General features: G+C 41.6%; 2 protein-coding genes, 2 long non-coding RNA genes and 2 other non-coding genes across 8 annotated transcripts in view; 1 reads left to right on the plus strand and 5 right to left on the minus strand.

The window, feature by feature from the left end:
• The window catches only part of LOC143110066 (uncharacterized), an 8,442-nt gene extending 2,657 nt beyond the window's left edge, over positions 1–5,785 (plus strand). The window contains exons 4-5 of one of the 3 annotated variants that reach the window (XR_012984040.1): positions 1,375–1,479; positions 4,051–5,785. This is a non-coding gene — a long non-coding RNA (uncharacterized LOC143110066). Of the gene's footprint in view, positions 1–285; positions 422–1,374; positions 1,605–4,050 lie in introns of those variants that run through there. The other 2 variants (XR_012984039.1, XR_012984041.1) reach the window with 2 other exon arrangements.
• Positions 5,786–8,453: 2,668 nt separating this feature from the next.
• On the minus strand, positions 8,454–17,909 carry LOC143109390 (uncharacterized). The gene is made up of 5 exons (XR_012983844.1): positions 17,543–17,909; positions 16,315–16,395; positions 15,963–15,995; positions 13,556–13,829; positions 8,454–10,036 (listed from the first exon to the last, which is right to left on the minus strand). It is a non-coding gene; the product is annotated as an uncharacterized LOC143109390 (long non-coding RNA).
• Positions 17,910–19,192: 1,283 nt separating this feature from the next.
• tcp1 (t-complex 1) lies at positions 19,193–32,137 on the minus strand. Its single transcript, XM_076272182.1, has 12 exons — positions 32,009–32,137; positions 31,202–31,287; positions 30,649–30,777; positions 29,727–29,824; positions 29,344–29,454; positions 28,531–28,712; positions 27,409–27,535; positions 26,363–26,538; positions 25,280–25,403; positions 23,820–24,012; positions 20,480–20,643; positions 19,193–19,720 (listed from the first exon to the last, which is right to left on the minus strand). Exons 1-12 carry the CDS (start codon positions 32,079–32,081, stop codon positions 19,507–19,509), a joined length of 1,677 nt encoding a protein of 558 aa, XP_076128297.1. The 5' UTR covers positions 32,082–32,137; the 3' UTR covers positions 19,193–19,506.
• On the minus strand, positions 28,904–29,042 carry LOC143110924 (small nucleolar RNA SNORA29). Its single transcript, XR_012984477.1, has one exon. It is a non-coding gene; the product is annotated as a small nucleolar RNA SNORA29 (small nucleolar RNA).
• LOC143110925 (small nucleolar RNA SNORA29) lies at positions 29,960–30,098 on the minus strand. Its single transcript, XR_012984478.1, has one exon. It is a non-coding gene; the product is annotated as a small nucleolar RNA SNORA29 (small nucleolar RNA).
• A 6,636-nt stretch (positions 32,138–38,773) lies between the features above and the next one.
• On the minus strand, positions 38,774–55,627 carry LOC143109437 (very long chain fatty acid elongase 4-like). The gene is made up of 7 exons (XM_076272171.1): positions 55,387–55,627; positions 53,295–53,389; positions 51,983–52,170; positions 49,281–49,361; positions 41,631–41,802; positions 41,241–41,368; positions 38,774–40,865 (listed from the first exon to the last, which is right to left on the minus strand). Exons 2-7 carry the CDS (start codon positions 53,359–53,361, stop codon positions 40,578–40,580), a joined length of 924 nt encoding a protein of 307 aa, XP_076128286.1. The 5' UTR covers positions 53,362–53,389; positions 55,387–55,627; the 3' UTR covers positions 38,774–40,577.
• Between the last annotated feature and the right edge of the window lie 16,462 nt (positions 55,628–72,089).

The raw sequence follows: 72,089 nt of genomic DNA on the forward strand, positions 1-72,089 counted from the left end.
TTATAGATGGTGTTGGTATTACTGTCCCATTGCAACTTATTATCTATTATTGTGCCTAAGTACTTGTACTCGACTACAATCACAACATCCTCACCATTTTTAACCATACACTGGGGGGGCTGGCTCCCAGTTCTGTACTGTAGTCTATTATTATTTGCTTTGTTTTCTGTATATTTAGAAGAAGACAGCTGGACCTACACCATTTCGCGAATTGATCCACCCAGGCCCTGTAGTTGGTCTCCTCGCTATTCTGTATTAACCCCACTATTGCTGTGTCATCTGCAGATTTTATGAGGTATGAAAATGCTCGAAAAACGCCGAAGAGCCCCGTATAAGAGCCCCAGTGTGATAGGCTGGTTGCTGTCATGTGACACACGCCACCACAAGAAAGTGGAAACGCATCGTAGAGCTGGCCGTGTGGGGTAAGGTAAGTTAAACTACGTAAATTTAGTAAATAATAATAATAATGTTGTTGTTTTTTGTTGTTTCGAACAAAATATAGAGATAGTTATCCTGACTAAAACTCCTTTATGCTGTAAAACAACTAGAATCACGCGAAATTAGTGCAATTTCTTAGTCAATGTCTTATCGAAATGAATGCGATGGTGATACAATCCTGCTTTTCAATTAGTTGACATGGTGTTTGACATTAAATTATAATGAGGTCAGTTTCATGTAATAAGCTATTTGTTTCTTTGGGTCTGGGTAATTGAAATGAGCAATTTCTTAGTACAATTCAATGTCTTATAATGGTAAAAGACGTGGACAAATACGTGATAATTAGCCAAATAAATCATTGTTCACGACACGTTATGGTTAAATTATCAGAATGAGTGTGATGGTGATACAATCCTGCTTTTCAATTAGTTGAGATGGTCTTTGACATTAAATTATAAGCAGGTCAGTTTCACGTAATAAGCTATTTGTTTCTTTGGGTCTGGGTAATTCATGTGACAAAAAATTCTGTTATAGGCTACTACCGTTTTTCAGAAAAACAAAGCAGTACAACATTTCTATCTCCAAAATAATGCATTGTACGCATGTGTGTACTACGTAGTGCATGCAGCTTTTAATGTCCAAAGTAGCCTATACTGATTTTCCTGCATAAGAACTACAAATACTCCTCCAAAACTACAGTCTTGACACTTGAAGTTGTGGAGTTATATTTTAGTAGCCTATTCTATAATTGCATAAATACCCACATCGGTATTACCCTTGTCTCACCTGTATACAACATATGTCTATGAATTGCAGTAGTGATCAAATGAAAAAGGAAAGAAAGGTGTCCTGATGTGTTGTTTAGGGATGGTCCTGCAATGTTTTCTCGACATATCTTTATGTCTTTTTTTCTCCCCTCTACTTATGTTTTCACAGATCCTTGCTCCTGATATCCTGATGTATGGATTGCACTTCATTATATGACTCCAACAGAACACTCACAGAAAGGAGAGTGGTGTCAAACTACAAGACAGCCAGCATGTAAGCAAGGCCTTGATTGTCCTTGTTTGGCTACTCATTTGTCTACTTCCTGAAGAGGCTGAAGCATGCTGGCCTTGACACCTCAGTCCTTGCTTCCATTAACAGCTGTGTTATGGAGTGCATCCTCACATAATTTAATTCCATTAACAGCTGATACATCTTGGGCTATACTGTTAAGGAACAGCTGAATTGACCACCTAAACCATATATTTTCTGAAAGCAAATAGCCTCTAGATGTCAATTAATATACATTAAGACATGTCCCACCTTCCTACTGACTTTGGTGCATCATAAGGCGTACATAGGCCCATATTGTAGATCGAGAAACGCATTGTACAGCTGATACATCTTGGGCTATACTATTAAGGGACAGCTGAATTGACCACCTAAACCATATATTTTCTGAAAGCCTATAGCCTCTAGATGTCAATTAATATACATTAAGACATGCCCCACCTTCCTACTGACTTTGGTGCATCATAAGGTGTACATAGGCCCATATTGTAGATCGAGAAACGCATTGTACAGCTGATCCATCTTAGGCTATACTATTAAGGGACAGCTGAATTGACCACCTAAACCATATATTTTCTGAAAGCAAATAGCCTCTAGATGTCAATTAATATACATTAAGACATGTCCCACCTTCCTACTGACTTTGGTGCATTATAAGGCGTACATAGGCCCATATTGTAGATCGAGAAACGCATTGTACAGCGGATACATCTTGGGCTATACTATTAAGGGACAGCTGAATTGACCACCTAAATCATATATTTTCTGAAAGCCTATAGCCTCTAGATGTCAATTAATATACATTAAGACATGCCCCAACTTCCTACTGACTTTGGTGCATCATAAGGCATACATAGGCCCATATTGTAGATCGAGAAACGCATTGTACAGCTGATACATCTTGGGCTATACTGTTAAGGAACAGCTGAATTGACCACCTAAACCATATATTTTCTGAAAGCAAATAGCCTCTAGATGTCAATTAATATACATTAAGACATGTCCCACCTTCCTACTGACTTTGGTGCATCATAAGGCGTACATAGGCCCATATTGTAGATCGAGAAACGCATTGTACAGCTGATACATCTTGGGCTAAACTATTAAGGGACAGCTGAATTGACCACCTAAACCATATATTTTCTGAAAGCCTATAGCCTCTAGATGTCAATTAATATACATTAAGACATGCCCCACCTTCCTACTGACTTTGGTGCATCATAAGGCGTACATAGGCCCATATTGTAGATCAAGAAACGCATTGTACAGCTGATCCATCTTAGGCTATACTATTAAGGGACAGCTGAATTGACCACCTAAACCATATATTTTCTGAAAGCAAATAGCCTCTAGATGTCAATTAATATACATTAAGACATGTCCCACCTTCCTACTGACTTTGGTGCATCATAAGGCGTACATAGGCCCATATTGTAGATCGAGAAACGCATTGTACAGCGGATACATCTTGGGCTATACTATTAAGGGACAGCTGAATTGACCACCTAAACCATATATTTTCTGAAAGCCTATAGCCTCTAGATGTCAATTAATATACATTAAGACATGCCCCAACTTCCTACTGACTTTGGTGCATCATAAGGCATACATAGGCCCATATTGTAGATCGAGAAACGCATTGTACAGCTGATACATCTTGGGCTATACTGTTAAGGAACAGCTGAATTGACCACCTAAACCATATATTTTCTGAAAGCAAATAGCCTCTAGATGTCAATTAATATACATTAAGACATGTCCCACCTTCCTACTGACTTTGGTGCATCATAAGGCGTACATAGGCCCATATTGTAGATCGAGAAACGCATTGTACAGCTGATACATCTTGGGCTATACTATTAAGGGACAGCTGAATTGACCACCTAAACCATATATTTTCTGAAAGCCTATAGCCTCTAGATGTCAATTAATATACATTAAGACATGCCCCACCTTCCTACTGACTTTGGTGCATCATAAGGCGTACATAGGCCCATATTGTAGATCGAGAAACGCATTGTACAGCTGATCCATCTTAGGCTATACTATTAAGGGACAGCTGAATTGACCACCTAAACCATATATTTTCTGAAAGCAAATAGCCTCTAGATGTCAATTAATATACATTAAGACATGTCCCACCTTCCTACTGACTTTGGTGCATCATAAGGCGTACATAGGCCCATATTGTAGATCGAGAAACGCATTGTACAGCGGATACATCTTGGGCTATACTATTAAGGGACAGCTGAATTGACCACCTAAACCATATATTATCTGAAAGCCTATAGCCTCTAGATGTCAATTAATATACATTAAGACATGTCCCACCTTTCTACTGACTTTGACAATACAAAATAGTGTCATGTATACATTTATGTCCTCCAAAGTTTGCAGGAAGGTGGGCCATGTACTAGTCTGTTAACTCACATGTACAAGTGACAGGCTTTAAGAAAATATATGGTTTGCATGGCTGAAACTGCTTTGCCTTTGTGTTGGAGCTCAAAATGTTCTAAACATATCTTAAATTTCTCTCTTCTACTTATGTTTTCACAGATCCTCGCTCCTGATATCCTGATGTATGCATTCCATTTCATTATATGACTCCAACAGGACACCTACACAAAGGAGCTGTTAAAGCAGTGTCTTTCTTCAAACAACAAGACAGCGAGCATGTAAACAAGGCCTTGTTTGTCCACTTCCTGAAGGGGCTGAAGCATGCTGGCCTTGACACCTCAGTCCTTGCTTCCATTTACAGCTGTGTTGTGGAGCGCATTCTCACATCCTATGGTCTGCAGCGGGTGGTGTCATCGCTTTATTTATCATTGTTTGTGTAAATCTTACACATCTTACACAAAAGTCTAAAATAATCTAAACTTCATTCACTCTCCATGTATAGATCAAGATAGACTTGCAGAACAGGCTGCAGGGCAACAGTCTGATAGCCTGCATGAAAGCATAAATGGTCCGCACTTGTTAAAAAGTGCAATTATCAAAGGGCCCTTGAATTGTGTTTTTTTAAACCAAGGAGTATGGCTGTAGCGATGCTGTCAGCTCTGCCATAAGCAGTGACTGTGATTATGTTTGCACATTTTGAAAATGTTGTTTTTCTTTCTTTTGCATTATTTTCCACTTCATTGTTGTATAGTTTGTATAATGTTTGTTAAAGTTGCACACATTAATTCACTGTTCGTATTTGTAAAAATGTGTATAGTGTGGTATAGTTTGTATGGTGGAGTCTTTATTGTATCGCACAAACAAGAACACCCCACCCCACCATATCACTTTGACTAACCAATTTTCTGCGGGAAACCCTGGATGCTTTCTAAAGGTATTTTGTGAAACATAGGGGTTGCTATGGTAGTGGTTGCTAAGCTATTGCTAGGGTAACTGAGAAGGTTGCTATGGTGTTGCTACGGGATATATGGTGGTTGCTATGCAGGTTTATAGGGCAATCATGTTGGTTGCTAGGTTGGTGATAGAGTAACTGAGAAGGTTGCTAGGGTGTTGCTAGAGTAGATATGGTGGTGCCTATACTAAATTAAGTGATTGCTAGGCTGGTTGCTAGGGTAATTGAGATGGTTGCGAGGTTAGTCATGTTGGTTGACTATCAAAGTGGTTGCTAGGTTGGCATTGTACAGGTGGTTGCTAGGATGTTGCTAGAGTAGATATGGTGGTTGCTATTCCAAATAAAGTGGTTGCTATGCTGGTTGCAAGGTTAATCATGTTGGTTGCAATGGTGGTTGCTCGGTTGACATTGTGGTGGTAGTTGTGAGGTTGTTGGTAGGGTAATTAATATGGTTGCTAGGTTGTTGCTATGGTTCTTATGTTGGTTGCTAGGTTGTTGCTAGGGTAACTTAGAAGAATTTTGTTCAGCTAATACATTTTGGCCTACACTATTAAGGGACAGCTGAATTGACCATCTAAACCATATATTTCCTTAAAGCCTATAGTCTGTAGATGTCAATTAATATGAATTAAGACATGTCCAACATTCCTATTTACTTTGGTGCATCATATAGGCTTAAGCAGTACTACTATTTTTGCTCTTAGACTATAAAAATCCATAATCACTTTAAAAACGCTAACTGATTACAATAGTTTTTGAAAGTCAATTTCCTTAAATCATGATTGAAATTGTAACCATATTCTTTATTGAATAATGTTAATTGACTATAATACTATTGTATTGTCATCCTTCTTTGGGACTTTGGGAGTACTTCAATATCCCCTTCATGTATCAATGTACATTAAAGCATCTTTGATAGTAAAGGACTCTCCATGTAAATAATTACTTGAATTGTCTTTCACTTGTACTGGTTCTATATGTTTGGACCACTGATTGACTGCACTCTGGTTTTCATCAGCAAGGTCAAGGCTTAAATTAACCTCAGATAAGTCTGTTTTCATCCCATGCATTATATGTGCTAATGTTGTGAAGTAATTGGTGTGACCCTACAAAGGCCTGTCTAACCTATGACCTATTAACCTAGGGTTAGTAAATATGGGATCGGAGTGAAATTACCTCACACATTCAGAAACCTCAAAGTGAAATGACCTCACACATCCAGGAAGCTACAGCAATACAAACTCAGCTACTGGTCTCAAATACGGCAAACCAGTTGCCAATTTCTATGCCCTTTATATCAATTTGTGCTACATGTTATTAGTTGAAAATTACTGGTGTAAGTTTATCTGACCTGTCTGACCTTTGCAATTTATGGACATGTACACATTGGTTTCGCATTTCTAACTAGAATATGACTGATTAAATTTGACATGTAACATCCTTGGATGACACAAAATATAGTGAAATGGACTCAACCCTCACATATTCAGACTCTGTAGCACCCCCTACAAATCCTTTTTTTTTTCAATCTTTGGCTCCGCCTCCTGACAACACACAAGCAGCTATATTTGAGTGTGTAGTTAAATCGCATCTCACATATTCACAGACTCTATAGCACCCCCTAGAAATCCAATATTTCCTATATTTGGCTCCGCCTCCTGGCAACACACAAGTCATTAGATGTCCTAAATTTGACAAACTAGTTTGTTATCATCCCGTATATCAAAATATGTGCCATATGTTGGTACTATCTTGAATTAACTGGTGTAATCCTATCTAGGCCTGTCTGACCTATGCAAATTATGGCCATCTAAACCTAGGGTTAGCATTTCTAACTTGCATACCTCATAAACAGACTAAATTTGGCATGTGACATCTATCTATGACATAAAATATACGAGATATGTAAAATCACACCTCACACATTCATAGACTCTATAGCGCCCCCTAGAAATCTACATTTTCCAATCTTTGGCTCCGCCTCCTGACAACATACAAGCAGCTGGAGGTCTCAAATTTGACAAACAAGTTTGTTATCATTACCTGTATCAAAATATGTGCCACATGTTGGTACTATCTTGAATTAACTGGTGTAATCCTATCAAGGCCTGTCTGACCTATGAAAATTATGGCCTTTTAAACCTAGGGTTAGCATTTCTAACTTGCATACCTCATAAACAGACTACATTTGGCATGTGACATCTATCTATGACATAAAATATACGAGATATGTAAAATCACACCTCACACATTCATAGACTCTATAGCGCCCCCTAGAAATCTACATTTTCCAATCTTTGGCTCCGCCTCCTGACAACATACAAGCAGCTAGAGGTCTCAAATTTGACAAACACGTTTGTTATCATTCCCTGTATCAAAATATGTGCCACATGTTGACATTTCATGAAATAATGGGTGTGACACTTACCTAGGCCTGTCTGGCCATATGGGTGTCTCAATTGTAGTTTCTGAGTATGCCCGGTGCATCAAACTTGCCATGGCAGGTAAGATCAGTGAAATTGGGGTTATTTCAGCGCAGCACACCTCTGTGTATCATATTCAATCAAAATATGGATGTTTTAATGGTTTGTTTATGATTTAAGAACTTTTGTTGGTCAATATCTGTCAAATATGCTCTCTAAACAGTTATTTCTGAAGATTTCTTGTGCATCAAAAGTCCCACAACACCTAAGATAAGTGAAATTGGGTTTATTTCAGCACAGCACACCTCTGTGTATCATATTCAATAAAAATATGGATGTTTTAATGGTTTGTGTATGATTTAAGAACTTTTGTTGGTCAACATCTGTCAAAAAATGCTCTCTGAACGGCCATTTCTGAAGATTTCTTGTGCATCAAAATTCCCACAGCACCTAAGATAAGTTAAATTGGGTTTATTTCAGCACAGCACACCTCTGTGTATCATATTCAATCAAAATATGGATGTTTTAATGGTTTGTGTATGATTTAAGAACTTTTGTTGGTCAAAACAATGCTCTCTGAACAGCCATTTCTTAAGATTTATTGTGCATCAAAAGTCCCACAGCACCTAAGATAAGTGAAATTGGGTTTATTTCAGCACAGCACACCTCTGTGTATCATATTCAATCAAAATATGGATGTTTTAATGGTTTGTGTATGATTTAATAACTTTTGTTGGTCAACATCTGTCAAAAAATGCTCTCTGAACGGCCATTTCTAAAGATTTCTTGTGCATCAAAATTCCCACCGCACCTAAGATAAGTGAAATTGGGTTTATTTCAGCACAACACACTTCTGTGCATCATATTCAATCAAAATATGGATGTTTTAATGGTTTGTGTATGATTTAATAACTTTTGTTGGTCAACATCTGTCAAAAAATGCTCTCTGAACGGCCATTTCTAAAGATTTCTTGTGCATCAAAATTCCCACCGCACCTAAGATAAGTGAAATTGGGTTTATTTCAGCACAACACACTTCTGTGCATCATATTCAATCAAAATATGGATGTTTTAATGATTTGTGTATGATTTAAGAACTTTGTTGGTCAACATCTGTCAAAACAATGCTCTCTGAACGGCCATTTCTTAAGATTTCTTGTGCATCAAAAGTCTCACAGCACCTAAGATAAGTGAAATTGGGTTTATTTCAGCACAACACACATCTGTGTATCAAGATCAATCAAAATCTGTAAGTTTGTGATTGCTTTAAACAGGGGGTTGTCCAATACACATAAAACAAACAGCAAAGGTATGCTAATACAAAGCAGCACTACAGGCACTAAATAATAATTTACATTTGATCAGATTCACCTTTATTGTCATTGTGCAGAGTAAAAGTACAGAGTTCCCACTCTAAGTCAAATGTAAAATTCTATGACTTTTCCCTGACAAAACACCTGAATTTCCATGACTTACAATATACCGACCAATGATTTCAGAGCACCCGCATCAAGAGTCTTTTACTTTTTTAGAGCGAGAGATGAATAAATAGGCATTGGCAGTTGGGCTACTCAAGCAAGCTGTAAAGCTAATAACCAGATATACACCAATACTGTGTGGAAATATGCATTTTGGCTAGTACATCATAAACCACTACGACAAAATTCCCTGATATTCCATGACCTTGCCCCCAAAATGATAAAAATTCCCTGACTTTCCATGTCTGGAATAGACTTTCTAAAATTCCATGATATTCCAGAAATTCTATGACCCGTGGGAACCCTGTACAAAGCAAAAGTGCAATGTGATATACAAAGTATAGACAGATGGTGCATAGGCAGGACAAGAAATACTGTATAGTGTCGTGTAGACAGTAATATGCAGTTGGTTTACAGAAAGTGGTTTAGAGTAATATAAATTAGATATAAATATGGGCAGTGTATTAACAGAACATATGAGAAAAACAGAATAAATATGGATATTCAGTATGAACCATATAGACAGATATGTGCAGTGTGGTAACAGTACCATTGTAGTGCAGAAACAGTAACATTATAAGAGTAGTAAGAAGTGTATGTTCAGGATGGATAGCATGAAGAGAAGTAGAATATGGTTATGTATAATTGTAATTACAGTATGTGCATTTGTAAATAAATAACACTATGGGTGGAATAGGGTATTTGGGGGCTTAGTTGATTGGTTGTCACCGGGATACAGAGCTACAGTCCAGTCGGGTGACAGCCACAGAAAAGAAGCTTCCTCTGAACCTGCTGGTTCGGGTGCAGAGAGACCTGTAAATAATAATAATAATAATAATAATAATAAAGACAATAATATCTTTCAAGACCATAGAGAATGCTGTTGCAGTACTCCAGTCTTGAGGCGATGAGGGCATGGACGAGAATGATGCATTGTTGAGCCGTCTGGTTACAGTAACACAAGACCCATCCTGTCAGACTAGGCCAGAAGTCCCGTCACCGGAATGATGTAGAGGACTTTGAGACAGTCATGTGGCGCCTATGACCAATGGTCACAATACAGAGGACACCTGTCCAGTCAATGAGCAGTGCTTGACAAACATCATGTGTAGAAGACCCATTTTGCAAAACGATGTAGACACCCATCTATTCTCAGGAGCAGTCCTTCTATAACGGGCAGCAACAACTGCAGAAAAATCCCCGGGCTTTGCCTTGCTCCTTCCTGGCCTGTGCCTTGCTCCTTCCTGGCATGTCTTTCTGCTTTGGTGATGAGCCTGATAACAGCTGACAACCTGGAAATTAGAAATAGAGATAAAACAAGTGTACAAAGAAAGAAACTACAATCTCAGTGTTTCTCTTGACATGTTCAAACATACTGATGACTATAAAGTCCACTTATAAAATGCAGGTCTATGCCTTTAATATAGTGCGCAAAAGTATTTAAAGAGGGTGGACCAAGTCCTAGTATGGTTTAGGTGGTTAAATCAGCTGTCCCTTAATAGTGTACGCCAAATTGTATTAACTGAACAATTTGTTTCTCAATCTACAATATGGGCCTATGTATGCTTTATGATATGCCAGAGTAAGTAGGAAGGTGGGAAATGTCTTAATTAATATTAATTGACATCTAGAGGCCATGGGTTTTCACAAAATATGTGGTTTAGGTGGTCAATTCAGCTGTCCCTTAATACACTAGCACATGGCCCACCTTCCTGCAAACGTTGGAGGACATAAATGAATACATGGCACTATTTTGTATATTGGCAAATGAATGGGGCATATGATAGGTTTTGAGCTCCAACATAAAGGCAAAGCAGTTTCAGCCATGCAAACCATATATTTTCTTAAAGCTTGTCACTTATACATGTGAGTTAACATAATACATTAGCACATGGTCCACCTTCCTGCAAACGCCTTATGATGCACCAAAGTCAGTAGGAAGGTGGGACATGTCTTAATGTATATTAATTGACATCTAGAGGCTATAGGCTTTCAGAAAATATATGATTAAGGTGGTCAATTCAGCTGTCCCTTAATAGTATAGCCCGAGATGTATCCGCTGTATAATGCGTTTCTCGATCTACAATATGGGCCTATGTACACCTTATGATATGTCAAAGTCAGTAGGAAGGTGGGACATGTCTTAATATATATTAATTGACATCTAGAGGCTATAGGCTTTCAGAAAATATATGCTTTAGGTGGTCAACTAAGCTGTCCCTTAATAGTACAGCCCAAGATGTATCAGCTGTACAATGCATTTCTCGATCTACAATATGGGCCTATGTACGCCTTATGATGCACCAAAGTCAGTAGGAAGGTGGGACATGTCTTAATGTATATTAATTGACACCTAGAGGCTATTTGCTTTCAGAAAATATATGGTTTAGGTGGTCAATTCAGCTGTCCCTTAATGGTATAGCCCAAAATGTATCCGCTGAACAATGCGTTTCTCGATCTACATTATGGGCCTATGTACACCTTATGATGCACCAAAGTCAGTAGTAAGGTGGGACATGTCTTAATGTATATTAATAGACATCTAGAGGCTATAGGCTTTCAGAAAATATATGGTTTAGGTGGTCAATTCAGCTGTCGCTTAATAGTATAGCCCAAGATGTATCAGTTGTACAATCGGTTTCTTGATCTACAATATAGGCCTATGTACGCCTTATGATGCACCAAAGTCAGTAGGAAGGTGGGACATGTCTTAATGTATATTAATTGACATCTAGAGGCTATTTGCTTTCAGAAAATATATGGTTTAGGTGGTCAATTCAGCTGTTCCTTAACAGTATAGCCCAAGATGTATCAGCTGTACAATGCGTTTCTCGATCTACAATATGGGCCTATGTATGCCTTATGATGCACCAAAGTCAGTAGGAAGTTGGGGCATGTCTTAATGTATATTAATTGACATCTAGAGGCTATAGGCTTTCAGAAAATATATGGTTTAGGTGGTCAATTCAGCTGTCCCTTAACAGTATAGCCCAAGATGTATCAGCTGTACAATGCGTTTCTCGATCTACAATATGGGCCTATGTATGCCTTATGATGCACCAAAGTCAGTAGGAAGTTGGGGCATGTCTTAATGTATATTAATTGACATCTAGAGGCTATAGGCTTTCAGAAAATATATGGTTTAGGTGGTCAATTCAGCTGTCCCTTAATAGTATAGCCCAAGATGTATCCGCTGTACAATGCGTTTCTCGATCTACAATATGGGCCTATGTACGCCTTATGATGCACCAAAGTCAGTAGGAAGGTGGGACATGTCTTAATGTATATTAATTGACATCTAGAGGCTATTTGCTTTCAGAAAATATATGGTTTAGGTGGTCAATTCAGCTGTCCCTTAACAGTATAGCCCAAGATGTATCAGCTGTACAATGCGTTTCTCGATCTACAATATGGGCCTATGTATGCCTTATGATGCACCAAAGTCAGTAGGAAGTTGGGGCATGTCTTAATGTATATTAATTGACATCTAGAGGCTATACGCTTTCAGAAAATATATGGTTTAGGTGGTCAATTCAGCTGTCCCTTAACAGTATAGCCCAAGATGTATCAGCTGTACAATGCGTTTCTCGATCTACAATATGGGCCTATGTACGCCTTATGATGCACCAAAGTCAGTAGGAAGTTGGGGCATGTCTTAATGTATATTAATTGACATCTAGAGGCTATAGGCTTTCAGAAAATATATGGTTTAGGTGGTCAATTCAGCTGTCCCTTAATAGTATAGCCCAAGATGTATCCGCTGTACAATGCGTTTCTCGATCTACAATATGGGCCTATGTACACCTTATGATATGTCAAAGTCAGTAGGAAGGTGGGACATGTCTTAATGTATATTAATTGACATCTAGAGGCTATAGGCTTTCAGAAAATATATGGTTTAGGTGGTCAATTCAGCTGTCCCTTAATAGTATAGCCCAAGATGTATCCGCTGTACAATGCGTTTCTCGATCTACAATATGGGCCTATGTACACCTTATGATATGTCAAAGTCAGTAGGAAGGTGGGACATGTCTTAATGTATATTAATTGACATCTAGAGGCTATAGGCTTTCAGAAAATATATGGTTTAGGTGGTCAATTCAGCTGTCCCTTAATAGTATAGCCCAAGATGTATCAGTTGTACAGTCAGTTTCTCGATCTACAATATGGGCCTATGTACACCTTATGATGCACCAAAGTCAGTAGGAAGGTGGGACATGTCTTAATGTATATTAATAGACATCTAGAGGCTATAGGCTTTCAGAAAATATATGGTTTAGGTGGTCAATTCAGCTGTCCCTTAATAGTATAGCCCAAGATGTATCAGTTGTACAGTCGGTTTCTCGATCTACAATATAGGCCTATGTACGCCTTATGATGCACCAAAGTCAGTAAGAAGGTGGAGCATGTCTTAATGTATATTAATTGACATCTAGAGGCTATAGGCTTTCAGAAAATATATGGTTTAGGTGGTCAATTCAGCTGTCCTTTAATGGTATAGCCCAAGATGTATCCGCTGTACAATGCGTTTCTCGATCTACAATATGGGCCTATGTACGCCTTATGATGCACCAAAGTCAGTAGGAAGGTGGGACATGTCTTAATGTATATTAATTGACTTCTAGAGGCTATTTGCTTTCAGAAAATATATGGTTTAGGTGGTCAATTCAGCTGTCCCTTAATAGTATAGCCCAAGATGTATCAGTTGTACAGTCGGTTTCTCGATCTACAATATGGGCCTATATTCAGCACAGCGACAACCATATCTAGCAAAATCACAGTAAAAGTAATGTAAAAGTGACGTAAAATACCTGCCAATTGTCCTCTGTATCCACCGCTGCAGTAGACCATGATGTGAGGATGCACTCCATAACACAGCTGTTAATGGAAGCAAGGACTGAGGTGTCAAGGCCATCATGCTTCAGCCTCTTCAGGAAGTAGACAAATGAGTAGCCAAACAAGGACAAACAAGGCCTTGCTTACATGCTGGCTGTCTTGTAGTTTGACACCACTCTCCTTTCTGTGAGTGTTCTGTTAGAGTCATATAATGAAGTGCAACCCATACATCAGGATAGGAGCAAGGATCTGTGAAAACATAAGTAGAGGGGAGAAAAAAAAGACATAAAAATATGTCGAGAAAACATTGCAGGACCATCCCTAAACAACACATCAGGACACCTTTCTTTCCTTTTTCATTTGATCACTACTGCAATTCATAGACATATGTTGTATACAGGTGAGACAAGGGTAAAACTGATGTGGGTATTTATTCTATTATAGAATAGGCTACTAAAATATAACTCCACAACTTCAAGTGTCAAGACTGTAGTTTTGGAGGAGTATTTGTAGTTCTTATGCAGGAAAATCAGTATAGGCTACTTTGGACATTAAAAGCTGCATGCACTACGTAGTACACACATGCGTACGATGCATTATTTTGGAGATAGAAATGTTGTTGTACTGCTTTGTTTTTCAGAAAAACGGTAGAAGCCTATAACAGAATTTTTTGTCACATGAATTACCCAGACCCAAAGAAACAAATAGCTTATTATGTGAAACTGACCTGCTTATAATTTAATGTCAAACACCATCTCAACTAATTGAAAAGCAGGATTGCATCACCATCGCACTCATTCCGATAATTTAACCATAACGTGGAGAGCATGCTACTTTTTTGTTGTGTTACCTGGTATTTCTCTTTGTCAGTGACAAAAAAAAACAAGATAGTTAACATGGCCAGCAATGTTGAGGGGAAAAAACTAGACAGTATTGCTACGACCTGTGAAAGAAGGGTGTTGAAGAAAGGTCATGCAATTAATAGAGATATGTCACATCCCATACACCAGGCATATGAGGTGTTGCCATCAGGGAAGTTCAGGCTACCTTCTTTCCAAACAAATTGAGCCAGTAGGTAATTCATTCCAACTAGCATTACATTGTTGAACAAGACGTTACCTGCAGGACCATGCACTTTTTTTCCAGCTGGACTATCACAGTATGCACAACTGCACTTTATCATTCTATACATGTGTAGTGGAGTCTATGCCTTCTGTCCTGGGGCCGTATTCACAAAGCCTTTTATCTTACCACTAGGAGTACTCCTAAATCGCACTAAAAGATTTTAGCTAGGAGTTTTCTCTTAAAAGTTATTCACAAAGCCTTTCAGACCTACTCTTAGTAAGGAAAAATGGCAACTCCTAAACTAAGAGTGAGTCTTCGTTGCTATGGATGACGTCATTACTCATGCACGAGCTTGACTGAAGTGACCACCTTGATTGGCTGATGATTGTAACGCGGGAATGATTCCAAACACCTCCCTTACGATGATGAGTGACAGGTGACAGGTCTGAGAATGCGTGCGCTACACAAGTAGCTCGAAGGACGGAAGATGATGAATAATTGAATAAAAAGGCCTAGCCTAAATGAATAAAGAGTAAGGCAAAACAAATAGCCTACAGTAGTAGCCTAATGAAACATACGGACTGATGCAGTATCTTTTGCAACATTATTGAATGTCACATATGCCTACGTTTGCAAAGAAGAGACCATTTTAATTTGATTCACAATGAAACGTTACATTTAATTTACATGTTAACAATGAGTAGTTTTGGTTGTTGTTGGTGGCGTTATTGCATCCCTTTTATGAATGCAAAATTGTTCCCTCGCGATTGGAAGCTCCTGTTGCCGCATAGGCGACGCATTTCAAAACATCGCAACGTGAAATGCCACAAAAAGCTGTTTGTGAATAGGTCTTAGTGAGTTAGGAGTCCTCTCGACTACTTTTAAGCTGTCCCAGACTTAGGTGCTACTTTTAGGTCTAAAATGCTTTGTGAATTACTTTTAGTGAAAAAAATTAGGAGTCCTAAAGTTAGGAGTGACACGCCCATTATTTTTAGGAGTTGCTCCTAAATTCGCCACTTAGGAGCTACTTTTAGCCTTAAAATTCTTTGTGAATACGGCCCCAGATGTTGTGTATGTGTGGGGGTGTGGTAGGGTGGGGGCGGTTGGGGTGAGGGAAATTCTGGTCTATATTCCGTCTTGTATTCAGTCTTGTCTAACTGTCTACTGTATGGCGCAGAACAATTTTCCGAAAGGACAAATAATAAATCTATCTATCTATCTATCTATCTATTATTTTAGAAGATTTTGGTTTGACTTTGGTTTGAACACCTTTCTACGAAAATCAAGCTTGGGATAAAGTAATTATACACTACTCACCCTGGGGCTCATATAGGGTTTTTCCTCTAGACCCTGCAAGTGGCAATAAAGACAATTTAGACCACCATGGCGTAAAGTATATAAGCATGCTTAAAATGCAACAAGTACAAAAAAATCATATACAGACACAAACACAATCATACACAATCAGATTTTTATGCCTGTTGGACAATTCAACCATCCACACTCATCCCTCTCCTCTCAAGGGACATATGTATCTCTTTGCATTCAACGTAGTTTTCAACAACAACAATAACAAACAGCAACAAAGCTTTTCTACATATGGGTGTAGAATTTTTGATAACATATGGCTCCTTTTATCCTTTTATCCTAAAGAATGTCTAATACATACCGACTGGCTCATCAAAACAGGAAAGGCTATCCAGACCAAGTCCATGTAGATCCTTCACAGTTGAAAATGAAGAGGCCTTATCTGAAAAAAATCAATAGAAACCTTACTCTAAATACCCATCCAAGAACAATTACTATGTGTTCTCCTTTTCTTCAGTAGCAAATACACTGCCCATGAATCAGAAATATATTGGTGTCCCAATATAATGTTTACTCATAACAGCTGGCAATAGTGATTGCATGCAGATAAGTAACCGTGCAGCAAGATTGTGTCAGCTTAATGTTACAGTTTGTGGCATGGGACAGTTAGGAAACAGTAGGTGAGTGGCGTGGGTCAGCATAGGAGACGGTAGACGAATGGTGCTGGACAGTAGGCAAGAGGCAAAATATAGTAGGCGAGTGGCGCAGGACAGTAAAGGAGACAGTAGGAGAGTGGCATGGAACAATAGGAAACAGACACGTCACCAACAACAGTGCGAGTGGCCTACTGTAATTACTGCTATTATCATTATTACTGTATGTATTACTATCAATTTGTTTTGTTATAGGCTAGACACACATTCCATATTCACTGTATAGGCTATTTCTGTCTCTGTACACATGTCATCTGGAAAACTTGCCTATTTATCTAACTACACTTCTGGTTGGATGTCAACTGCATTTCATTGGCTCTGTACCTGTAGCCTACTCTTTTAAATTACAATAAAGTTGAATCTAATCTAAATCTAGCCTAATCTAATATCTATATTATTATCTAATATAATACTACACACATTGCAATTCTCTATTGAATTAAACCCCTCTCTTAATCAGGTTAAAGAAATACAATATTATATTATAATATAAGTGAATATCTAACATCTGGAGAACTGCTGTATCAGAATACAATTGTTTTATACCTGATATGTGGCCTATAACAATGCGCGTTTTCCCAACGAAATCTATTCACGTTCATCATGATTATCGATTATACATGCCTGGCTGATAGGCCCAGCTGTTAGCTGTAGCCCACACTAACAATATTACGCTAATTTACACAGACAACAGCTGTTTTACAGATTAATGTAACATTACATCATGCACGTTAGCTAAATTATAAGTTGTGCAAGCCTACTCTGAATTCACAGTATTGCCCATGCATAGGCTACTATTTCATGTTAAATCAACTTTAAAATGTTTTGCTCAATTGCTAGCAAAATAATCATGCTAGCGGGAGTAGCAAGGCTCACCTCATTTCCCATTTGGATTCTTCTTTTTTCTCCGTCCCTGCTCGGTTATTGTTTCTGGATTCTGGGGTTCAGGCTTCTCAAACTGCTAGCCAGAAGGTGGCTCCTTCTAATCCACAACTCAAAACAGGCTTAAGAGTGTGAAACTGCACGTCAAAAGCATCAAATAACATTCTCCCCATTTTGTGAGGTCAGGCTTTTTTGACAGATGACGTGGTTCTGTTGGCTCGTTGAAAGCGAAATACAACGTGATAGTAACACGATAATTACGTTTTGCTCAACACGTTTTTTAACAAGGAAACGTGTTACACAACACGTCCCAATAGATTAATTAACGTGACAGTGACACGTTCAGACGTGAGACTGGGTTGGTGTGTGATGTCTTCTGGCGCATAATGGCCGTCGTGCAGCCCCCAGGTGGGTCCTACATTGGTGGTGGTTAGCACCCAGGTGCAGGTGGGTGCTACATTGGTGGTGGTTAGCACCCAGGTGGGTGCTACATTGGTGGTAGTTAGCGAGGGTCCACCTTGAGGAGACATTGGCATTATGTGCCTGTTTGATGTACAAGCCACAAGTGACTAGTCTATGATCTATGTTACCCTATCAATGGAGAAATGGTTCATTAGTGTTGGGAGTGTTGTAGATCGTAAGTATACTGCCCTCCTTTGGTTGTGATGAGAACTGCAGATGCAAGCTCTAGCACTAATGTTAATAATGGTCTGAAAGGTAGACTAGTCAATCTCACTGTTCCTAGAAACTGTCAATCAAATATAGCTGCCATTCATATATTATGGTTCTTCGCGAGCTAAAGCTGCAGCTCAGGTTGAGAGGTGCGTTCTGTAGTGTTGTTATGTTTGCCAGATTATCTACATGAAAGTGGCAGGTGAAATATTGCTATGAGCAGCCTTGGGTTGCTATGCACAACTACTTCATGTTCAGTATCAGTTTGCTCATGGTGCTCCGCACCGACTGGACCAGTAACACTATAGCAGTGTTTTTCAACCTTTTTTGTGCCACGGCACACTAACATCCTGTGTGAAGAAAAAATATACATACCATAGCCTAAAATTTCAAATAATACAGATATGGCCTTATTATGGCTTCTATGCAAGACCTGCTCAATAAAACAAGCGCCCTCTGTTTCATTTGTAGGTGACTATATCTAATTTAATTGTTGTTATGAACTGGATATGTGGTGATTCTGTGAATACTGGATATGGGGCCCCCGTTGTACAATGCCTGCATACCACAAATAGTGCAATCATACAATCAATGAGAGCATGTGGTTATAAATTCTTTGATGCAACAGTTGCTTTTCTGGACCAGTGAGTGACATTTGGGTAATTTTCTGCGGCACACCTGATCTCTCACGGCACACTAGTGTGCCCCGGCACAGTGGTTGAAAAACACTGCTATAGCACACTGAAAACTCCCCTTGTGGTTTTGAAACTGATTATTTCAGGCACTGTAATTGAAGCTAGTTGGTTTCTTGAGTTCTGAAACTGAAAACACCAATCATGCTTAATCATTACAACCAAAACCCATGACCGTGTTTGTTTAGGCATGTTAATGTGGGTTAGCTATGTATGCAGTTAATCTGTAACGTGTCACCAATATTTTGTGTAACAATAAAAAGATCAGAAACTTTCAGTATTTCAGTAACAAATGAATGGCCACTCAACCATTTGGGTTTATTTTTCTGTAAGTGTCCCAAAAACAATAGCAACCAGATGATTGGATGATGTTTCAGTCCCCATGGCAACCTGTCGTCATCTCCTACATAATACACAGGCAAAAAGAAACAAAAACACAAAGTGCACATTCTACTCTAGCGACGGAACAAGCAGAGTGCTTCCATGTATATAAATACACACAAGGCCTTCGCTCGGCTCTCAAGGAGAACCGCTGCTGGACCCAGAGAGAGTCGGAGTGGAAATAGGACAGAGAACCCGACCTCCCCTTCCCCTCTATCCCTCCAGGGATCCAGAATTCACGGCGTCCTGGTAAGAGGGGCCGCCCTCCTTCTGGTCGGGGAAGAGCTTGATGAGGTCGTCGATCCTCAGGATGGTGATGGCGGCTTCGGTAGCGAACTTGAGACTCTTGGTCTTCACCATGGTAGGCTCGTAGACGCCAGCCTGCTTGTTGTCGCGGGGCTTACCATTCACCAGATCCAGACCAATCCTGCAGTAAAAGAAAAAGACAGGCAAAATAAGTACATGCAAATGCAAACATCTGATTATTGATCGTTTCAAGAGTTCCATTATCAGCATCATAGTTGTTCCCACAAGGCTTCCGTTTTAACATTCCATGTGTTATCTTAATGAAGCGGAAGTAGATTGGGAACAAAATAGAACGTCCAAGCATTGTTTTTTTTGTTGAAAGGGTCTAAAAAAGGAGGAACGGACATGTAAAAAAAGTCACCTACTAAACAACACTTAACTTTCTTGCCACTAATTACAATAGTGATTATAAGTGGCTACGCCTGTTCACTTTGCAGATGTATTTACCCAATGTGTTTATCAAGGTTCTGGTTCTCAAGTTCAAGATTCAAGATTTTTATTTGTCATTAAACAGTTGCCTGTAAAACGAAATGTTGCCAGCAAGGCCACAAAGGTGCAAAGAAGTCAAAGACTAAAAGTGACAATTACAAGACAAAAAAAAGAAAATGATTAAGTATTATCAAAGTACAAAACACTGTGTGTGTGTGTGTGTGTGTGTGTGTGTGTGTGTGTGTGTGTGTGTGTGTGTGTGTGTGTGGGGGGGGCATCATAAATAATAATAATAATAATAATAATAATAATAATAATAATAATAATAGAGAGATCGCGTCTGTAGAGGCAGCATGACTGTATGAGAACCAGTTGCTATAAATGCCATTGAAAGTGCTCAAAGGTAAACTTCGTCAACCGATCCATTTGAATTGGACTGTTAGTCTCTCACCATTTGAGGTTCTTGCGCTCAGGGTTGACCTGGGCCTCATTGTGGAAGGCACGCAGCTTGGCCACAAGGTCAGTGGAATCCTGTGCTGCATTCACCGCCAGCGTCTTCGGGATGACCAGCAGGGAACGAGCGAACTCCGCTATAGCCAGCTGCTCCCGTGAGCCCTGACAAACAAAAAAACAAACAAACAAACAAACAAACACGTGTTAGGAGAGAACATCTCCATACCTCTCCATATACCATCCACATCTGACAGACATTAACGTAACAGCTTGCGTGCCTGGGCTTATGCTCTTCATACTGACTGGATGCACTCCTTAGTGATGTCAGACTCCCTGGGGTCAAAGGTCAAACTTATGGCCCATTACACGCTAGGACTGGATGAGCAAGACAAGATGATCGCTAGGACTGGATGATCCAAGACAAGTTTATCTCTACTTATTAAAGTTCCCCAGATAAAACCGTGCTGCTCAATATCAACGGCAAAGTCTCAACACCACTGATTATGCAGGATACACATAACATTCACATATTTATATTTATTTTGTACAGCAAAATACTAGTACTTTGGTCAGTGGCCGCTATGTTTAAATGTGCTCCAAATTCTTTATATGAAAACGCATATGGACAGCTGAAGTGTCTGATTGCCAACTGATAAGATCTTTGAGTGAGTGTGTCCGGTCCTTAGGCTTTTCAGAAACACCAGAGATGAGGTGCTTCTGTGTTTAAAGCTTCAGACTGAGATTACTGTATCCCACGCGTATAACCACACACACTATGGTAAGTGAGGCGGCAATGTAAATGGGAAAGACTCAAAATGTCTGAGGGAAAACATGGGTGTTCGCACTGACGTGAGGATTACTAATCGAGACCAGAGGTGTTAAACGCTTGTGCATTCCTGACGTGATGAGCTAGTAGGGTCTTGCCATGTCTAGTCCACTCTCTAAATGGCCACTGATTCTCTTCCATTTAACAGCATTCCTGCAATAACACACATTAACAGCTTGCATGGCTGAGCTCATGATCTTCATACTTAATAGACAAATGAAATATTCCAGATGCATCCATCTATCTGTGTATGTGTGTGGGTCCATCTATCTGTGTGTGTGTGTGTGTCTCACCATGCTGTGTGTCTCTGTGTGTATGTATGCATGTGTGTCTCACCATGCTGTGTGTGTATGCATGTGTGTCTCACCATGCTGTGTGTGTATGCATGTGTGGGTATGCATGTGTGTGTGTTAGTGTTGTCACGATACCAAAATTATGACTTCGATACGATACCTGCCATAAATATCGCGATGCTCGATACTAAAACGATACTACGGCAAAATCCTAAGATATCTGGAGAACAAATGACTCATACCTCCTCCAAGTGTATGGAGTCATTTGTGTTGAATTCAGTGCACTTTTGTAGTGTGCAGGTCAATTCTGGGTTCTAAACTTCTAAACTTCCTACATAATTATTATTTTTTTATAGTCAGTAAAATAGTAGGCCTACTTTGTGTGATTAAGTCCTTTATTGTTTGTTATAGTTCATTTACATTGTGTTGTGTTTTAGCAATAAAGTAGCTTTAAATAGCCAAACTAGGCTAGATCAAGGTCAGTGTTAAAATCACTGAATGCTATGCAGAGAGGCCTAATCTTTAGGCCATCTGATGTACAGTATAGGCTACCCTAGGCCTTCCCGTGTTCATGGGATTTCTTTGACAGTTGCAAAGGGGAAAATGTGAGGATAGTCTTCTTTGCGCCCAGTGTACAAGTACGAAGTTGCAACCACTCAGGTCTTCGTCAGATAGGCCTACACCATTACCTGTTGCAATAGATCTGTGTGCATTCCTACATTACGTCTATTTCTTTGATAACATGATTTGCTACCACGTACTGTAACAATAAGCCGCTATTATTATTAGGACTCAACACGCTTTGGTGGAATGCTGTGGACTTTAATTAGCGGTCTACATGCCATGACAAATATTACCAATAGTACTGACCGAACATGAAATAGATCGTTTACAAGTTATGGTAATGTTATTCTGGCGTGAACATTTCGCTTTCATCACGTTAGCACCCTATGATTACAGCTCGTTATGTCTCGTCAAAATGATTACAGCTCGTTGTCTCGTCAAAATTCATTGATGAAGGAAGGTTCGCTTTATCCCAGAGAACCATACTCGTTTCACTTAGGCTAGACTAAAACATAAGAGAAGAACTTAACACTAACCATGTAGTCGTGTTTTCTATAGCATATTCGTTAACCTGTCGCTCTTTGAACTCTTTAAAAATGTTGGGATATGTCTGCGAGGTGTTTAGCCAAGTTCCATGCGTAGCCTACTGCTTTTAAATGACTTTGAAACATATTTTACAAACGGGCCTCTGTGTACCTGATGGCTTGCCTTCACTATTCACGATGTATCCGAAATAGTTGCAGATTTCATTGCACCTTTTGTTTAATCCACAAGGCCTAGAACTGTCGGCAAAGAACTATGTTGACGTTGGCTGCGCACTCACTCAGAGCTGCCTGCTTGACACGCCCACTTGCCTAGATGCGTGCAAGGAGCAGTGAGAGCAGCAGTTCACACAGACACAGAACGTTATTATTTTAATAAAGTATCGATTCTAAAAACGTCTGAAATCGTATCGTTTTTTGCGTGAAGGCATCGTGATACCTTTTTAGTATCGATACACCGTGCAACACTAGTGTGTGTATGCGTGTATGCATGTGTGTGTGTGTATGCATGTGTGTATGCATGTGCGTGTGTGTATGCATGTGCGTATGCATGTGCGTGTGTGTGTGCATGTGCGTGTGTGTGTGCATGTGCGTGTGTGTGTGCATGTGCGTGTGTGTGTGCGTGTGTGTGTGTGTGCATGTGTGTGTATGCATGTGCGTGTGTGTATGCATGTGCGTGTGTGTATGCATGTGTGTATGCGTGTGTGTATGCATGTGTGTGTGCATGTGTGTGTGCATGTGTGTGTGTGTATGCATGTGTGTGTGTGTATGCATGTGTGTGTGTGTATGCATGTGTGTGTGTGTGTATGCATGTGTGTGTGTGTGTATGCATGTGTGTGTGTATGCATGTGTGTGTGTGTATGCATGTGTGTGTGTGTATGCATGTGTGTGTGTGTATGCATGTGTGTATGCATGTGTGTGTGCGTGTGTGTGCATGTGTGTGTGCGTGTGTGTGCATGCGTGTGTGTATGCGTGTGTGTATGCGTGTGTGTGTGCATGTGTGTATGCATGTGCGTGTGTGTATGCATGTGCGTGTGTGTATGCATGTGCGTGTGTGTATGCATGTGCGTGTGTGTATGCGTGTGTGTATGCATGTGTGTGTCGCTCTCTCACCATGCTGGTGGCGTAGTTCTCCAGATAGATGGACAGAGCTGCCTCCACAGCGCCCCCTCCTGGCACCACAGACTTGGACTCCAGCACCCTCTTGACCACACACAGGGCGTCGTGCAGTGAGCGCTCCATCTCATCACACATGAAGTCGTTGGCCCCGCGCAGGATTATGGACGCCGACGTACGCGCCTTTGTACTGATGCAGAGATAAAGACAGATTAGGCACTTGTGTTGCACTGACGGATTTTCATATTATAAACAGACCTGCCAAAACACCCTGCATATTAGAAAAAACTGGATAAACAAGGGCACCTGCCCCTTGGACTTAACCAAGCGCCTAACCTATGCTTATTCATGTATAGCTCTTCTGTCATCATTTGGTTCTGTGAATATCACTAAAGCATGCCTACACTGGACATCACTAAAGCATGCCTACACTGGTTTTATGTCCTGGCAGCAACTTGGGGCTAAGTGCCTTGCTCAAGGGCACAACGGTGGAAGCCGGGAATTGAACCCACAACTTCTCAGGCTACTGCATGCTAGCCCAGCTCCTTAACCACTACCACCACTCCTTCAGATGATCATTCAATTAATAGATCATGTTTAAATATTACATGTTTATATTTACTTTGGTCAGTGAAAGTTGTGTTTAAATGGGCCTTACTTTAGTAAACTTTAGATATGAGAAATCGCACAGATTGTCTGTGTAAGTGTTTGAATGCCAACTGATAGATCTTTTGAGTGTGTCCAGTCCTTAGGCAGTTCAGAAACACCAGAGTGCTTCTGTGTTTAAAGCTTCAGACTGAGATTACTGTATCCCACGCGTATAACCACACACACTATGGTAAGTGAGGCGGCAATGTAAATGGGAAAGACTCAAAATGTCTGAGGGATTTTCATGCCTAAACTGGTTTTATGGATATCACTAAAGCTTGCCTACACTGGTTTTGTGCATTATGCGGTGAGTGAAAGGGGGGGGGGGGCGCTATGAGTTGCGCCTCCTCTCTACATCTCTAGGGGGCGCCATCAGTTGTGCCTCTTTACAGCTCTAGGGGGCGTTATGAGTTGCACCTCTACAGCTCTAGGGGCGCTATGAATTGCGCCTCCTCTTTACAGCTCTAGGGGGCGCTATGAGATGTGCCTCTTCTCTCCTGCTCTAGGGGGCGCTATGAGATGTGCCTCTTCTCTCCTGCTCTAGGGGGCGCTATGAGATGTGCCTCTTCTCTCCTGCTCTAGGGGGCGCTATGAGATGTGCCTCTTCTCTCCTGCTCTAGGGGGCGCTATGAGATGTGCCTCTTCTCTCCTGCTCTAGGGGGCGCTATGAGTTGCGCCTCTTCTCTCCTGCTCTAGGCGCTCGCCTCCATCCCTACCACACGCCTTCCCTGCATTTGGCTTCCGGAATCTCACGGAAGACTCCCAATGACAATGGCTACATTGAAGAGTGAAAGTGCGGCCATGCTCACTTCTTGACAAGGATGAGTTCGTCATCACACACTCTCTCCTGCACCACTTCCTCTGCCGCGCCCAGCATGGACGCCTCGAACGTCTCCTCACCCTCCAGGTTGGACAGCGACGCACAGATGGTGGCTGGGCAGGGACAAACAGCACCGTCAGACTGTTAAGACGCAACCATTCCTACTGACCACTTAGGATATTCATTTGTTTACAAATCAAATGGCAGTTAAAGGAATTATCCGGAGTAAAATGCACTTTAGATCGATTTACGGATGATTGGGAGTACATACGTTGAGTTGACATCCAAATCATGTCGTTCGGATGTGTTTTGAGAAAGTTCGATGTTACCGTTTTTAGTCAAAGCTCGTTAGCGTGGAAGTGAGAAGGGCATATTATTTTGCCAAGTGTGCTCTGGAAATTCACAATTTCGTCGCCGTTTAAAAAAATAAAAAATAAAAAAAAAAAAGTCCAGTATTTCTTTTGAAATTGAAATGAAGTTGTATGGACTGGACTATTTTTTTTTTTTTTTTTTAAACGGCGACGAAATTGTGAATTTCCAGAGCACACTTGGCAATCGACTCCTACGGACTTTCCCCTAAAGATGGCAGCAAAGATGCCAACATTTCCGGAAAGGTACTGGCTTGATGAAATTCATTCTGGACTCTCTATCCGACCACATAAAGACGAAATAATATGCCCTTCTCACTTCCACGCTAACGAGTTTTGACTAAAAACAGTAACATCGAACTTTCTCAAAACACATCCGAATGACATGATTTGGATGTCAACTCAACGTATGTACTCCCAATCATCCGTAAATTGATCTAAAGTGCATTTTACTCCGGATAATTCCTTTAAGTCACCATGATTTCACTCCTTGGATTTTCTTATATGGCAAATTACTTGGGAATATCATCTGACATACATAATAACTTTTAAGAAATGCAATACACAACAATGCATTTATTTCTTACCATTTCATGCCTTTAATTATCTACCACTCTATAGGACTTCATTCCAACACCTCAAGAGGCAAGAGAAGAATCAGGGCTGAAACTAGGCTGAATTAATCCCCATCCCTGCCCACCTACCTCCGGTTGCCTTGGCGATGCGTTTGAGGTCCCTCTTGAGCACTCGGCGCACGGCCATGGCTCCGACGTCCTCGAAGTACTTGAGGCACATGTCATCGATGCCCCCAGTGGTCAGCAACACATTGGCCCCTGATGCCAGGATCTTCTGGATGCGCTCCTTGGTGATGTCAGATTCCCTGAGGTCAAAGGTAAAATGCACATTCCATTACATACTAAGTCAGGATGATCTGGATGACAAGTTGACCACTACTGATGAAACTGCTGTTGAATATCAATGGAAAAGTCCTCCAGCAGGGGGCAGTGTCCCTGGAGCAAGTCAGGGGGATAACCCTCAGCTAACCACCACACTATATTTACATGTATTCATTTAGCAGACACTTTAATCCAAAGTGACTTACATATGTCAACTACATTACAAGGAATTACATTTTCCCCGGAGCAACTTGGGGCTACGCGCCTTGCTCAAGGGCACAACTTTTCAGGCTACTGCATGCTAGCCCAGCTCCTTAACCACTACCACCACCCCTTTAGATGATCATTAATTTAATAGATCATGTTTAAATGTGACATGTTTATATTCACTTTGTCACGCACTTTGGTCAGTGAAAGTTGTGTTTAAAATGGGCCTTACTTTACTAAACTTTAGATATGAGAAATCGCACAGATTGTCTGTGTAAGTGTTTGAATGCAACTGATAGAAGATCTTTGAGTGTGTCCAGTCCTTAGGCAGTTCAGAAACACCAGAGTGCTTCTGTGTTTAAAGCTTCAGACTGAGATTACTGTATCCCACGCGTATAACCACACACACTATGGTAAGTGAGGCGGCAATGTAAATGGGAAAGACTCAAAATGTCTGAGGGAAATCATGGGTGTTCGCACTGACGTGAGGATTACTAATAAAGCCCGGGTCCAGTCCTGACGTGATCAGCATGAGAGACTGAGTGTGAGTGTGAGTGTGAGTGTGTGTGTGTGCATGAGAGACTGAGTATGCATGTGTGTATGTGTGATGGAGGGGCAGTGTGATTGTGTGCATGCTCGTGTTTTACCTCTGTCTGATCTGGTCGAGCTTCTCTGGGTCACTGATGACCACCTGGACACCCAGTTTCATTTTGGTCTTCTGCAGGCTGAAGTCCAGACAGGCCACCTTCGCGTTGGTCACACGCTTCGTCATACCTAAAACACACACAGTTGCATGTTAAAAGCTTTTTACTGTGCAGTTAATACAGACATTCAAACATTTACACTGTCAAACGCAAGTATATAAACCAAATTCTCATCTATGACCACTAAGTTACAAGATCATATTGATCTTCAGATCTTTATATTGACTGATGCTCAGGACAACCATATATTTCTACATTAGAGTTAGATATGCAATCACATGGAAGGCATTATAGTTAGTTATTACACAGCTCTTCAGAGTGCTGCAGAAAGTTCCATTCACATGAATGGGCCTTCCCAACGTTCGGGCCTATGTTAAATCTATATAAATCACCGGCAAAGTATATAATCACCGCTGTCAATGGCAACGGGTTGATTAACGTCTTTCATATCCCTCCACAAAAATTCCGTTCGCTTATTGCAATGGAATTTCATTGAAAGGGAAAGTAAGCTAGTAAGATGTTGCCACGCAACACCTGAAACTGTCAAGTTCTATCTGTGTGGCGAACTATTTATTTTGTCAGCGGAAGACACGAAACAGTAGCAAAATCATTTTTAAAGATTCGTTGTGTTAGGTTTCTTTTCTCGTTTTGGTAGCCGTGTAATAAGCGGGATAATGTATTGTCCGCCGGTAATTATCAGAAAATAAGTCCGCTGCGTGTCTGGGTTTTGCTCTCCCTGTCGGGACTTATTTTCTGATAATTACCGGCGGACAATACATTATCCCTTACATATGCGGTCACATGGAAGGTCTTTCCAAGTGTCCAGTCCTCAGGCAGTTCAGAAACAGCAGAGATGATGTGCTTCTGGGCTCAAAGCTTCAGACTGAGATTACTGTATCCCACGCGTATAACCACACGCACTACGATAAGCGAGGCGGCAATGTAAATGGGATATAGGGCTCCAGACACGTTTAGCCTCGGTGTCAGACCTCCAGGGTGTGACTGTACCATCATTTAATGGAAACCAGTAATGCGCACACACACACACACACATACTGGCCTTACCTTGGGAGCCGACGGTGCAGTTGAGCGCGTAGCCGTTGACCAGGTAGCTTTCCTTCTGACTGCGTCCGTGGGCCTTGAGCACGTTTACGGAGTTGATGGGGTAGCGGGCCACGCCCCTCCCGTCCACAAACTTAACCGCAAGCGCCGCGTCCACCACCATGTTGGCGAAGAAGTCGGCGTCCCTGAGAGGCGAACGGGTCAAGGAGCGGCACGTCTAGACGGCGTCTGAAGCTCAACTGATAGCACAAACGGCTAACAACACAGCACATAACACGGATCATGTGCTCTTGTTTCAATGATGTACAAAGTGCAGTTATGTAACGCAACAAGCCTGCATCACTGCCAGGCCCAAGGGTGAAGGAGCAGTACGTTTAGATGTCTGTACTGTCAATACATATAGAGGTAGCAGAGGACAGCTGCACACCCCTTCAGATCTTGACAGAGTTGCTCTTTCCTGTTAGCATAGCCACACATCCGAATATGGAGCAGATGTACAGTACTAAAACAGGAAGTGAATAACCATTGTGCTATATGGGGGAGCCAATCACCAGTAAGCACACTGACCACTGTCCACGTCCAAGCTAGCAAACTGGCAATTACTTCAAACTCCTGAGAAAGCATTTTCTTGAGTTACAGAACCTCATTAATATTTCCTGACTAATCGTTACTGATGACACTAGTCATTAACTCCAAATGGAACATATACAGAACAGAGTAGGAATGGCAATACATTACTACATTTGGAAAACAGCATACGTAAGATATGGGTATTGTGTTTAAGCCCTGAGCAGTTAAACTTGAGGGAAAGGATACACTCCGATGATTTTGGAGGACATGGAGGTCTTGGCGGCATTGACCAAACATTCCCTGCCCAGGTCATCTGTACCGATGGTCAGGTTCTCATTGATGTAGCGCACAGCCTCCCTGTTAGCGGACAAGACACAGAACACACAGTCAGTAGAAATAATTATTAGCAAGGCTAATAAGTGAAATGCACGTTTACGTGATTGGGAGTGTTCCTGCATAACAGTCTAAAACTAGTGGTTTGAGTATGTGTGTGCGCATCTGAATGCAGGCGTTCTATTATGCAGGTCACTAAATTTCCCAAGGTGTGTGTGTGTGTGTGTGAGTGAGAGATATGCCACCTAGTGTGTGTGTGCATGCATGTGTGTGTAGGGGAGGAAGGGATTGCATACTTGCAGGCTAGCCGGTATCCACTGATGATGGAGGTGGGATGGATCTTCTGTTTCACCAACTCATCTGCATTCTTCAGGAGCTCGGCAGCAATGATCACCTAAACAGACACATACCAATTACATCATGCTCTCAAAATAACTCCTTACCGTTTACTTTAATCAACACACACACATTCCGTAGGGCACTGAAAACATCTGCTTGCCACTAACATTGCAATGCCTCAATCATTTATCTGTGAATGTTCTGTCAATACATATAGAGGTAGCAGAGGACAGCTGCACACCCCTTCAGATCTTGACAGAGTTGCTCTTTCCTGTTAGCATAGCCACACATCCGAATATGGAGCAGATGTACAGTACTAAAACAGGAATTCATCATTGAATGATCAGATCATAACTGTAGTCCAATGCAGCATTAGCTGCACAGCTAAAAACAGAGCACCACATCAAAGTACAGATGAGGAGAGGTCAACACACAAACAAAGCTACTTTCCTGGACTTCATTTGCCCATGAGGTGTGTGGCAGAATATGCGATTAGCATCATTGTCTGTTAAATGGTCAACCCGGAAGTGAACCCAAACTTTGCAAAGAGCTGTTGCTTTAGCTGAAAGCATCTGCCACTTTCCTTTTTCTTTAAATTGCTGTCTTCAGTTGATTGGAATGATCACATAGCCCACCCTACCCTCTTCTGTTTTAATAACATCTTCTGAGAACACTAAATAGACCTCTGAAGTTTGCCTACAAAAGGACCCGGAAGCTGCCATGTTCGCCCATATAAGGAGATCCGGATCTCCTTATATGGGCAAAGATGGCAGCTCTGGGTCCTTTTAATAGGCGAACTTCAGAGGTCTATGACCAAACACCACTGCATGGGCCCACCCGTGTGTGTGTGTGTGTGTGTGTGTGTGTGTACCAACTCACCACAGATGTAGTGCCATCTCCGACCTCTTTGTCCTGCAGCTCTGCCAGCTCACAGAGCACCTTGGCAGCCGGGTGCTCCACCTCCAGCAGCTTCAGGATGGTGGCGCCGTCGTTGGTGATGGTCACATCCTGTCCACACACACACAAATTCACATCATCTCTCGCTCCTTTACAAGGAAGTCACAGAGCACTTTATGGATAATCAGCCATTTCACAATTTTTATTTTTTATTTTCAAGCGTTCCTAAATATTGTACTCAACCCAAAGGGATTTCAGAAACAGCAAAGTGCCATGTCTCTTAGTTAAATGTTTGGGCTGAATTTACTTTATCCCACGCGTATAACCACACAAACTACGATCAGTGAGGTGGCAATGTAAATGGGACAGAAAAATGTTCAATGTATTTGGCAAAGCCTCAAACAAATATTAAGCAATAAGTAGCATGAATCAGATTATATCCCCATAATCAGATGCCCAAGAGGATACAATATATTTCAGTAAGTGATGTAAAAACAATAACCAGCATAACATCCCTGACAGACAGAGCACTTACCCCAATGTCATCCACCAGCATCTTGTCCAAGCCCACTGGTCCCAGAGAACTCTTGACGATGTTGGCTATGGAGGATGCGGCCATGACTGTGCAAGACAGACGCGCAATTTAATTTAATAGCAGGGAATTCAATTATCCCCATACAGATCAAAACTGCGTCAGTCAAAGTTGATGCAGCCAACATACAATTTAGTGTCTTGTCAGTTTTGTGCACTGGTTGGACGACTAAGAGCATCCACCCAAAATTGACCACTGACATTTGTTATATTCCCCGCTAGCGAAGCCATTCATTGCTATGAAGAGGAATGAATGGTACTAGAGCGGGACTCGATATGATCAAAACAGCTGTTCTGTTACAAAGACAACATTACGCACCACCAACACCTTGAACAGTAATATAACATTAATATCAAAACATCACAAGGATAACTTATTGACAACCTCAAAGAAGCTGCAAACTTAGCATGCTAATATTAGCATCAGCAACCACACAACAGACCCGTTATGTCAAATGATTTCGCATAACACTAGCCTGCAAGCAAGCACATGTTTTGAGCAAGTTCCAGTTTTTGACGATCATTACTACCACCATTTACTATGTTTATGGATATCGACAACCGCAATCTAGCGCATAGAACAGCCAAAATAAAGTTGATAACTGCAAGTCATCTGCACACGTGCGGCATTAGCCAGATAGCTAGGTGGCTACTTTACCTACGTAGCTAACGTCATATCTTCATCACCCTACCGTGTCGGCTCGCAACATCATGTCGTGTGATTTTACATAGAAAAGAGATATTTCCTCACCATTTTGACTCCTAACGGAGTCTCCAGACGTCCTCTGGCCGAGCACAGTTAATGGACCTTCTAGCATCGACATCTTGAGCCACCACCTACCAGCCAAGAAGAAAGGGAACGATGGACACAGTGCATTGTGGGTAAACCGGTTAAACGCACGGATTTGTGGGTCGACTCCAGCGTTCGGTGGAATGTTCCAGATGGGCGTCTAGAGAGGGCACATCCAAAAGCCTGTCCTTTTGGATAGCGACTGTTTAAAAATGCTTGAAATATGTTCATGAATGTCATAAGATATGTTGATATGTTGTCACTTTCTGTGGAGTATCCCCCAGCCAGATTTCCTATTAGCCTATGCGTAGGCTATAAACTACATCCCCCATAAGGACATGCGACTACAGTAGAGTAGGCTATGTGTGCGGGTTACCTCCACTGGTTAACTGCGTACTCTGGTACTACATAATGCAGGCACGTGCAGAGAAGGGGGGCTACAGGGGCTCTAGCACCTGCCCTTTTGCCCCTTTGATGTCCAAGTGCCCTTTTGACAAGACCCGTTTTTTACTTTTTAAAATGTGTAATACTTCCGCTAGTTCCAACGTGAATATTCGCTAAAATGTCTCATTAATAGTTTGTGAACTTAGAAATTTACAAAAATAACTATTTTCTGTGTTAATTGAAATGCCTTGCGGCCACCAATCCGTAACGTCATACATTCAGTGAACTCTCAGAAGGTGCACGCAGGCACCGTGCTGCAGGAGACGTTTGGGAGCACGGTAAGGTCATTTGGCAGTTAGCCTATCTGAACATGCAATAGTATTCAGACATTCAGACATTACTATGTTATAGTAGCTTAGGTTAGTAGACCTAGTTCATAAAACAGAGTAGGCAAACCTTTTCTAAATCGTCATAAGCCGACGACATAGGCTACTGTAGTTGTTTAACTAACCCAACTCCACACGTCGTTCTCTGTTTACAGTAGGCTACAATTCTCTCAGTGGCCACACGCACAGCACATGAATCTGCAAGACACCAGCTTGCTAATGGTGGCTGTTCACTTTGATAAACATTAAAATTATAGCCTGTCAAGCCAGACTAGGCAATAACATATTTGCTGCCGCTAGGGTGCGTCTAGATTTCTAGGCTATTAAAATTAGCTTTGAATGTAACCAATAAGATGTAGCCTTATAGCCTATGATCTCTGTGTAGACAATAGCCTAATGGAAACTGGAAAGACTTGTCTGTGCCCTGGCTATAGGCCTACAGTACATGCACTCCTATTGAATTTTCAGAACCAAGGAGAGAAATGAGAAAAATGTGTTACAGCTCTGTCTGCTATTTACACCCATTCTTCTTGATACATAATGAATAAATATGAAAATGTATAAAATGTTTATGAGTACATTAGAGTACTTTGCAAATTGCTAAACCATATAATAGCCTGTCCCACCATCATCATTGAAATAGCATAATGCTAGAATTTAAAAGCTCAGGTTCAGATGATTAAAGCTTTATAGGCTAGGGAATGTTTTATTTTTATATAATTTGCATGTAGCCTATGTATTCTCTATTGGGTAATCAAAATTAAGTTTTAAATAAAGTTAACATGTTTTCTGAAAATTTTGTTCCATGTGCCCTTTTTTTTAATTTGAGCCCCTGCCCCTTCAAAGGTCTCTGCACGCCCCTGCATCAATGTATTATTAGGTTTGGACCTGCGGTTAGGTTAAGTCCCTGGTTTGCTCACAACCAGGCTTGTTTTGACAGGTTTACTTTGGGCAGATGCTGTATCGTATGTAGGTCTCCTAAGCCTGAAGTAACCTCCTAAGACCCAGTAATTCATTTTTGTCCTCTGGGGGGCATGAGTCTAGCCTTTAAGTCAAACACCATTTATGCCACCTGTTTGACTCCTACTAAACAGATGGACTCTAGAAATGACATGAGCTTTCTGATTATGTCACAATTATACGTGTGGGGTTAACAGAACTCACTGTCTGTCTTTCTTTTCTAAATGGCAACATTGCATTTTTGTTATTTTATAGCGACAAGAGGTAGGCCTAATTGATTCTTTTTTGCAGATATTATGTTTTCATTGCTAATAATCAACTTGTTTCCTGAATATGAGTCTTAAATTCAATTAAGAGAGTTTTCAGAAATGGCCAGTCATTTGAACATTTTCAAAACTTTTATTCGATGTCCTTATAGTGGACAGCAGATCTTACTAACTCTTGATTTTAAATTTCCGTGCTTCAGAAGATAGAGGGCTGAGTGAGGCAGGGAGGGTTTTCTCATAATTTCTCATAAATATTAAAGGGTAGTCAATCTTAAAGGTGCAATGCAAGGTGCAGTCAGGGGCTCTAGGGTTTATTGGGAAATGAGAACCTTTTAGGTGAATTTATGATGTACAGTACGCAATTGGTTAAAAGCTTGATTTAGCAAACTAATGACCCCATTTGCAATTGATAATGCATTTTCTAAAAGTGTCTTCTCAAACAGAATTACCCATCCAAGCATCTCTCCACCGGGTTTTATGTAAGCTACTTGTCGAGCGTCATTGTGGGTAGCATAGTTCGGAAAGAGTGTGTGACAGCATGAGAATACAAACAGACGCAGCAGCAGTAGTTATTAGAGTTTAGTATAGCCTGCTTTTATTATCCATGCCCACTGTTCTATGTGTTATACGCCTAAGGACAATAAACACGAACGAACCATTAGCCTGCTAGCCTGCTTGCTCATTGGAAAGAGAACTGTTATAAAAGGGTGTTTAGCGAGTGGAGCGAGTGAGACAGCTCCCATGCATTGCGAGAGGGACGATCAGGAAAGGTAACAACTGTACTTCTGCCATTCTAGCGTGCCCCACACACACACTCATCACTAGGGTCCATAACACATTCATCACTAGGGTCCATAACACACTCATCACTAGGGTCCATAACACACTCATCACTAGAGTCCATAACACACTCATCACTAGGGTGCCACACACACACACATCACTAGGGTCCATAACACACTCATCACTAGGGTCCATTACACACTCATCACTAGGGTAACCCACACACTCATCACTAGGGTCCATAACACACTCATCACTAGGGTGCCCCCCCCACACACACTCATCACTAGAGTCCATAACACACTCATCACTAGTGTCCATAACACACTAATCACTAGGGTCCATAACACAATCATCACTAGGGTCCATTACACACTCATCACTAGGGTAACCCACACACTCATCACTAGGGTCCATAACACACTCATCACTAGGGTGCCCCCCACACACACACTCATCACTAGAGTCCATAACACACTCATCACTAGGGTCCATAACACACTCATTACTAGGGTCCATAACACACTCATCACTAGGGTGCCCCCCACACACACACTCATATAGGCTCCATAACACACTCATTACTAGGGTCCATAACACACTCATCACTAGGGTGCCCCCCACACACACACTCATATAGGCTCCATAACACACTCATCACTAGGGTCCATAACACACTCATTACTAGGGTCCATAACACACTCATTACTAGGGTGCCCCCCACACACACACTCATATAGACTCCATAACACACTCATTACTAGGGTGCCCCCCACACACACACTCATATAGGCTCCATAACACACTCATCACTAGGGTCCATAACACACTCATTACTAGGGTCCATAACACACTCATCACTAGGGTGCCCCCCACACACACACTCATATAGGCTCCATAACACACTCATCACTAGGGTGCCCCACACACTCATCACTAGGGTGCCCCGTAGTAACAGCACTCCATCACAGTGCTCATCTCTGGAGGCAGCCTTAAAATCACTCCAAGGGCACACTCCTTCCTTGGCACATCTATTTTCATTTAATGTTGCAAATATTGTAAGATCCCATTGTAACTCAATGCAATAATATTATGTTAAATTGATATTTTCTGAAGAATGATGACCCGATGTCCACTGCAAGGGACATATGATAAAAAAAATAATATTTTGCAATATGTTTCCTTCAACCATAAGAGGCTATACATACATCAATGATCCTCCGCGAATAGGCTTTAATCAGATCTGTAAAGTGTATACAATTCTAGGAGAGGGTGAGCACTGTGGAGTCTTTGGAAGTCTGACCCTGTGGAATTAGAGACAAATAATGGTTTAATTAATGTAATCGCTCCAAAAAACACGACCCACAGCAGGGCAGGGGGCTAAACTCTCCTTTTGATGAAAAGGTACAACAACTACTGTAAACTTCAATAGTCCAGGAATATAACAAAACAATTTAAAATATGGAATAGGCCTAACTGCACTAAAAATTCTGATGCTTGTAGTGATGATCAAGATGATGATGATCAATAGTCGCTCATTTAGACCATGATTAGAGCTGCAGGAGCTAAAGCTAAAACCCACAGTTCTCCTCTTGGCCAGACGAGGGCAGTGTATTCATCATACCATATGGTTCCAACCACAACTTTCCTATCAGCTGATTCTAATTAGCACAACTCTTCGGCCAGATAAAGATGAGCTAATTAGTGACAACACCGTTGAGCACAAAATGAAACGAAAGCAGATGAGAAGCAGATCCAAAGTCCACAGGATAGGGGAAAAGCGATTGGAATGAGAGATATGACATAAATGACACGCCTCAGTGTTGGTTGGTGGCATGTTGAATCTGCAACGAGTGGCTCTGTTGTAATGATTCTGCTGAGCATGCTAGGGTGGGACCACCTTATACACCGGTAATTAAAAAATTCATATAAAATACAGCGTGCATACAGTGGCTATAAAAAAAGGTGTGTCTGATGAGTCCCATATAGGATAACAATTTTGCATTGGTTTGGAGTCACTAGGTCATATGGCTTGGGAGGTATTGAAAAAAAGGAGTCTGTTTCTTATATGAAATAATGTATTTTCTTTAAAAAAACAGCGTGCATACAGTGGCTATAAAAAGAGGTGTGTCTGATGAGTCCCATATAGGATAACTATTTTGCATTGTTTTGGAGTCACTGTCATATGGCTTGGGAGGTATTGAAAAAAAGGAGACCATTCCTTATGGGAAATAATGTATTTTCTTTAACAAATTAATATAAAATACAGCGTGCATACAGTCGCTATAAAAAGAGGTGTGTCTGATGAGTACCATATAAGATAACTATTCTGCATTGGTTTGGAGTCCATAGGTCACATGACTTGGGAGGTATTGAAAAAAAGGAGACCATTCCTTATGGGAAATAATGTATTTTCTTTAAAGTATACATATAAAATACAGTGTGCATACAGTGACTATAAAAAGAGGTGTGTCTGATGAGTCCCATATAGGATAACTATTCTGCATTGTTTTGGAGTCACTAGGTGACATGATGTCAAAGCTATTGACAAAAAAGACTATGAAGGTAATTCAGAAGGTACTTTATAGACGGTCCCTAAGTAGGTTGGCTGGGAGCAAGTAGACAGGTCATCTGTTTGTACGTTGTCTGCAAACAAGGGGTGAAACCGGCCGCATTAAAAAAAATGTGAATATCTGTCGAATATCCGAATATCAAATATCAAACTAACTTCACCTCGGTACCAAACCGAACCGCCCTCCAAAGATAGACTTGTCCATCTATTCTTTATATACTCTAATTCACTCTTACTATATGTGGCACCTGGGTAAGGAATTAGCAGGAATTGCAATTACATAATGATGCATTTTCTCACCACCAACTTCATTAATTTCCCTCTGATAGCCTATTGTATGAACATGTGTGTCTCTGACCCTTTCTGTAGAGGGGCTCCTTTGTGGCGGATTAGCAGATCTTCTCCCGTCTTGACGAGTGGCCTGAATTCGCCAGCGACGTGCAGCAGTGACGTGTTCGTAAGCTCTTTTCCACAGAAAGCCAATTTGACTGCCGGCTTAAGAGCGTCCTGTCTGCCAGGAGCCCAAAGCCCTAGAACTCTGGTGGAGCTCACGACCATGCAGAGCCGTGAACTCCCACACACACACACAAAACTCACACTTATATACACAGATACTCTCAGACACACATTCTCTGCCAGTGACCAGGCACGTCCACCAACAGCATGCAAATGCTTAAGTTTCACTTGATATCATCAAAGACCAGTTTTTGGCTCAGGTGACAGGAGTCACTCAACAAAAACTTTTATCACAGAATCTGATTGGATGACCTGAGACTCACAGTTATGGGCAATGATCACGTCATGCAGCTTATAGGCAGCTTTAGGTAGGATATGGTCACCCAAGAGTGGATGCATTTATCTGGTTCTGAAAAAGTAACCTTGTTCATAAAATTAACCTTATCCCCAATCACAGTCATCACTTTAACAATACTTGCCAGGCTACAGATTGAAGACTTAGCTTCTAACTGGTGGAAGCTAGACAGTGTGTGTATGTGTGTGTGAGGTTACAACATGGGGTGGTTTAGGGTTAGAATGACAGATGGCTTGCCAGTCAAGTGCTTTTTTGGGGTCAAAAAGGTCAAAGTGTTTATAATGGGGGGGATGGGGTAGCCTGTGTGAGCACATCTCTGTATAAGTGTGGTAGAGGGGATAGCTAAGGGGACACCTTAGTATTCAGCACGGAACACTTTAAACCACCCACACACACACTCACACAAACAAACACACACACACATAATGCTATAAGGAATTATGCAAAAAAAACCAACTCTGCATGATCTTATACACACACACACACACACACATACTGCTATAAGGAATTATGCAAAAAAACAACTCTGCATGATATTATACACACACAGACACACACAGATAGTAACTAGCAAGATGTGGCATCTTCTTTATTTTGGTATAATCTGCATCTGTTTTTGTCATGAATAAAAAGCCCTTCAGTTAGCAGGCTACTACTTTTAGTCTCTGTGGGCCACAGGTGACCTTCACAAAAATCTCACAGAAATACCTGCATGTAATCTTCCAGAAATGCACTAGTGCACACACACACAGTCCACAATACATACATGATCAAGCACAAATGCAATTGATTAACACATGACTTGAGGTACTAAATCAAGTCCGCTATTGTCAGACGCTCCGATATTCAATTGCTCTTTGGGGTTTTAATGAAACGGCTACAAACTTATTTCATTACCAAAAAAAAAAAGAACCAAAAAAAGAAAAAAAAACATTGAATGTTTACATTGTGCTGTTTAAAAGACGTTTAAAAAAAAAAAAAAAAAAAAAAAAAACCTTCTATAAAGCCTGCATGTAATCCATTCACAATATGAATTTGTTTTAGCGCTTTTTAAATACCTGTCTTCATATATATAACCAAAGATTAAACATCCCCTTAACAAAAGGAAATGCTAACTTCATTTCATATGGGAAGCCTAGGAAATGGCTAAATCTGAAAGATACCTAGCCCATATTTAGCACAAATCTCTTATTGACCAATACCGTTTTATTCCAGTTATAAAGCACTCCAGTAGACCCAAATCCAACTACTGTCCCCAGCACTAAAACCACACACTTGTGTGGGAGGCTAATGAAGTTAACATTTTCTCTTTTGCCACAGGGGGTTCTTAATTCTGGAATGTTCTATCCCTAACCGAGTTCTATGGTGATTTGGCAGCAAAATTGCCTCAAGACGGTCCCAGCTCTGCTCCTTCCCCTTCGTCACAGCTTTTGAGGCCCGCAAAAAATTCTGTTTCTCCTGCATCATATATCATCATGTATTTTGATTGTTTTGGTTTATTTTGAGTTAGATCTTTTGGGAGTTGTGTGTTCGGGTTGCCAAAGACATCCCTCAATCCTGATAGGCTAAATGGCCATCATTCCATCATTTTGTTTAACATTTATAGACTGAACATGATAATGGTACATGTTAATGTCTGCTTTTTCTTTTTGTTATTGCAGTTTATACAGCAGCACTCGTCAGCAGGGTGCCACAAGTAGGCCTACTGTAGGTATCACACAGTAGACCTGTCCCAACCTCCTAAAAACCAGACGAGAGCTTTGATTCCTGCTGAAAGCACAGAGGGTGGCCTGATCTAGCGCCTGCAGACCTAGTGCCCTGTGAGTGATGTTGAAGCAAAGCCAAGCAGAGAGGGTGCTGCTAACATTAGATAGATGGGTAAATAGATAAGGGGGGGGGGACTGGAACAAGCAGAAAAAAGTACAAAAAGAAAGAAAAGGGGAGAAACTGACAGGACAAGAGCGAAAGGAATAGGAGAGGGAGAGAGAGGGAAAGAGAAAGAGAAAGAGAGAGAAGAGAAAATTTATATCCTATGAATATCTGAGCATCTCTGTTTGGTGTGTGATGTGGTGTGTTGAGAGAGAGAGAGAGAGAGAGAGAGAGAGAGACAGACACTGAAGAAAATTGCACAGTTAGGTACATGCGGTACTGAGGACCTGAAAAGAGGGAGAGTGCGACACACAACAGGAAGTGAAACGGAAGCACCACCTACACACATCCTCTTCCCTTCCTGTCAATCAATCATATTCTCAACATAACCTGTGGGAGTTACACAAACCCCGCCTTCAAACCCCACCCCGGCTGGTCCTCCTCTGTGTTTATTGGTCCAGGCGAGACAGATCCCTCCCCTCTCCTCCTGGTATTGGCCCTAATCTCTCTTTGCCCTTCCTTTCTTCTGCTTCTTCCCGTTCTCCTCCGACATCACCTCGTCGGTCATCTTGCCGACGCCGTTGGTTAATGTGGAGACGTTGCCGTTGGCGACAGCCTTGGCGGTGGGGTGGCGCGGCTTGCGGCGGTAGGTCTGGTAGTAGAAGTTGCCGAAGAGGATGATGAAGGTGATGGCGTAGCAAATCAGAGTCCACTGCATCCAGCTAGGGAAGGGGCAGCCAGTGTACAGAGAGTGGGCCGCGTGGCCGATAGTCACGTGGAACTGGATCTGTCACACGCACGCGCACACACACACATATACACACACACATGCACGCAGACACACACATACACACACGCACACAAACACACAAGTATTGAGAAAACACAAAAACACACACATAGAGGTAAGCAAATGGTCACAAGCTCATCAACACTCAAACATAGAGATATTACAAATGCACACAAACACATGCACAAACACACTGTTAATGTAAGCCAGATCATATTATTTTGGACCAAACCCCCCCCCCCCGACTGGTTCATGACATTGATGCATTGCTGTGATACGGTCTCCAAAGAGCCCTGCTGCTCTGCCTCTCTCACCATCTGAATGATAGTCAGGTATCTCTTACCATCTGAATGATAGTCAGGTATCTCTTACCATCTGAATGATAGTCAGGTATTTCTTCCACCACAGATAGCGTTGGATGCTCGGGCCGAAGGCAGCCAGCCCGTAGTACAGGTACATGAGGACGTGGATACCTGAGTTGATGGAAGCACCGAAGAAAGCTGCCGAGAGATAATAATAGGGTTCACTTTAAACATCAAATTCAAAGCTGCTGAGAGATAATAATAGGGTTCACTTTAAACATCAGAATATTAGGGTTCACTTTAAACATCAGAATATTAGGGTTCACTTTAAACATCCAATTCAAGTTTGAGACACAGAATAAAGTTACAATCATCATTTTTTGCATAATTCCTTATAGCAGTTTGTGTGTGTATGTGTGTGCATGTGTGTGTGTGTGTGTGTATTCAGACATGTACTCACATTGCCCACCAGGAACCCACTTGATGCCGATCCACCAGAGGATGAACATGGTGCAGTGGTGGTAGACATGGAGGAAGCTGACCTGGTTGAACTTCTTCCTCAGGATGAAGAACACTGTGTCCAGATACTCCACTCCCTTCGAGATGTAGTACCACCACAACGCCGACGCTATCTGAGAGTGACCCAACACAGTAAACAAACAACACCGTAAACAAACAACACACCTTTAACGCAGTAAACAAACAACACACCTTTAACCATCTCTGCATCTACAATGTGTCTGCAAAAATATAAAAGAAGTATATCTAAGGTAAATCCAGTTATATAAGTATACTCTTTTGATCCCGTGAGGGAAATTGGTCTCTGCATTTATCCCAATCTGTGAATTAGTGAAACACACTCAGCACACAGTGAACACACATTGAGGTGAAGCACACACTAATCCCGGCGCAGTGAGCTGCCTGCAACAACAGCGGCGCTCGGGGAGCAGTGAGGGGTTAGGTGCCTTGCTAACCAGTAGGCCACAGCTGCTCCAAAATGGCAGTCATTGGAAGTTTCCTTCATACATTCCAATATGGACATGGTGAAGGCCTACACTGCTCACTCTGACAGGTAGGGTTGGGTATCGTTTGGGTTTCATCCGATACCAGTGCTAAATCGATACTTTTAAAACGGTGCCAAAACGGTGCCTAAACCAGTACTTTGTTTTTACAATAAAATGGTCTAAAGCATGAATAGCTCTTTTTGATTGATAAGACAAATTTGAACATGAAATTGAATTGTTATAATCGATTTACTATCAATATCTCATTGCTTTTTACGCATAATACATTTAAATGTTAAAACAGCTTGCCATGGATACACGCACAGTTTAAGCTCTGCGTTTTCTGACAGGTGAGGTGAGAGGTCCTGAGGCAGAGCCTGAATTCGGGTGGTGTGTGCACGTCTGATTGGTTGCCATCTGTACCTTTTTGAAACGGGAACTGTGGACTAGCTGTAAGCTTAGGCTTTATCTAACCAGCCACTAGGTTAGCCACGGATAAAACAGGCTGGCATCCCCTGGTTCATTCATTCACACATTAGCTACAGGCACTCTTTCACATCTTTGCACACTCTACCGGTTAGGGGCTCACAAGTTACCCAGCAACCAACATTCGTGCATAATTTTTGTGAGTGCAACATCAGTCATTGGCAGTCCTTTTTCACACATGACAGACTCTGCTAAGAACAAAAGAGGCATCAAAGGAAGTGCTCTCTGACCACAAGTTGAGCTTGCACAAGTCTTTGATCAGTTAGGACATCAAACGGCATCAACAGCAAGGGTTGCCACAAATGACCAGCATATCATTTGAAACTTCATTAAGAACTGACGGCTGCGCGCTGATGTGTCCAGTCAAGCGTGAGATTAACAACAGAGACGGTTGATAAAGCTATAGAATCTTTGTTAACAATGTCCTCAGAGACGTCATGGTGGAATGAGTCGGCAAACTTCGCACATGACAGTAATGGGGAACATTGGAAGCTGGGTGTAAACTGTCACCCAGTTAACCCAGTTTAATGCTTAGCGCTAAGTTAGGGGTGACTAAATGACCCCTGGGGGTAGAGTCTGCTAACAACCATAATCCTCTCTTCCAATAATCTAGTTGATTAAAAAATCATTTTTTGAACTTTGCAAGATCCTCAAGCTGCTACTTCAGTCAGTTTTCTTCATTTTTCCCCAATCTATCCTCTTTTCATTCAGTAAAGACATTATTACTTAAACCATGCAAAAAAATCACACATTCATATACGCACAATCACAAAAACTAACACACACACACACACGCACGCATGCACACACACACTCACACCCTCCGACAATATCACAAGGCTTAGAAGGTGTTGATGTAAAGTCATCTTGAAGTACACCCACCTTGCTCAACTGCAGTTCGCTGTAGGATACCGTGCAGTATGTGTGTGTGTGTGTGTGTTTGTGCGTATACTGTATGTGAAAGTGTCTGTATTTGAGTGTATGTATATGAATGTGTGTGTGTGTGTGTGTGTGTGTGTGTGTGTGTGTGTGTGGGAACGTCTAATAGAGAGAGAAAAGGATTCACCTTAGAGGATTAGTCTCAGCAGCATACCTGCGTCTAAGAAAGCCTGAATTACAGCCTGCCCGGGCTGACCACATACTACACACTAATCTCTACACAGGCAGTGTTGAAGGACCAATACTCTATTTATACAATTCTACAGAAAAAGTTGGCTTCCTTTATTTACATTTCTATATATGAGAATATTCCGCTCCCATTAATTGCTACGAATGCTGTGACCACTTGCTGTAAAATATGAAGTCAGCTAAATGTCAAAATGTGATTTATAAGTGATGAATAAGACACACAGCAAAAAATCTAAATCTAACCTGTTATTAATCTTATATTAAGATCATCTATTTGGTATTATTTGAAGTATGATTAGACTTACCTAGCACTCTCTCAAAAGATCCTTTTGACTTAATTTAAGAAGACTTTGACTTATTTTAAGGAGTCTTATCAAGACAAATTTGCTTGTTTTTAGGAAGAAACGTCATAAAATAAGTTAACCTCTTCTTAAATGAAGTCAAATGATTTTCATGAGAAGTTATCCGTTTTTGCAGTGGATTATTTAAATACACATATTTGCATACAATGTAGAGAACATACAGTATAAAAGTAAGACTGATATATCCTGTGAGAATATACAGTATAAAAGTAGGACTGAAACGTCCTGTGAGGCCAAAGATCGGAGTAGGGATACAGACTACCTTTCACTTAGAAAAGGATATGCTGATGTCTCTAATCTTTAAGAAAGCCAACACTGCCAAGACTAGTATGTGAGTGTGAGTGTGTGTGTGTGTGTCCATTGTGTCCATGTCTGTCGGGATAGAGACACGGAAGAAGGCCATGGGCGGACCCAACAAGTGGTCAGACACACGCCCCGCCCATTCAGCACAATAGTCCCTGCCCACTGCGACCTGGCCTCACTAGCGAAGGGCGTGGTGCCAACCGCATGCTGCCCAGGCCAACTCGAGCTCGGTCACACACACACACACACACACACACACACACACACACACACACACACACACACACACATTCGATTTTCGATTTTAAAGTCACGATTCGATTCGATTTTCGATCTTTTTTAAATATTACTATTAATGCATTCCTTATATGTTATTTACTCTTTTTGGCCTTTTCCTTTTCTTTTTCGGGGGGCTTTTATTTTGAAACCGCTTTGAAACTGTTCCAACCGCGAGGTTGTAATGTAAACAGAACTAACTTTAGGCTAAAACAGAGACGTGAACATAGTAAAATGAAACAACACAGAATGTTAATTTGATTGTTTCAGCACACTCCGAAGAGACCCAAGGTTAGTGTTCATGGAATATGTACTTATAAATGTGCATTTTAAGCCTTAAAGTAACTTTGGACTGTAATTAGACCATCTTTTCACTTGCTAAGTTGAGTAGGCTAAGTTAGTTTTAATTGACGTGAATGAACAAATACTTCCACACCGGTGATTTCAAAGTAGCAAGAGGGGCTTTGATTTCGGTAGGTTGATGTGTAGGCCTATATTTTAACTGGCTGCAGCCTAAAATTAGAGGAGTGTTGACGCTGCAGTTCAGCACGTGCATGTGTGTTTGTGCGTCTTGGCATACATTGGGGGTGTGGCTGCATCGTCGATTCTACTTTTAAGTTCGAAGTTCGAGATTGAGATGTAATTTCGATCGATTTCGAAATAAAATCGAAATCGTGACACCCTTAGTAGTGACTGTAATTAGCATCAGTAACAAGCCAGTGTTTCCCATACATTGACTTATTTGTGGCGGCCCACCACAATACCAACATTGACCACCACACAATGATTTTCCTGGTTGTACTAAATTGTGCTTCAATCTGGTTAGAATCATAACCACACTGCACTAGTGTTGTCACGATACCAAAATTATGACTTCGATACGATACCTGCCATAAATATCACGATGCTCGATACTAAAACGATACTACGGCGAAATCCTAAGATATCTGGAGAAGAAAGGACTCATACCTCCTCCAAGTGTATTGAGTCATTTGTGTTGAATTTGGTGCACTTTTGTAGTGTGTAGGTCAATTCTGGGTTCTAAACTTCTAAACTTCCTACATAATGAGTCAGTAAAATAGTAGGCCTACTTTCTGTGATTAAGTCCTTTATTGTTTGTTATAGTTAATTTACATTGTGTTGTGTTTTGGCAATAAAGTAGCTTTAAATAGCCAAACTAGGCTAGATCAAGGTCAGTGTTCAAATTACTGCATGCAAATCACTGAATGCCATGCAGAGGGGCCTAATCTTTAGGCCATCTGATGTACAGTATAGGCTACACTAGGCCTTCCCGTGTTCATGGGATTTCTTTGACAGTTGCAAAGGGGAAAATGTGAAGATAGTCTTCTTTGCGCCCATTGTACAAGTACGACGTTCCAACCACTCAGGTCTTCGTCAGATAGGCCTACACCATTACCTGTTGCAATATATCTGTGTGCATTCCTACATTACGTCTATTTCTTTGATAACATGATTTGCTAGCACGTACTGTAACAATACGCCGCTATTATTATTAGGACTCAACACGCTTTGGTGGTATTATGCTGTGGGCTTTAATTAGCGCATTTCGGGTAGCCTATCCTACATCTGGGCAATAATTATTGAACAAATTGCAGTCTACATGCCATGACAAATATTACCAGTAGTAGGCTACTGACCGAACATGAAATAGATCGTTTACAAGTTATGGTAATGTTATTCTGGCGTGAACATTGCGCTTTCATCACGTTAGCACCCTATGATTACAGCTCGTTATGTCTCGTCAAAATGATTACAGCTCGTTATGTCTCGTCAAAATTCATTGATGAAGGAAGGTTCGCTTTATCCCAGAGAACCATACTCGTTTCACTTAGGCTAGACTAAAACATAAGAGAAGAACTTGGCACTAACCATGTAGTCGTGTTTTCTATAGCATATTCGTTAACCTGTCGTTCTTTGAACTCTTTAAAAATGTTGGGATATGTCTGGGAGGTGTTTTGCCAAGTTCCATGCGTAGCCTACTGCTTTTAAATGACTTTGTGTACCTGATGGCTTGCCTTAATTCGCGATGTATCAGAAAAAGTTGCAGATTTCACTGCACCTTTTGTTTTATCCACAAGGCCTAGAACTGTCGGCAAAGAACTATGACGTTGGCTGCGCACTCACTCACTCAGAGCTGCCTGCTTGACACGCCCACTTGCCTAGATGCGTGAAAGGAGCAGTGAGAACAGCAGTTCACACAGACACAGAACGTTATTATTTTAATAAAGTATCGATTCTAAAAACGTCTGAAATCGTATTGTTTTTTGCGTGAAGGCATCGCGATACCTTTTTAGTATCGATACACCGTGCAACACTACACTGCACTAATTTGTTAAAAACTGTTGCATTCAGGTTAATTCTACAAACCTACCACCACAGATATAATTAAATTCTGTGGGAAACACTGCAAACAATCACTTAATAGAACACACACCCTTTGCAAATTACTTGAAATAAACACGAGTGGGAAACCATTGCTCGAAAATGCAAAGGAAATTGTAGTCATGAAAGGAAGGGAACTATGTTTTATTATTAGCAAGGCTGACAATGACTGTCAGATCATACTACATTGACAAGGACCACTAGAGCATCATTAACAGTGGGATGTTATATCAATAAACTGCCAGTACTTGTTTGCTATGCAGTTCATTTATGAAACATGTCAACATATGTCATGCTTATTTTTTAACTTAGATGAGGTATAGATTTCTTTTCGTGGGTACTTTCGTGGGCAAGAAAAGGGAAGCTTTTTGGGTGTAATACACACTTCATTGCACCACAGGAAACGCCCTCTCTGTATTCTCAGAATAAGAGTGGTCAGTCACACAGTACGTCTCAATCACAAATGCACTATATTAGCAACTCAGTCACACACTGCATATCACAATAACACTATCTCAGTCACACACAACACTGCATATCACAATAACACTAACTTAGTCACACACAACACTGCATATCACAATTCAACAAACTTCAAAACATCTCACAGGCTTCATGCTCAGATGCACTGAACCTACTGTATGCTCTTAATACACATGATGGTCAGATGGTCAGTGACTGGACACTGTGACTGCATGCTTCTCTATGACACCTGCTTTAAATCCAGAGCTCATCATAAGACATCAGCCAACACCACAGAAGCAGTTACATACAGGATATGATGTCAGGGGCAGGATATCAAGAGAGGAACATTGACTGTAATGCCAGTTGTTGTATTGCGTTGTGCTGTACATGGAAACTACTAGAGGTGCAGTCCTGTGCTGGGTTCCGATTGGTTATCATCACTGAGTGAGCCTCCTACTTTGTTATAGTGCAACGTGCCATCAACAAAACACAACAAAAACCAACACAAGAAGAGAGATCAAACGACAGAGGCCGGTGGTACAATGGAACATTGCTGACTGAACTGCACTGCATTCATACAGACCACGGTACTGATAGGGTGTTTGCCTTTGATTTCTTCTTTTCTTTTGTTTTTATTACTTTATTTAAATATAGTGCTTTCATTTACAATCCAATCATTATGACAGGTCTTCTTCTACTGCACTACTATTTAACATTTTTACATTTTGCCCTTCAAAAATAGACAATTGATTTCTTCTTTAAGGTCGCTAGTTTTTGCAGTTTTGTAGAGGGCATTTTTCTTGGGATTTGGACGTTTTGAACTTTTTTGGGGCGCATTCGACTTTTTTATGCATTACTATGAACAAATTTCCCAGACTGTGTCAAGGCTTTCACCCAAATGTCCATACTTTTCCAGGCCTTGACTGAAACACAGTATTTCATAATTCCATACTTCTCCAAATCTGCCCAAGCACCCTGTACTGATGAAGTGAGTGAACTCCACCAGACCATGTGAAGAGAGTGAGCAGAGAAGGGTGATTAACCCTTGTGTTATCCTCAAATCTTACCGACACTCTTTATCCTTGGGGTCAATTTGACCCCAGCTAAATAAACCCTCAGAAAATGATTATAATTCATATTGTTACCCAGTTTTTTTTGTGATAGGTACTTAACAAGAGTGTGATAACCACCATCAAAAGCCCTACAAAACAATCCCACCCCCCCACACCCCTTTATGAACCTTGGAACCCTGGCTGGCAATATTGCCCATCCAGTGTCAGCAGCCCAAAGGCTTGCTGTTGCTTCCCCTTTTGACTTTTAGAGTCCTGCGAAAATGACCTATATGTAATAAGTACTTGTGTATGTAATAATGATAATAAAAATATGTTCCCATACTATTCAAATAATAATATCCAAAATGTGTCAAATATTCATGTACCTTATGTTTCATACAGCTGGGGTCAAACTGACCCCAAGGAACATCAATGTACAAAATATTTGTACAGGACATTGAAAACATATTATTGAACACATTTCATGCTAACTCTGTTGTACCCTTCAATTTAGGAAAAGTCATGAAACATGAAGCAAAAAAAAAAAAGTGAACCATATATTTTATGATGTTAAACGTTGCTTGGGGTCAAATTGACCCCAAGGATAACAGGAGGGTTAAAGCACTCTTACCCTGAGCTCATTGACATCCTTGGAGTCGCTGACTGGCTGGCAGAGGTAGCTGTAGCCGGCTGCTCTAGAACCCAGGAGGAGCTGTGAGAATCAGAGAAGATAAAAGAAAAGACCAGGTGAGAAGACAGGCGAGACCAGGTGAGAGAGCACAAGTGAGACCAGGTTAGAGCAAGTGAGGCCAGGTAAGAAGACAGGTGAGACCAGGTGAGAAGACATGTGAGACCAGGTGAGAGAGCGCAGGTGAGACCAGGTGAGAGAGCACAGGTGAGACCAGGTGAGAGGACAGGTGAAAGACTAGAGGTGCGTTCAAATTTGGCAAACATTAGCAAATGTTTGTAGCGAACATGTTTTCTCTGAACAGTTAAATGTGAACGATTTGGTGTTAACATTCCATTGTGACGGTAATTGCATTGTTACTTTTGTCAAGCTCACGTTGAGCTCCACTGGATGTTCGCAGAGAACTACCTCCTCAGACTGTTTGCGAGTGTTTGCAAACATTCGCCAAAAACTCAAGGCAAACAGTAACTTGTTTGCAAATGTTCGGCTATGTTTGGGAATTTGAACACACCTCAGGTGAGAGAGCTCAGGTGAGACCAGGTGAGAAGACAGGAGAAAGCACTTTAATGTTACATTCACAAAGCTGTAAATGAAATGTAACATACATACACCGAAATGACACACTTTATACATATACACATGTGCATGCTCCTGTATGCAAATGAGATGGACGGTAGTGTAAACACACACACACACACACACATACACATGCTAACAGCCTTGAGAGCAATAAAAATACAAAAAATTGATCCAAAAAACTATTCTTTCTGCATGTAAACAGATCATCAACTCTATTTCTCTCTCTCTCTCTCTCTCTCTCTCACACACACACACACACACACACAAACAAACAAACATTCCACCACCCACATACAGTACTAGGGAGTAGAGTAGATCAGAGCTCAGGAGAGATGAGTAAAACAGAGTAAGGAAGAGGGTCTGGGATTCAGGATGTGTCTGTGGTGCGGCCGTAGTGTTTTACAGCCGCAGTCTGTCTGTGTATGTGGTGCGGCCGTAGTGTTTTACATCCGTTGTCTGTCTGTCTGTGTGCGTTCTGCCTTTCGTGTGTTCAGGTCCCGCCTCCTCCTTGATTGCTGGAGTTCCTGGTAGGGCTGATTGGGCAGCCCTTTAAAGGCTCAAGTTGGCATTTGTTGCCAACAGCAGATCCGCGGTTGTGGGAATCGTGGATGACTGTGTGATATTGTGCTGTACTGTATTGTGGTGTGTTGTGAGTGTGTCTTCCACAGCTGAAGCTGTGTGTTAGTGCGTGCACGGGCAGTAGACCTGCTCATAGTCTAAAACTAATGTTGCAGTGTGTGCCAGGATCAGCAATCTACTCCCAGTGGGGAGGGTGTTTGTTTGTGTGTTTGTTTTTACTTCATACTTTAGTTTTGTTATTGTCTGGTGTTGCCGCATCTGTTCGTCTAAACTTTTATTTTCATTTAAAAATAACCCCATTCATCTTGTATGTTTACTTCCTTGTTTGTGTTTACTTTTTCTCATCAGTTTAAATAAACTGTTTAGGCCCCCGTATGCTCCTAGGCATTAAATAGGGCTCTGTATGGCCGCACAAAATCAGAAAATACTTTCAAATATAGTTTTGTGCCTTCATGTAGATTGGACAGTTTAGTGTGGGGGAGAGAGAGAGGTGGGATTGGAGGAGAGAGAGGTGGGATTGGGATTGAGAGAGGTGGGATGGGGGGGGAGAGAGGTGGGATTGGGGGGGTGGGGGGGGGGTATTGGGGGAATGAGAGGTGGGATTGGGATTGAGAGAGGTGGGATTGGGGGGGGGGATTGGGGGAGAGAGAGGTGGGATTGGGATTGAGAGAGGTGGGATGGGGGGGGAGAGAGGTGGGATTGGGGGGGTGGGGGGGGGGGTATTGGGGGAATGAGAGGTGGGATTGGGATTGAGAGAGGTGGGATGGGGGGGAGAGGTGGGATTGGGATTGAGAGAGGTGGGATGGGCGGGGGAGAGGTGGGATTGGGGGGTGGGATTGGGGGAATGAGAGGTGGGATTGGGATTGAGAGAGGTGAGATGGGGGGGTGGGGGGTGGGATTGGGGGGGGAGAGGTGGTATTGGGGGAGAGAGAGGTGGGATTGGGGGGGTGGGGGGTGGGATTGGGAAATGACTGTAGGCCAGAGTTCAACACGGGTTCCTGTGGGGATTTGGACCCGAATGTGGTATGGAGGCTTCTGCTGGCACCTCAGCACACACACACACACACACACACACACGCCTTCTGCTGGCACCTCAGCTCCTCCCACTGCCTATGGTTTAACTTCTAGTGGACATGTGCACATACTGCTGATGAGGGAGAGCCCTTCTGAGGCTCTGATCACACACACAGATGTACACACGCTCATGCACATACACACATGCAAACACCCTTGTTGAAGGTGGGTTGCACGCCGTTGAGGAGGACCAGGCTGAAGTTGTAGATGATGAGGGTCTCTCTCTCTCACACACACACACACACGCACACGCACACACACACACGCCCTCACCTCCTTGCAGATGTAGAAGTTGAGGAGTACTATTCTGAAGTTGTAGATGATGAGGGTCTCTCTTTCTCTCTCTCTCACACACACACACACACACACACACACACACACACACACACACACACACACACACAGGCCCTCACCTCTTTGCAGATGTAGAAGTTGAGGAGGACCATGCTGAAGTTGTAGATAATGAGGGTCTTGCGGAGCTGGAAGGGCTCTCTGTTCTGCATGTAGCGAGGCCCCGCCCACAGGAAGAGCAGGTACAGCTGACTTATGGCCAGAGTGGGCCATGGAGATGACATCATCGGCCATGTCTCCACCCGCTTGTCTAAAGCACGCACGCACGCACGCACACACACACACACACACACACGCACACACACGCATACACACACACACACACACATACACACACACACACACACACACACACAAATGTGTGTAAATAAGTGAGACTCTAATACACCTGTAAATACACTACAGTGTGCATTATATACCTGTGGTGCACACACACACACACAAAATGTTTCTCGCTTTAAGACACACACGCATGTGCACATACCACACAAATTTTCTCATTCTGTTTCTCCCTCACCATCTCTCTTTCTATAAGTATAAGTATATATACTCTTTTGATCCCTGTATTTAACCCAATCCGTGAATTAGTGAAACACAAACAGCACACAGTGAACACACATTGAGGTGAAGCACACACTAATCCCGGCACAGTGAGCTGCCTGCTACAGCGGCACTCGGGGAGCAGTGAGGGGTTAGGTGCCTTGCTCAAGGGCACTTCAGCCGTGCCCCAATGGTCGGTGCTCGAACCAGCAACCCTCCGGTTACAAGTTCAGAGTGCTAACCAGTGGGCCACGGCTGCCCTAACACACACACACGCGATGCATGTGCACATACCACACAAATTCTCTTATTTTGTTTCTCCTGCACCATCTCTCTCTCTCTCTCTCACACACACACACACACACACACACAAACACACACCCTTGTGCTCAACATTACTGTCAGTTTCACAGGAGGATCTTATAAAGCAGATGTTACAACACCTCATTGTTCCTGTGTGTCATGAGGTAAGGCATGCTTGCAGATTAGCTCTGATGTGATTAAGTCATTCCCCAGAGATTGAGCACAACACTCCAATCTCGTATCATTTTGCAGGATCATGTGATGGACGAGAGCACCACCATGTTTCATTGCTGCCAGTGAGTATAACACTGCTGTAAACAGCATGCCATTCCATACAATGACTGACTCATAAGCCACAGAGGTGACTACTTATCTCTATGATAAACCCTTTATGCACCTCCACACACACACACACACACACAAACACACACGATACACACACACACACAAACACACCGATATTCTGACATGCATACAGTACGTACGCACAAAGACACACACAGACACACACACACACCCTCTCTGTCTCACCTGCTATGGTAAGACTCCATTTGTAGAAATCTACTGTGTCGTTTATCCAGTGAGTGACTGTCTCCATGCTTGCAGCCGGGGGATAACTCTCCTGCCTGTCACAGAAACATGGAGGGTGTCACAAGCTTGGGACCACAAAGGTGAAACAGCCATGCAGCTGGTTCATCGGCATCCACGACACACTATTTTTTTGCAGAAATAGTGTGTGTGTGTGTATGGGTGTATGGGTGGTAAGGTCTTTAACCTGTTTGTTAAAGGTTTCTTAGCAACTTATCCTCTGTTGGAGACTAATCTGCACCAAGGGTCCACAAAACACAGCAACAACTCAGCACATTCAGTAAAACATAAAACGCTATAACTTCAACCAATGAGGCCATTTCTTCTGCCACTGAAGGCCTCTGAGAGTTCTACAGTTCAATAACGGAACACTTCGCCATAACTGCACAGAACATGCAGAAGGTCCCAGTGATATTCCTTCTGTGTTGAGACTGTCTGCTAAGGCTCTGTTGTCCATAGTGACAGAATTGTAAGTTCATTACAAAGGATTGAGCTCTGCTAACATAAGAGGGATTCTATCTCTCTTTCTCTCTCCATCTGTGTGTGTGTGTGTGTGTCCTCAGCTCTTCCTCTCTTCCCTCCCTCACACACACACACACAATGTGGTTATGCCACCCAGGATGTAAAATAGGGACACAAATGAAAACAGACAAGTAAGCTACAGTCACCCACGTAGGCCTCCATTAGAAAGGAGTGTTACCCAAATGCCCGTGCTGTCGCTACTCTTAGACACAAAAAGGGAACAGCACTCAATTAGCCTACGTGTTCGGTTGCCTTGTAATACAGATAGGCAAATGCCCCATCCACTTTTCGTAATCTTGCAGTGTGGTAATTCTAACTGTATTATTTATTAGCTGGTGGGCTATCCTGGTTGTGAGCATCAATTATGAACGAGAACTTCGGGTATAGTCCTGGCGGCTACAAGTGGACGCTGACTTGCGAGACTGATACATGGTGGTGTTGGGTGTCAGCGCCACGCACGTCTTTCCCCCTTGGGTGCCCCCAAACAGGTCACACCATCTAACTATTTTGTTAACGTGTTGTTGAAGATCACTGCGATTTTAAAACGAGACTTTGTTGTGTGGAATACACTGAAGCTATCTAACAATTGCATATTAGCGTCACATTAGACCAAGGGAGAGGCAACAGGACTGTTTAAAAAAAAAAAAAAAAACATGAAACAGGCCGGACAGTGCGCGGGGTGACCGAAACACAAAGCCTCGGGGCGCGTGTGTCAGCAGGTTTGTCGCGGACATATCAGGCTGCTTAATTCCATTTGATCTACGAGCTTAAATGTAAGTACACAGGCCGGTCGAGCCCGACCCACATCCTCTCGGAGTAACGTTTACAACGATCGTGCACCAGTGCGGCCTTTAGACCTTTAAACCAGCCGACGCTTCACAAAGGTGAACTGCTCAAAAAGAAACATGTTTTGTTTCCCCTTCCATGAACCAGTCACTCGCAGTATAAACAATTTAGCATGTGGTGGCCATATACCCACCAAAAGCCGGATGCGACTGAGCCAGTACGTGCTCGGCACTGGGTTGCAACAAGTTGCGGAATGAACGAAGTCTAGCCTATCCCCTTTTCCACAGAAATCGACATTGTTGATGGGACTCTGCTATGTAAGCCTGTAGTCAACTGCCTGCCAAAATCCAAACCTAATAGTGAATGGCAACGTGCAAGAGCATATGCGAGCCATCCTGCTTGAAGTCACGAAGACTTGCAATAGTTGTCTAATCCCATATATCTCATAGGCTATATATGTGGACACCTGCATGTGTTTCAACACTGTTGTAGACACAAAGTTATCTCTGTGTAGCCTAAAAAGAACACACAGGCAGTCTGACGTATCGGTTACTAAGCTACTGCGTTCATTTCCTGAAAATGAATCAGACTAAACGGGTGATAGGCCTGTTTATACGTGGTCTATCGTGTCAATTAGAGGACTGCAATGCCGAAATGGTTAAGAACGCAGGTCTAATTTTGTTGCGATATATTGGAGATTTTGAGACATGAAGCTTATCATTCTTACCTTATTTAGATCACACTCTCCTTTGATACATCCGGTGAGATGCCGGGGACTGCAAATAATGTAATTAAATTGCAATGCGGCTAAAACAACGCAGCGTTACGGTAGACCTACATACACTGAAGCGTTTACAGTGCGTCATGAAATAAGGGATTTGTCAGAAACCCACACAGTACAAAAAAGCTAAAGAAATGTAACTAAATAGCTGTATCCACGAGGTCCGTTAGTGCGTGTGCGCGCATCCCCTTTCCTCACGACCGGGGAGACCGGTGCAGCCCATATGGGAGCGCGCATGTGCGAACGGGACAAGCCTGGCGTGGGTGGATGAGTGCGCTGAAGCTAGCTGTTGAAGGGTTAATTGAATAGTCCCTGAATAGCCGTTCCTAGATCAGCTCTTAAGTTCAGTCTTCGGTGACGAACCCGATAGACTATTAATGAACCGGAGAGGCAGATGGGAGGCGAAGTCCTTTTATTAAGCAGGAATAGCGGCTTAACCTTTAAACACTGTTCGTTGCTACCCCCCTTAATTTACTGTTCGTGGTCAAATTTGACCGAACAGTTTTAACTGCTCTTAAATACCAATACCATGACAAAAAGTATTATTTAATAGAACATTTGTTGTAAAGAGAGCCTTATTAGAACATTAACATCTACAAAATGTGTGTGGGTTTGTGGGTGTGGGTGTGTGTCTTTGTATGTATGCGAACACTGGTGGTTCACATGCACGAGTGGCAAGATGACAACATGAACTGTGTGTGTCTGTGTGTGTGAGAGAGAGTGGGTGTAAATGTGTGTGTGTGTGTGTGTGTGTGTGTGTGTGTGTCTGTTTGTGTGTGTGTGTGTGTGTGTGTCTCGGTGTGAGTGTTTATGTGTGTGCATTGTGTTGGGTAATCAATCTGTAACAGAACCTCTCTCACAGTACATTGATTATCACATTAAGGAACTAGTCTACAACCTGCCCTCCTTTCTGAAGGATACGACTGACTTTTTAAATAAATTGGCTAGCATAGGAGAGGTAAATGCATCGGATATGTTATGTACCATGGATGAGAGATGGGAAAAAAGTCCGCAACACCAGTATATGCTCCCAAGTTAACGTTTATTTACCGTGACGTTTCGGGCCAACTCAAGCCCTTCATCAGATGTACCATGGATGTCACTAGTCTGTATACGAACATTCCACACACAGATGGTTTAGCATCTTTAAGCTACTATCTAGAGACTCACCAAGTGCCACATACTGACTTTTTAATCTCATTGGCCACTGATGTCCTGACCAAAAAATATTTTATGTTTCAGAATAAATTCTATTTGCAGACACAGGGCACAGCTATGGGTTCGCCAATGGCACCCAATTACGCAAACCTGTTTTTGGGAAAAATTGAGCAGGATTTTATTTACTCAGATAATCCATTAAAGCAACATCTGAAAGTCTGGTACAGGTATATTGATGACGTATTTTTTATATGGAAAGGGACAAAAGATCGAATGCATTGAAACACACTGTACAACGTCATTGGCATGTTTTAAGCAGTGATCCAACTATTGGTCATGTTTTTCAAGATCCCCCGCGATTCTGCTACAAAAGAGCATCCAATCTAAGAGACCGCCTCGTACAGTCATATCTCCCTGCTCCAAGCCCGCTACGTCTTTCTTTTAAAATCCCAGACGGCAACTTTAAGTGTTTTAATTGTGTAACGTGCAACTTTATGCTGACTGAAAAATCGTTTACACATCCAAGCACCCACAGGACGTTCAAAGTAAAAGGCAGAATTACCTGCTTAACCTCTTTTGTTGTGTAGCCTACCTATTGACGTGCCCTTGTGGGCTATTGTATGTGGGTAAAACAAAACGTCAATTAAAAACTAGAATCTGTGAGCATAAGTCGAACATCAGAAAGAATGACGAAAAATCGTCAGTTGCAAAACATTTTAATTCTGCAGGTCATGATGTTAACTCACTCAGGTTTATGGAGACTGTCAATCAGCCTAATAGAGGAGGGGACCGTGAGAACCGCCTTCTACAGAGGGAGGCTTGGTATATATTTAACTTGAATACATGCACACCTAATGGAATGAATGAAGACTTATCTTTGACTTGTTTCTTGTAAAAATGTCTTCTGTAAAAATGTCTTTTGTAAAAATGTTTTTTGTAAAAGTGCTATTGGTGTAAATGGCCTGTGCATGATGTGATTCTATTAACAGAAGAAGCAATGGACCATTTTAATTGAATTATTGTATGGGATGACACTGCATACCCCATTGGTTGATTACGTGGGTGTGTATGTGGGTGTGGGTATAAATAAGTAAGGTTGTACATGTATCCACTTGAGCACACTGAGGAAGGCGCTAAGCCGAAACGCGTCTGTGCAATAAAACACGTATATGCAAAGTGCGGCCTTTTTTCCTTCTGTGTGTGTGTACTGTATGTGTGTACATGTGTGTGTATGTGTGTGTGTGTGTCTGTTTGTGTGTGCGGGGTGTGTAGGGTGTGTTGTGTGTGTGTTTGTGTGCTTCTGTGTGTGCATGCATGCATGTGTGTGCGAATATTGGTGGTTCACATACACAAGTGGCAACATGACAACATGAACTGACAACATGTACTGTGTGTGTGTGAGTGGGTGTACATGTGTGTGTGTGTGTGTGTCTGTTTGTGTGTGTGTAGGTGGGTGTGTTTCTGTATGTGCATGAATGCATATGTGTGCAAACATTGGTGGGTCACACGCACAAGTGGCAACAACTGAGTGTGTGTGTGTATGTGTGTTTGAGTGGGTGAACATGTGTGTGTATGTGTGTCTGTTTGTGTGTGCGTATATGTGTGTGGGTGTGTGTGTGCTTCTGTGTATGCATGCATGCATGTGTGGGAACATTGGTAGTAAGTTGTAGGAGTGTGTGTAAGGAGATGTCTTTCATCTCCTGGATGAAAATTATACTTTTTCCCATTCATTTCCTATGGCGGTGATTTTTGACCGTAAACAAAAAAAGTGTTTCTAAGTTGAATAAATCACTCAAAATTCAAAGAAAGTAGTCACAGTAGGCTACGGACTTTTGGTAACAGAGCCTTCTGTGTTGCTGCCCCCACCCTTTGGAACAGTCTACCTCTCCATTTCCGCCAAGCCCCCACACTGGCTACGTTTAAAAAGCACCTAAAATCACCTTTATTCACTGAAGCCTATGGTCCTTAACCACCCTGCCCCCCAACACCACTTCTACCCCCTCCTCTCTTCTCCTCTCTATTCCCCTGCCCTATCTCCTTTTGTAAAGCGACCTTGGGTTACTTGAAAGGCGCTATATAAAATCAAGTTATTATTATTATTTAAAAAGAGGTGGCCACCGCTTTTTATATATGAAACCTGCAATCCACCAGCACCTTTTTAAGTTGGCTGTGCAAAGGGATCTCTTCTATTTTTCAAGATTTATTATTATTATTATTTATTACAATAAATTCTATGTGTTTAAAAGCCTTTTGTGAAGTTCATAAGATCTTGAGTCAATCTGATGAAAAATGCCATATTTATGGTACAGGGAATGTTTTTGACCGGAACAGTGGGCCAAGTGTAGCCTGCAACATTCATGTAGCCTAATAGGCTAATAGGGTAGATAGGCTACTCAATTAACCTACGAACAACCTGACTGGTTGGACAACGTGAGTTGCAAGTGGTAACCAAATAGACCAATCCACCTCAACAAATATATTAGAATAAGGATGATTCTAATTATGTATATCATTATGAATAATAAGACGTATTTGCTATAACAGAGTGCATTTCTCAGTATTGCTTAATTAAACAAGACATGGCAGGTTCTGTTTATGCCCAGTTATTAGTTAGATAGAGTAATGGCTTTTAGGCCCTATACGCCAAATTACTGTGCCACTGGGTTTGCTGCACACCTAAATATGGCTCAGTTTGCCTCTGTTACATATGCATACGTCCTAGTGTTAACGCTACATTTATTGTGTTTCTTCAAGGTGCAATGCACCAAGAGCCTGATTTTGTACAGGAGCAGACTGCCTCAACGCCCCCTTCCTCATCGTTGGTTCAGTGCGCAAAAGTTGGACCCTGGGCACTCACGGCTCCTTCCCTTCCCAAGTATTTCATGTTTAATGTTTGGTGGGCACAAATAAATGTTGCACTGAATTGAATTAAAATAACCAATATACTTAGTTAGGTACAAACTACTAATTCAAGAGTTGTATTGTGCTGGTAATTTCGTCATGCACAGTTGACCACTTGGTGGCAGCACTTCATTAGGCTACTCTAAATCGCAAGGATCTGGTGCGCTGCACTCGAAAACACGTCCTCAAATAAACTCTTTAAGGTAAAACTGGTTTTAATCACAACATGTACTTGAAACAACACCTAATGTATGCTATGGGGATATTTAAAGTTAAGACAATATGCCATTTAATTTCTCCCAATATGTTTGTCTGTGGTAGACAGTACAACTCCCCAATGGTGCATCTATAATTTCCCCCTCGGATTTCACTATTAAACAAAACATTTTGTAATAAAAATAAGAAATAAGAAACTGCAGCGCTGCTAAAAATAAAGTGATAAAAATGCTGGACAGAGAGAAACTGCCAATTTAGAATATGGGTAGGCCATAGCGGTTTTTCTTTTTTTCATGTCTGAATGTATTTGTTTTTCAATAAACATACTAATATTTCCACTTCTGAGGAATGCTGCGGTTTTTATTATTATTATTATTATTATTATTATTATTATTATTATTATTGTATCATAGCTGACAAACACGAATGCAAGCCATAAGATTTTCTATAGCTAAATAGATTATGCACAAGTAAATCGGTCTAAACTTTTTTTGCTGGATTGTTTTGGACATGCTGTAAAAATACCTTGGCCAATTGCATGATTTCTGTGTGGGCCCTGAAAAAAAAGCATATTTTACAGTGCCCTAATTTTCACTAATTATGAACCAAAACATTTATTTTTTAACTATTTTTTGACTATTGCCTTTCTATGCTTTTATCAGCTATTCCTGTTTGCTTTTGTTTATGTAAAGCACATTGTATGAAATGCGCTATATAAATAAAGTTGACTTGACTTGACTTTATTTTGGACTCTGTTACTCACAACTCATTTCTAGGGCCATTCGTTTTCATAGCCCATCTTGGGACATCTGATAGACTATACACAAGAAAATCATGTCTAAAAAAATTCTCTTTGTTTTATGTTGTACAGAAGAGATAACCCAAAAATGTTACATTAATGTTCTTGAGAAAACGTTCATCGACATAGGCTATCGATTTTGTGTGTATTTGAGAATATGCCTTTTTGTGTTAAACATCTGACGAGTTTGGTCGTTAATTTATTGTGCTTTAGTGTGGTATGAATATACTGCAAACTAACAAGTATTATAATGCAAACTCCTGAAGACAATGCTGTATCTTTAAAGCATCTACAGCGCCCTAATTTTCATGAATTATGAGCCAAAAACACTCCCTGACTTTATTTTGGACTCTGTTGCACACAGGTCTTTAGGGCAATTAGTTTTACATAGGCCATCTTGAGACATCTGCAAATACTATTTTACTGACAGAGGGCTGAAGTATGATTAAGGAGGATGTGGATGATGTGGGCTTAGAGATGTTGCTCTTGGAGATGTGGATGTGGGGGTGCTCTCTGTGAAATATTACTGATGTCTACTGCAAGGAGCACTAAGAGAGAGAGAGAGTTGGACAGAAACACACACACACAGAAACACACACACACACACACACACACACACACACACACACACACACAAGGAGTGGTGCTAAGAGAGAGAGATGCTGGACAGAAATGAAACCTGTGCAAGAATGTGTTTTAGAGGATTAAATAGCAGGGCTAAAATAAAGACATCACACTGGTGACTGACTGGTACAATGGTACATTGCATAAAATTGCAAAATGTTAAAACATGTACGTACATGGCGCTGTACATTAATTTGCAAAAGAGTGTTGTGTCTAAAGTGTTGGAAAGTAAATGAGTGTGAGAGTGAATGAGTGTGTGAGAGGGAGAGAAAGGGTGAGTCAGAGAACAAATGAGGGGAGGGATATGACTAATAGACAGGGAATTAGTTTGAGAGAGAGAGAGAAGAAGAGAGAGAAGGATTTGACAAACAATAAATTAGTTTGAGAGAGAGAGGAGAGAGAGAAAGAGAGAGCGCTTTGACAAACAAAATGAATTAGTTTGAGAGAGAGAGAGAAGGAGAGAGAGAGAGGGTCCTGACAAACAGAATACATTCGTTTGAGAGAGAGAGAGAGAAGGAGAGAGAGAGGGCGCTGACAAACAGAATACATTAGTTTGTGAGAGAGAGAGAGAAGGAGAGCTGAAAAACAGAATACATTAGTTTGAGAAAAAGAAGAAAGTTTCACGTGCGCACATTAAAGTTTCACGTGTGCACGTGAAAGTTTCACGTGAGCACATGAAACTAAACTTTAGATTTTTTTTTGCTCATGTCCCCTTAGGGGCTCCGTATAAAGGTGATCAAAAGGACAGACACTTTCCTGACAATTTGATTTAAACATTTAGAAATGAAAAGACACCAAGGGCCTGAGTTCAGCGGCGATATAGGTAGAGCGAAGCTATGTCAAGGTGGGAACACTGAAATGGACAAGACCTCTCCGATGAAGTGAAATTGAATGAACAAATCACATGCAACCAGTGTTTAATTCTAATCAATCTTTTATTAATAACATTTAGTCTGACTTAGATCAGTTGTCTCAAAGGTCTCTGTCCTTGTCATCCATGTGCTTACCAGCTCAAAGACACACACACACACACACACACACACACACACACACACACACACACACAAACAGAAAGGTCTCTGTCTTTGTCATACATGTGCCAGCTCAGAGTTCCTACAGCAACTGCTGGTGTGAGGAGCCGTCTCCAATCACTGCTAAAAAGTAGAAAAAGTGTAAGAAACAACCTTGTTCTTCTCATGCGGAAAAGTGTCAATTGGAAAGTTCCAAGGAAGTGGAAATCTCTACACTCTACACACAACACCCACGATTGCTCACACAAAATGCAAAATGCCTCAAATCTCTAGCAGAATGACACACAACATTCAAAATGTCATAAACACATCTAAAGCAAACATTTGCCTCACATTATAAACCCTTCATAAACCCATCATAAACATTTATGACATGTTTATAACATTTATGACACTTTTATGACAGTGTCATGTCACTGTTATGTCGACGGTGTCATGTAAAGTGTTACCCACTTGATGACATGAACATGATACCGAGTGTGAACGTATGTCTCATAGCTCATCTCGGCTTGTCCCCTGCACTCAGAAATCTGGTGCTAGTTAGCCGATGCTACCAACAGTTTTTCGATGGGGGTGCCTCGGGCATCGGCCTAGCCATGCTTTTACACCTCGTAAATGGTGTTTTACACCATTTACGAGGCTCAAAGTAGCTCCATACTTCATAGACTTCCGAGGGCCTTAACATTTAAAACAAGACATTGAGAACTTTGAAAATGCACTGGTAGTGTATTTACAAGACGATTTACAGACAGTACCTTGAGTAAGTTTACCGTCTGCCGCCATCTTGAATTTTTTCACGATAAGTCGAGCGACGAGTACGAATGAACAGGTATGACAAGGGATCAGATTCCAAAAATAATTCTGTGGAAATGCATGGATTCCAGTTGCTTCCAGTAGCAGCAACTGGAATCCATGCATTTGAAGTATGGAGCTACTTTGAGCCTCGTAAATGGTGTAAAACAGTGATTTATCTGTGTGGCTAGGCCGATGCCCGAGGCACCCCCATCGAAAAACTGTTGGTAGCATCGGCTAACTAGCGCCAGATTTCTGAGTGCAGGGGACAAGCCGAGATGAGCTATGAGACATACGTTCACACTCGGTATCATGTTTCAACACACTTTAGGTCAATATCACACCGGAATTCTCTTTTAAGTTAGTGTTACACGGGAAGTCTATTTCCATCTGTAGTCCTTAAAACCATGTTCAGTTATTGGATACATTTTCTCCCTGTACAGAGACAGAGCGAGAGACAGAGAGAGAGAGAGAGAGAGAGAGAGAGCAAGTTTACATTTCTAAGCTTGGGATGTTCTCATGAGTTAAAAACAGGCTTTCATAAATATACCCTTTAATGGAGTCTTTCAACACACTAAGCAGGATCACTGGCTTATGTACAACCTGGCAACACATCAGTAAAAGATGCTTTTGAAAACATCTCGCCTTATCAACTGTCTGCTTTTAAGAGCTGTGAATCCAAATATACAATTCAACTATTAGGGTTGAGTTCTATGTCATCACCACATGTGATGTTACCCATGATGACACACTCCCACTGATGACAAGTGACTTAGATGAATACTGTTGCCATGCCTTTCAACGCAGGCATTGCTGACATACAGTACACACAACTCTCTCTCTCTCTCTTTCTCTCTGTGTGCTAGCGTGTGTGTGTGTGTGTGTGTGTGTGTGTGTGTGTGTGTGTGTGTGTGTGTGTGTGTTACCTCCCCCAGCTCTGGTGTCCGTCCCTACACATGTGTTTGGCAACCCCGGGTGATTGCTGTGTCTTTCTCTTTTGCCTAATTACCCTAGATCAGGGGTCGGCAATTACGTTTGGACCCGGGCCAATTTTTTTTCAGACAATGGCATCGCGGGCCATAGCTTTTGTAATGGGGGGGGGGGGGTTATAGGCCTACTATTTAAATTATTAATTATTATATTATATTAAAATAAACATCATCTAACTTTTAAAATGCATTTAATTTAATTCCATTAAAAACGTTTATTTGCTTATGTGCGCTGTTTTTATGCCGCCTGCTGCATCTCCTGTCGTCTCTCATGAAACAGGCGACTTGCCTAGCAACTTGCCGTAACTAATGTGTAGGCTACAAATATTATTCTTTTGGATGACGTGTAAATGATTAGCTGAACATTGCTATATGCTAGTTATCGATGCAAAATGTCGTTGTCAAAAGCCTTGAAAAGAAAAATTGATTCAGAATGCAGGACCTACAAAGAAGAATGGAAGCAGAGGTATGTGTTGAGCCTGCCTGCATTTCTTAATGCCAAGCCTATTAATTTAACGAAACATAGGCTATTTTTGACCTTGCCCACTGGAAGAGGGAGACAGGACACTGTTGTTTTTTTTTTGCACAAGATTACGCGCACTCGCGTGCCAATACCGTTCCGACCTGTGCGTCATGGATAACTGCAAGGATGTTCCACCTGTTTTGTCACTTTAGTAGGACTATCATCTATACCTCAATAAATGTTTTGAAATTGATGGGATTGCTGTAGGCCTTTTTTTCTTTTTAAAAACATGGGGTTAAAAAAAAATTCATTCAACAGCAAATTAACGTCATCTCGCGGGCCAGATAGAATCAATGGCGGGCCAAAATTGGCCCGCGGGCCACTATTTGCCGACCCCTGCCCTAGATGCACACAGTTGCGTTGCGTTACTGCAGGCCGGTGGGTTTTCCCAACAGTCAGGGGTGTGTACTGTAACTTGATAACCGCAGGGCCGTAGTCACCATAGACATTGAGGGGGACGTGTCCCCCCCAATATTCAAATATGACCAAAATGTCCCCCCCAATATTCGGACATAGAAAAATAAAGAAAGAATAAAGCGCTATATAGGCCTACAGGAAACCAACACGTACTGTATCTGAAATGTAATCAAACGTAAATAACGCACAAATTAGTGACTTATGGTTCCAGAGTAGCCTACACCCCTGAATGGTTTGTCCTGGTGATTTTCCGTTTTTCGTTAATGGAGTGCGCTATCAAAAGCTTCCATTTACTGCACCCTACTGCGGTGAGGTAGGGCTGTTAACAATATCGCAAAAGCTACTGGTACAATTTTCACAAAACTTCTTGAAAAGGTGTAGCACATGCTAAGGAAATCCCATACATGTTTGGAGCCAATCAGACTGAAAGGGAACATTTTCCATATTGTAGCCTATTCTCGCAATGATAGCGAAAGTGAAAAGTTTTATTTTAAATGATGAATTTGTGCAAGCCTGTGTCATTTCTTTCACGTCTTTCAACATAAATAATGCATTCATATGCTAGTAGTAATGCCAGAAATTACCGTTTATAGGCCTCTTACAAATGATTGTTGCATCTTGCATATTATTTAGATGCGCACTCAATCGCGCATCCATGCAGGCAAAACGATCAAATGTGGCGACGTTATGAGTCTAAGCCTTAGTTTAAAAAAATCTTCAGGTGTAAGTAATAAGTCAAAGAACCACATTCTGTGTAATAAAGAGGTTATCACAAGATACTCTAGTTTGTAATTTCTTTTAAAGTATACATTTTGAACACAAATGGAGTCACGGGTCCAGGGATGAACCAGTGAAGTTGCTTCTTCTCCACCCTTCTCTTTTCACAAAACTCACCAGAAGGGGGGGGGGGGGGGGGGGGGGGGGCATCTGTGTCCAGGGGTTCATAATCCATCCATGCCATGCCTATGTCCGTCAAAAGTTTGGAATAACCTAATTGACTGACCTAACGACTTCTTTGTGATTTTTAATAATATTTTTGCATGGTAGGAAATGTATTGAAATTCTGTTTGGGGGTCCCTCAGACCCCACCACAGATTTGGTCCCCCCCAATGTTGACATCATGACTAAGGCCTTGGATAACCGTAATTTGATTGGCTGGTGCCTTGCGTTGCTGTCCGTTGGTGCAGCAAAAGTTGAAGATTTCTCAACTTTTTTGACGGAGGCGACAGGAGCAAAGCAACAGAACGGAACCACAATTCGCTTTGGCAACGGATGACGTAAGCCAAAGTAAAGTGAGTGAGATGCGTCTCCAGCGCTGCAGTCAAAGCAAGCGTCTGTGAGCTCCGTTACAGGTGAAGATCCGCACACTGTAGAACTCCCATTAAAGTATTTTCATTTTAGTAACGTTTCAAGCCCTTACAGTATATGGCGGAATTATACTTGCTCCGGTTAGTAGTACTGCGCCGAAAAGTAAACATAGAAGCGCACTCCAATGGGGATACCTAGTAGTAGCCTTGGTAATATCAGTATGCCGATGCGTTGCTTAAATGCCTACTACCAACTTCAGGGAACAAAGTATAACTATTGCAACGCGATGTGAGGGTAGTTGTATTTCTTACACTATTCTATCAACACAGACATTTACATAGATTGTCTGGAATTTGCCTCGGGTGTACTTTGGAGTGGGTAAGACTGTTTTTAGTGGCAGGCTAACACATACCGATGACTTGCGCTAGCCTAGCACCTGCAAACTCTGCAATTAGAAGGACTGGATGAAACGTGTTGAAAACGGTCTCCACTGATAAATATTACACTTGCTAACTTGGAAATGAGGTCCTATGTCCAAAATCCTGAAAGGGTGGTGTCCGACTGCCTGTAACAGTGTGTGTGTGTTCAAATCACAACAATAGCTTTGACACACACTAAATTGTATACATTTATGTTGTAACAATATGTTTTGTGTGTGTGTGTGTGTGTGTGCATGCATGTGTGTGTGTAGCTTTGATGTGTGTGTGTGTGTGTGTGCATGCATGTGTGTGTGTAGCTTTGATGTGTGTGTGTGTGTGTGTGTGTGTGTGTGTGTGTGTGTGTGTGTATTCCTCCATTTCATAACCACCCAATGTGCAGAGCCGGACCGTAACAGAGTACATTTACTTTAGTACAGTACTTGAGTACAATTTTCAGGGATCTGTACTTTACTCGAGTATCATTTTTGGGGAGTACTCATGACTTTACTCAAGTACATTTGAGAGGCAAATATTGTACTCTTTACTCCACTACATTTCTATCCATAACCGTGAGTACCTGTTACTTCTTCTAAAAAAAAAGAAAAATTTAGGAAACCCTCAATTTGTTGTTTCCCTCTCAAACGTGATTGGATTGTGCAGGCGCCACTGATTGGGACAGCCTATCAGCGATCACCTTCAGCTTTCCGCCAAAGTCAACTCCATGGTCAGATTTAGATAAGAGACGAAACCATGGACGAAACAATAGAAGAAAGACGCAGCAGGTCCATCCCGGGAATGTGCCAAGCTGTGGCCCCACCTCGCCAGACTATTTAAATTTTCTAAACAAGTTAATGATAGTTTTCGCTTCAAGTGTTTCAATTACAAAATAGTATTTTGTATTTGAAATACGTATTTTATATACATGTATTAGAAATACTGCCCATCCCTGACGACATGGTAAAAAGATGAAAATTACTTGATTTTACTTTAAATTCCTTTTACATTCTCCAGGGTATTAACATTTTTTATAACTCCAGGTAGGACGTTTCTGTACATAAATGTAAGCACTGTGGCAGTAGTAATGCAATATTTAGAAAATGTAGGCTACTCTTGTACTCTTGATACTCAAGTACTTTTAAAAACAAGTACTTCAGTACTTTTACTTAAGTAGACATCTGACTGTTGTACTTTTACTTGTACTTGAGTAAAATTTAGCAAAGGGTATCTGTACTTTTACTCAAGTAATGAAGCTGTGTACTCTGTCCGCCTCTGCCAATGTGGAGCGGCCACTGGTCAGGTTCAAAGCTCTGCATCAGTACCCTGGCCATTAACCGGCCGTGACTTGGCCACAACAGGCTTGGGAAATTTTAAGTGAGAGTTTCTTTCCCACTTCATTAAAATCTAATCAGAGCAAAGTGCTTTCCGTTGAGTTCTCACAGTGCATTGCCATTGTTTGGGGAGGCATGGTCATCCAGTTAATATTTTATGAGCATTTTTACAGCAAAACACACGCACACACACACAAATAATGCCTATACAAACAAACATACATGGGCATAAACACACATGCACACGCACTCTCACATACACACTCACACACATGCACACACACACATAGTCTTTTTGATGTGGGAAGGATCTTGCAGATTCCTCCGAGACCCACAATGCCAGAACCTGTAGTTGATTTTCAGTCTACTGGTGCTCTACTGGTGTTTTGTGGCATGAGGTTCTGCTTGTCTGCCAGACTGTGGCTGTTTCATATTTGTGCTATGAAAGGTTTTCACATTCCATGCAGTTTTGAGTCCACATAATTTAGATTGACCACAAAAGGAGGTGCTCACCATTGAAGCCCATTCCGTCAGCAATACTGAGAGAGAGGTGTTGTTGGCCTGGTTCTGCCTCTCATCTTATTGAGCAGGCTCACGATGTCCGAGTAGAAGACGCTAACGTGACAATGAACGCTCCAGCTCCTGTCTGGTCCGATTGCCTGCCAGGGTTTTTGGCTCATTAATATGCCCCCAGAGTGTAGCGCTGTAGCTGGCTCATGAATATGCCCCCAGAGTGTAGCGCTGTATAGCTGTCTCATGAATATGCCCTCAGAGTGTAGCGTTGTAGCTGGCTCATGAATATGCCCCCAGAGTGTAGCGCTGTAGCTGTCTAACTGTTTGCTGCAGCTTGAGCTTGGTAGAACCAACTGTTTTCATTTTTCTTTTCATACCAACAGTGCTCAGTGACCTTGAAAAAACAGAGATCTACAGTATGTGACAAATGTCCAGTTACCTTTTCATATCCAACTGAGATTTATGTGACAAATGGCCAGAATTCTCCTTTACAGTAAGTGTGAGTTACCTTTTCATATGCAACTGAAAAAGATGCCCAGTGTCTGCCCGCCAGATGTGGTCACTCACACGGTACGTATCAATCCCATGCCTACTGACGATGTCACGGTACGTATCAATCCCATGCCTACTGACGATGTCACGGTACGTATCAATCCCATGCCTACTGATGATGTCACGGTACGTATCAATCCCATGCCTACTGACGATGTCACGGTACGTATCAATCCCATGCCTTCTGATGATGTTTCCAAATGGGAGCAAATAGAGGCTGGTCCCAGGAGGGACCCTTGGGGAACCCCAGATGTAGTCGCAGTGGTAGCAGAGGAGTGGTCACCGAGGGGGACAAACAACTCTACTAGATTAATAAATCCTAAACTGTTGAGAACCTGCCCAGAAAAACCAACATGATTCTGCAACCCTGCCGAAAGGGATTATATGATCTACAGCATGGGTCAGCAACAGGTGACCAGCCAGCAATATTAGTTGGCCCACCAGATTATTCTGGTGGTCCGATTTTTGTTATCATTTTTATTTTACAGTATCGATTTATAAATAGCCTATTCACCAATCAGTAGGGGTGTGCGATTCTACGATGCATTGCGATGCATCAAAATTCTACTGCACACAACAAGGCAAATTATGAGGTCATGAGGCAATACAAGCAGTCAGATATTGAACAACAGATTTTATTGGCCGCTATGTGTGTATTATCACTCTCCTGTATCTTTGACATAAATTATTATCATTAAATAAAATAAAAAAATTGAATGGTACAGGGTATTGGATATGGCATTTTAAAAAGTTTAATAATTTAAACACATTGTAAAACTTAAAGCCCACATTTGGAGACATCCATGCATGTGGAAATTTGCTGCAAATTTAAAAACTGGATTACTCTGGAACGGCTAACTGTACAGGGGACTGCTTTACACCCTTCTGTTCGGTAAGGTCAGCTGTTTATTCTGATATATGGTTTGTTATGTGTTGAACGAAGGGTTCGTGAAGTATCCCACCGATATGAATGGGTAGGGAGATGGGCGCAGAACCTTCAGTAGAATTTATGATTAAATTGAATTATATTATTTACTTTTCTCATGAACCGTTCACCACAGCAATTAATGGCTAACATCGTTTAAAAGCTGAGAAAAAGCTCTTTCATGTGATGTGATAGGCTACTTGTGATGTCTGTGTGATGAGTAGGCTCGTTTGCGAGTAGTTCAACTGAGAAGAATGGGTGAATTTGGATGCACTTTCTTTCTTGCCGTGCGCTGTCACTTTCTCCACTGCATAAAAGACTAAATTAATTTGAGCTGTGAATGCTTATTTTGTGAATCGTTATTAGTCGGATGCAAAACAGAATATCGAAAGAAGGGGACACCAAGGCCACCCTGGCCTGTAAACCTCTGATTTTCAAAGTGGCATCACGGCCACCTCAAGGGGCAACGATGGCCATGGCCGTCGTGAAATTCCTACCCTGCACATACTGCACACACAGTAACGAAGCCAACTCAGGATGCCAACGATCAACATGGTTTGTGAAGTTAGTTGTATTGCCAACGTGCTTGATTTTAGTGTGGCAGGTTTTACACACCGTGTACGTCTGGTCTAGTTTCCCATTAACTTCGTAGAATCTGAAATGTGCCCAGATGTCTGCTTTCCAAGCTTTGGGTGCGTTTTTAATTACCCGTCTATCGCGTTCATCTCCCTCCGTCATCTTGATTCTTTAGTGTTGTTGTTATGCTAGCTAGTGCTGCCGCTTAGCATGTAGCTACAGGCTGCGCATGTCATTACAACGTTGCTCCGGAAATGCCCCCAGAAGTAATTGAAACTTCACAACTTTATTGTCCACTCAAGTCCGCCAGAAAATAAACAGTGACATATACGATTATGGCACGTTGCCGCATCGATGCTGAATCGTGCATGCCCCGCATTGCAATGCATCGCCAAATCGATTATTGTTGACACCACTACCAATCAGACCGCGGGTTCTTAAACAAATATGAGAAAGAACACCAGAATGCACTAGGTTTCTGCTATTCTGTACATAGCCCTCTGCAAGCACTTCAATGTTGCACTTTCGTGCCTCTGTCTGGAGGGGATAGGCCACCTTGAAAGTGCCATTCTCCCAGCTAACTCCTAGCTGTAGATCGAAGGCCAAAGTTACCTGCCAACCCCTGATCTACAGAATCAAAAGCAGCACGGAGGCATGACAGGTGTGTTTAGCCGTCCTTCATATGACCAAATGCCTTGCAAATCAGTTTATAGATACAGCGCTAGCTAATAAACATGCTTCAAAAGTGGCAAATGGCTTTCCATGGCCTTTTAAAAACATTTACGGTTAAAATAAACAGAAACTGGACACTGCATTCTCATTATAAAATAATATATAAGTGAACAGTCAACATAACCATAAACATCACAAGGAGTAACTAGGTAATTACTTTTCTGTGAGGGATTAACAACTTGCTTTAAAGTAGGATTTATAGAGTTTTATTGGCTGTAAACACTGGAGTTAATTTTATGAAAATTCTTGGCAACATAAACAACAAGCCAGAGACCCATATGCTGCTGGGCCGCTCAGTCCAAGTCAACTATCTAAAATATCTCAAGATGAAACTTAATAATGAAAACTACATTCTAACTGTGAGCAATACTTCATTATTATTTAAAATATATTATTTGTCTTAATGGAGTGTTTCACCCTGCATATGACATCAGCCAGTTAGAGGATTATTGATTTATTACTTGCTTATATTATTTTGTGAAGTGCATGGGGACCACGCTGCATGTTGATTTATTTAATTCATTTATATCACATTTATTTTTACAGAAATTATGTTCTATAGAAAGAGTCTTATTCCTTTAACAGTGACCTAAGCCACTGTCACAAACCACAAATCCTCAACTCTCTCTTGCCCACACACACTCACATACATGCACGCACGCACGCACACACACACACACACACACACACACAGATTGTCATCCTGCCAATACATGCTGTATTCTGGGTGTTCCTTGGACGTCAGAGGGGAAATCCTGTCAGTGATACCAACCTGTCTCCCAGCTGCCCAGGGGTCAGAGGGCCAACCCATAGTCAGCAATCTCATGTCCCTTCACTCCACTTACC

Source organism: Alosa pseudoharengus, unplaced genomic scaffold, assembly GCF_046254945.1.
Source record: "Alosa pseudoharengus isolate Yale_2024_CS ecotype anadromous, Long Island Sound unplaced genomic scaffold, YU_APseudo_1.1 YU_APseudo_1.1_scf_7, whole genome shotgun sequence".
In the NCBI taxonomy this organism is placed as follows: Eukaryota; Metazoa; Chordata; class Actinopteri; order Clupeiformes; family Clupeidae; genus Alosa; species Alosa pseudoharengus.

What these genes read in the sequence shown, in the direction of transcription:
- tcp1 (XM_076272182.1), bottom strand. Translation starts at nt 32,081, where the DNA reads ATGTCGATGCTAGAAGGTCCATTAACTGTGCTCGGCCAGAGGACGTCT. An exon ending in CATCGCCAAGGCAACCGGAG is followed by an intron (nt 25,404 to 26,362) that starts GTAGGTGGGCAG and finishes GTCCCTGCCCAG; the next exon opens with CCACCATCTGTGCGTCGCTG. An exon ending in AGAACTACGCCACCAGCATG is followed by an intron (nt 20,644 to 23,819) that starts GTGAGAGAGCGA and finishes TTTGTTTGTCAG; the next exon opens with GGCTCACGGGAGCAGCTGGC.
- LOC143109437 (XM_076272171.1), bottom strand. Translation starts at nt 53,361, where the DNA reads ATGGAGACAGTCACTCACTGGATAAACGACACAGTAGATTTCTACAAA. An exon ending in ACTTCTACATCTGCAAAGAG is followed by an intron (nt 49,362 to 51,982) that starts GTGAGGGCCTGT and finishes TGATTCTCACAG; the next exon opens with CTCCTCCTGGGTTCTAGAGC. An exon ending in AGGATGTCAATGAGCTCAGG is followed by an intron (nt 41,803 to 49,280) that starts GTAAGAGTGCTT and finishes GGTCACTCTCAG; the next exon opens with ATAGCGTCGGCGTTGTGGTG.